General features: G+C 40.5%; 1 protein-coding gene and 1 pseudogene across 2 annotated transcripts; one reads left to right on the plus strand and one right to left on the minus strand.

Moving 5' to 3' along the window:
- The first annotated feature begins 13,162 nt into the window (after positions 1-13,162).
- On the plus strand, positions 13,163-53,097 carry TIMD4 (T cell immunoglobulin and mucin domain containing 4). 2 transcript variants are annotated; one of them, XM_038534928.1, is made up of 9 exons: positions 13,163-13,288; positions 19,699-20,037; positions 22,359-22,610; positions 23,635-23,718; positions 25,054-25,137; positions 41,409-41,455; positions 42,716-42,809; positions 44,031-44,070; positions 45,187-53,097. In XM_038534928.1, exons 1-9 carry the CDS (start codon positions 13,231-13,233, stop codon positions 45,269-45,271), a joined length of 1,083 nt encoding a protein of 360 aa, XP_038390856.1. In that variant the 5' UTR covers positions 13,163-13,230; the 3' UTR covers positions 45,272-53,097. The 2 variants fall into 2 exon arrangements, with proteins under 2 accessions (XP_038390856.1, XP_038390857.1); XM_038534929.1 differs by lacking the exon at positions 19,699-20,037 and having other exon boundaries at positions 13,207-13,288.
- On the minus strand, positions 33,089-33,171 carry LOC119871735 (annotated as a pseudogene).
- Positions 53,098-72,089: the final 18,992 nt, after the last annotated feature.

Below are 72,089 nucleotides of genomic sequence, written 5' to 3' on the forward strand. Positions count from 1 at the left end.
CCAATTCTTTTTTGATAAATCAGGTCATTTAAGCCAATTCCAAAAAAATCCAACAGGATCTTTCTTCTTTTTAGTTTTATTGAGATATAACTGACATACAAGATTGTATTCATTTTCAGTTTACAACTAACTTGGTATGTGTATATATTGCAAAATGATTACCGCAATAAGTTTTGTCAACATCTATCACCTCACATAGTTATATGTGATGATAACTTTTTCTCATCTCTTTTGATAACTTTTAAGATCTACTTTTTCAGCAATTTTCAAATATACGATAGTATTAATAGCTTCATGACTATGCTGTACATTACCTCCCAGAACTTATTTATCTTATAATTGGAAGTTTTTACCTTCTGACTGCCTTCATTGCACCCTCCCCATCCTCTTAATGGAATCTTTTTAAGCACTCAGCACTGATTCTAGAATTTTCATGCAAGTATGAAATAAAAAATAGCAAATAATAACAAATAAAAATAAAAACAAAGGTAGTGGGATTGTTCAGAACCACTCTTCAATATTAAAGCCTTTTACCAAGCATCATATAGAATAATGTGATAAGGGCCCAAGAACAGGAACACAGAGAAAAAGCCCAGTGCAACAAAATAAGTAACACAGAACACACACACATCCACATACATTTATCTACCTATCTAATATTCTGCATAGCAATGATAGAGATAGCATCACCAACCAATGAAAAAGGATGTATTTTTAGGAGAGAATAATGAGAAGATTAGCTTATTATATAGAAAAAATAAAGTTAGATTTCCACCTCATACCATATATAATGGTGAGATCAATTACAAGACCAAACTATAAGATTAGTGGAAAAGCTATAGGCAAATATTACAGTAACCTTGGAGTGGAAAAAAAACCCTCTTAAATATACTCCCCCCAGTAGAAGTCATAAGGATAAAGCTTGATATATTTTAATAAAGGGTTTCATTTTAGTGAAGTATTCAATGGACAAAGTTGGTAAAGGAATGATGGAGAAGAAAAAATTAATGTTTAGAGATCACACACACACACACACACACACACACACACATGAAAAGTGGGCAAAGATAAAAGAAGTCCATTCACTAAAGGAGAAACATAAACAGTTAACCAGTATGTGAAGAGATGACTAAACTCTTGGTAGTAAAAGAAATCTAAAGAGAACAAAAGTAGCACATTACATTCACCAGCTTGGCAAAAATTGTAAAGAAGGATATCATTACTCGTCCCTCCCTGAAGTCAGCTGCTTCTGAGCAGGGCCCAGAGCCACTAAGACATTTATCTGGATTTGCAAATTTTGGTTCCTTAGCCCAAGTTATGAGAGGTTCAGAATTTGTTTCTGTTGTGGATGAGAAAAGATCTCCCTTTATTGGTGGCACCTTTTCCTTCAGATATCCATTTTATTTCTTCTAGTTAGTCCATCAATAAACAACTCCATCATGTGGATCTATGACCTGCTTTTAAAAAATAGGAAGGATATTGTTAGCAAGGATGTGGGGAAACAAAACTCTCATGCATAACTGGCAGGAGTAAAACTGGTCATTTGTTTTGGAGAGAGATTTGGCAGTGCTTATAAAAATTAAGTGTGTGCCTAGCCTATGGTTTAACAATCCTTTTTCTAGATATCTACCCCTAAAGAATTCTTTCTCAGGTCCATGTAAGGATATGTAAGAGATTGTTCACTGAAAAAAAATTTTTTTGTTAGTGGAGAGTTGAAGGCAAACTAGGTATTCATCATTAAGAGAATAGAGGATATGCCTACAATGGTATATTAAGCAATTAGAAGCTTTAAGATTAATGTACATATTGTAACACAGATCTTAAGAACATAGGATTAAGTAAAAAAAAAGGCAGAATGAGATCTATGGCAAAATGTTTTGTAAATTAAAAAATAACACACGAAGTAACAATACGCATCTTTCGAGGATACTTACATATGCAGTGACATTGATTCAATACATTAGAGAAAAGTTGGGATAGGTATGCAGATATCAGAAAAAATAGGAGGTGTAACAGACTATGATGATGTTGTGCCCTAAAATGTATGGCTAACTCAACTCTGCATCTCTGAAGAAATACACATGTTCATTCACACAAAGAAAATTTATTCATTGGACAAATACTTATTGAGCACCTGCTGGAAGTGAAAGAAAACATACCACCCAGATCTCAGCATACAGAAAAAACCATTCTTGACATTTTGTACAATAGTGCTTTTTTCCCCTCCTCCTTTTTCTATTTCTGAATCTTTGACTAACAAAAATTAAGCTTTTCTGTGGAAACACATTTCTCCCTTTGAGCGATATCTTTCCCAATGCTACAAAACCTGATTTTTGCCCATCCTAAAAATAGCCCGTTCTCTTGACCATCATCATCTGTCTTTCTATTTCTGGTGTCAAGACATCTTCAAATAGATAACCAAACTTACCTTCACATTTACTGCTCAATGTAGAATGATTACTATTTTTTTTCCCACCCTTATCTTAGAGCTGTTTTCTCAAAGGTAACCAATGGTTTCTTAATTTTAATCAAGTGGTCTCTTTTCTGCTTAAATAAATAAGCATTTATTAGGTTACTTTGATGCATAATATGACATGAGGTGCCAGCACAAGAAGATTCTAGTGCAGTCCCTGTATTCTAGGAGATCTAATGCTCCAGTTAGAAAATACATATGGACATGGATAACCTTACTATGATGTTCTAATTTCAGAGATAAGGTATGCCTAACTTGCTACTGAAACTCAAGTGGGACCTTTGAATTCCGGAAGACTTTTTGTAGAAGATTCAGTCTGAGTGTTGAAAGATGATCCAGTTCAGTAAAATTAAAGAATCCTAGACAAGTGATTCTCAAACCTAGCTGCACATTTCAGCTTAAAAAATATTATGTCTAGGTTCCACTGAAATCCAATGAAATCACAATATTTGGCACAGAACCTGGGCATCTTTTTCAGAAGCTTCTCTTGTGGGGGCACCTGGGGCCCAGTCAGTTAAGCATCTGCCTTCAGCTCAGGTCATGATCCCAAGGTTGTGGGATTAAGCCCTGTGCAGGGCTCCCTGCTCAGTGGGGACTTTGCTTTCCTTCTCCCTTTGCCCCTCCCCCTCGCCCTGTTTATGCTTGCTCATTCACTCTCGATCTCGCACTCACACACACTCTCTCTCTCAAATAAATAAAATCTTAAAAGAAGTTTCTCTTGTGATTTTAAGGTGCAGCCAAATCTGAGAATCACAGATCTGAGAACCATAGATCTAGACTGATACAGGAACAAGAGCAAGACTACAGAGGGGTAAATGGTAGTAGTCATGCAGCTAGTAAGTGTCAGAGCCTCCAATTGTGGACTGTCTCATTGGAATGTTCTTAACCACTCCTTGTTGCTGTTTCCATAGCACCTAGGTAATGTTAGGATATGTTACATTATGCTGCAGTTAAACAAACAATTTAGTGGTTTAGAACAATAAAATTTTATTTTTGTTTTCGTGGGCTTTCATTGAATGTCATTGGGGGAGGAGTTCCTTCTTGATGTCATTCTTACTCAGGGACACAGGGTTGTGAAGCTTTCACTATTTAGAGCCAGTTGCTCTGTCAGGGGAAGGGAGAGTAATGAATTGTATACAAATTTATATAGACTTCCACCTACAGACCCATGACACTTCTGCCCACAGGCACTGGCCAAATCAAGTGCCCATATCTAACATCATGAGGGTGGGCATGCTATTCAACCATAGGCCTGGAAGATAACTGGGATATCTATAAAAATGACTATCACTAAGCTATATGATATCAAATTGAATTCAATTGCCAAAGGCGGCCAATTACATTTATCTGAGGCTCCACAGTATAATATGACCTGGAAATCGTGATTTCTTAATATTTGAGCCAACTAGGAAGGATATTCCCAAGGAAGTTGAATGATGCACTTTTTTATTTTTACATCTAATTCTTCCACTTTCAATTTCTTAATCCAAGTTTTGGCCTTACCAGAAAAACAAGAGTTGGGTTTCCAAGATTTCAGCACTTTCCATATTATTCAGATGGAAACTCTCTTTCATCTTTAGAGGGTAAGATCCTTGTAACAATGACTTCTTGAATCAGCCAGAATATGTATACACCCAGGCACTATTTCTCCTTTTCTATTTGTGAGGATGACTTCGGGCCAATTGACTCACTCCAGCTTCCTCCTATCTTTGTTTCCACAGCTTAGAAGTCAAAACAATATCTTCCTAATCCTTTATGATTTCAAAGGGCTTGCCCATAAATGGTCTCATTTAATCCCCAAATAAACTTTATGGTGAAGAGATTATGCAATCCTATTTTACAGATGAAGAAATTGAGATTCAGAGAGGTGAGACAAGGTCTCATGGAGATTTCTGAAATATTTGCCTCTTCTGATAGCTAATAGTCTTCTTTCTTATCAGCTTATCCCTTTAATGAGCCAAAATATTAATTAATTAATTAATTAATCAATTCACTCACTCAACAAGAAATAGTTATCTGTTGGAAGCCTGACATGGGGCCATCTGCAGAGTATGAGTACATATGGTCCCTTATCCTGGAAAAGTGCTCTGTTAAAGAAGATATTTGCTTGGAAGGGCTTCCCTTCCCAAATGAAAGTCAAGGATTAATGATGTGAAAGCCACCTAGGACTCTCCTTTCCCCTTATCAAAGATGAATTTGATGTTTGAAAGTACATCAGCCCTCCTATGACCATGTTGTAACAAACCAACATGGGCCTGAGTCCTTGATGATATTTTTAAATCCCTGGGTTACCTATATCCACCAGACTTCTTGTTATGAGAGGGGGAAAAAAACCCTTAAATGTTTAGGCTTCTGTGAATTGGATTTTCTGTTACCCACAGTTGAAAGGATTCCCAAGTGATTCAATCAATGAACTATTCTGGTGACCGACTCATACACAAATTATTTGTATTAGAGTTCTTAGCTCTTGCCTGCCTAGCCCAGCCACTTCTGAGGGACTGTACCTCATCCATAGCTCCCATTTCTGAAATGGCAAATGGAATGATTGAGTTCTGTATAGGATCTTTCTCCCCATGGACAAGGCTGATCCTAGGGTAGCCAGCTACAGATCTGCCAATGAACTACAGCCTTGGGCCTTCTGTGGAAAATGACAACTGGAGGGACTGGAGTTCTTTTTCAGAAATCTGGAATTTAAAATTGAGAGAATGAGTCAGTGAGCTCAGAGAGCTGAGTTGAGTGAGGGTCACAGAGAGGGTTTGGGGCTGGAATGTATGATATAGACCATATGCAAGTTGAAATCATGAGAAAGCTGGTCATGGGGAGAGGTTCAGAGAGAGGCAGAGATACTCAAGAGAAGCGCAGAGTAAGTGATACCTTGGAGATTCCTGATGGGGTACTGATTCCATAATGCCCTGTCATAAGTCATCTCTTTTTTGGGGCAATATGAGTGAACCTCTGTTCTTATCCCCAAATAAGCTCTAACATACTAGACAATAAGAACTATATTTTGAGTTAAATTTTAAATATCTTATAATCCCTCTTTCCTTATATGTGTAGTGCAAAAGATATATATGTGTGTGTGTGTGTTATATATATATGTACATATATATATTTATTTATTTACAATACATTGGGATTATATGTGAACAACACCTAGCACAGAGCTTAGCACATAGCCACAATTTTATGAATATTAATTCCTTTCTATTTCCTAACAACTAGGGCTATACAGAAGTAGAACGGACTACTTGAAAGGAAGTATACAAGTAGAAATGTGACCACATATATTAAGCTTTGGATTGATGGGTAAATTAGTGATCCTTTACTTGCTTTTTCCCAAGATTCCTTGGCTCTCCATGCCTCTGATTGAACCAGCTTCTCCAAGTAAACCAGTCTATTTTCTTTGTCTTGTCTCAATCACCACAAGAGAATGGGTTAAAAATGAATGGTTATACCTAAGACATATGCCCACCCTACTCTATGCCAGACTGGATCCATATAGGTTGAAAAAGTGTTGGTTCCACAGAGGAAGAGACGGAGAGCAGGCAGCAACAGGATATGTCCACTTCAATAGGTCATTTTGTCTTTTGTGTTTTTCTAACTCTCCCTGAACAATAACTAGTTGAATAATAACTAATATTTTTTAGGGGTTCACTATTTGCATGGCACTCTGCTAAATGCTTTCCATAGACCACCTCATTTAATGCTCACAGCAGTCCAAGATGTAGGTACCCTTCCATTTTACAGAAGGGTGATTAAGCACAGAGACATTGCATAATTTGCTTATAGTCACGCAGCTGGTATGTAGTCAAGATGGAACGCCAGTAGTGTGATTTCTCATCCCACAGGAAACCACAGAAAATAAAGAAGCTGATGCAGGGGTCATAGAGTTAGAAAAATCTTTCTGATTAGACATCCATGGTTGACTATAATAAGCAAGAGAGGCTACCTTTCTACCCCCAGTAAAAGAACTCAAAAAATAGCTCCCTTCTCAGGTTGAATTATTTCCTGATCTAAGAGAATACATAGTCATAACCTGCCAAAACTGGAGGAGATTTAGAGAGCTTACAACTAGTTAGTTCTAGACACATTTTGATGGAAATGCTCCCAATTGTGGAATTCTTTCTTTTATAGGTGTTACTCTCAAGCTCAGTAATCATCCACAAAAGATGGATTCCTCCTTGCCCTCAGATAGTTTTCTCTTTCATGTGGCCTATCAGGCCCTTCATGGTCTGCTTCTGGCCTATGTTCCAGTCTTCTCATTTGGCACTTCCATCTCTTCCCTCCTGATTTGAGGTCTGGCCATAGAGAAATCTACACACACACACACACACACACACATATATACACTAATCATAATTCTCAGATCACTATATCATATCAGTATTGGCCTATGCATAACCTTGTTTTATTCTGTTGCTTCATTTGTGCTTTTTTTTTTTTTGTGGTGAGAACATTTAGGTTCTACATTTACTCTTTAATTTTTTTTAAACAGGGAGAGCAGGAGTGGGAGGGGCAAGGGACAAGAGAGGGAGAGAATCTTAAGCAGGCTTCACGCCCAGTATGGAGCCCAATGTGTGACTCAATCTCACAACCCAGAGATCATGACTTGAGCTGAAATCAAGAGTCAGACACTCAACTGACTGAGGGACTCAGGTGCCCTAGTTCCACATCTACTTTTAAATACTGTAATAAAGACCTGTGGAGCTGAAATTCTTTGATTACTCTAAAATATGCTGTTGTTATTACCACGGAGCTTTTACATTCTCTTTACTCTGCCTGAAATTCTTTCCATGACACCACAATGCTCTCCAATGTCCTTGAGATCTATATTTAAAAAGTATCCTTGATTTTCTTCTTCCATCTTCAAGACTGGGCTAGGACTCTTCTCTCAACGCTCCCATACTGTTCTGTCCTTTCCCTATAACAATGTGCTATATTGTCTGTTAACTTGTTTATCTCCCACTAGGAGGTACTAGCCTGTGAGCTTATTGAGGAAAAGAATGGCTGGTCTAATATTCCCATCTTAGTGTTTAGCACAGTGCATGGCACATAGCATGAACTCAATATATAGTTCAAAGGTTATTGAACTTTTTCTGTTAAGACCAGATAGTAAATAATCTTTGGCTTTGTGGGCCATGCAGTGTCTGTTGGATTTATTCAACTCTGCCATTGTACTATGAAAGCAGCCATAGACAATATGGAAACATATGGGCATGGCTGTATTGCAATAAAACTTTATTTACAAAGATGAGTGATGGGCTGGACCTGGGCCATAGGCCATAGTTTGCTGACCCCTGCTATAACTGATGAAGAAATGATTGAATAAAAATGAATGAGTGGGACTGAATTTAATCTCACTCATCAGAAAGGAAGTTTCTTTCTTTTGTTTATCACAAAGAACTCTTTATTAGAAAACCTGGATTCTATTTCCTTCATATTACTTAATAGTCTTTTATCTTCTCTAGACTCCCACAGCCTTATCTTTAAATAATAAGCTAAATAATACCTCCTTTGCTTAAAATTTGAAAATGTCAGGACCTTAAGGGTAGGATCTATGCCTTGTTTGTCTTTATCCCCAGAGGTAGGCAGAATTCCTACATGCCTAAAGTTTAATAGGTTGATGAGTCACTTGCTGAATGATTGAAAGGTCAGGGTGAAACAGGTGTTAGGTGACCTAACTAGCAGATAACTGGACCAGATAATTGAGTAAACTGTTAAGATTGAAGAAAAAAAAAGAAACTTTAGAGATCCTGATGAACTATCACTACATAGAAGTTCTTTTAGGTTTAAGAACATGGGATCTTTTGATTCCAAATGACTGAAGACCTCACACAAATTGGCTGAAGCTCAAAAAGAAATTTATTGACACATTGATGTGTCTTGTTTCAGGGGTTCGAAATTCATAGAGGGCCTAGGGTTCTCTATTTCTCTACTTACTTTCTGCCTGATTGGTTTTCTCATCAGGCAGGCTTCACCCATTGGTGGCATACTGAATATATTTGGATTCAAGCTCATAGCCTCACAGCTGAAAAAGCAGTGGAAAATAGGGAGTGTTACTATCTCTCAAAAGTTCCAGGAAATGTGTTAAGGTTGTATATCCCTGGCTTTATTTGGATCAATTGTTCATCCTTGATCCAAACACCATGGCCATGAATGAAACCAATGCCATCTAAACTGCACTGACTGGGAATGAGGGAGGACTGGCTCTCTAGATGCACATGTGGAGGAAGGTGGCAAAAACATGAATTATCCAAAACTGCTATGGTCCTCTCTCAAGAATATGCTCTAATATGGTAACACAAATTGAGCATCCAATATTAGGATGTTTGTGAATTCCCTGAAGACTGTCCAGGGACCTTAACTTAGGAAGAGAAGATAATTAAGCTTAGTCTCAGTCTCTCTTTCCAGTGTATGACCTTTTCCAGATGCTAAATTATTATTAACATTTGCATTTCTAAGAAAAAAGAATATGTACATTAAGAAAATCTTTGTTTTAGAATAGCTTTAGATTTAAAGAAAAATGATGAAGATAGAACAGAGTTCCTATACACACCACACTCAGTTCCCCCTATTGTTAACGTCTTACATTGTGGTAATGGTATATCTATAACAATTAATAAATCAATACCAATACATTGTTATTAACCAAAGTCCAAAATTTCCTTAGTTTTCACCTACTGGCCCTTTTTTCCTTCCAGAAGCCTATCTAGGATACAGCATTACATTTGATTATTACATCTCCTTATGTTCCTCTGGGCTGTTAACATTTTTCAGGCTTTTCTTGTGTTTTATGACCTCGACAGTTTTGAGAAGTATTTGGCAAATATTTTGTAGGATGTGACTCAGTGTGGCTGTGTTTGATGTTTTTCTCATGATTAGAGTAGGATTATATTTCTTGGGAGGAAGACTTTACCCCAGAGGTAAAGCGCCATTTACACCACATCACATCACATCAAGGGTACAGACCATCGAGGTGACTTATTATCTCTGTTGATGCTGACCTTGATCACCTGCCTGAGGTCATGTTTGCCAGATCTCTCCTCTCTAAAGGCGAAATATCAGAAAGGGAGACAGAACGTAAAGACTGCTAACTCTGGGAAACGAACTAGGGGTGGAAGAAGGGGAGGAGGGCGGGGGGTGGGAGTGAATGAGTGACAGGCACTGGGGGTTATTCTGTATGTTACTAAATTGAACACCAATAAAAAATTAAAAAAAAAATAAAGGCAGTCTTTGTTCTCACTGTCTTTATTGGATGCTTTGGAAGAAAGTCAGTATGTCTAGTCCACACTTCTCCAAGGAGCCCTGGTTTCTTCTATTGGAGAGTGGTATTTAGAAACTAATATTGGGTGCTAGGTGTGCTCAGTATGTACATTTTTAATAGTAAAATTATTCTAAAAAGTTAATAACTAAAAAACCGGTTGATTTCTCTCATAGTCCTTCCCATAAAACGTAAAGCCTTCTAAATTGTTTCTTCTGTTTTTCCCCTCTTCCATATTACTAATAATGTGTTTATACTGGTATTGTTTGATTGATCACTCTGATCACCCCCTATTGATCTCCTATAAGGGTGAATTGGGTTTGGCTTTCTTGCACCTTCACTCCCCTTCTTCTCTGCCCATCTTCTCAATGTATTCATATCACAATTTTGTGTTTATTTATTTTTTTAAAGATTTTTATTTATTTATTCATGAGAGACACACAGAGAGAGAGAGGAAGAGACGTAGGCAGAGGGAGAAGCAGGCTCCATGCAGGGAGCCCGATGCGGGACCAGATCCCGGGACTCCAGGATCACGCCCTGGGCCGAAGGCAGGCGCTCAACCGCTGAGCCACCCAGGCACCCCCAACAACTTTGTGTTAAACTAGTAGCCAGACTTTACATTATCATGACCATATAACTATCTTTCACATTGAACAAATGTAGTATAATTACATATTTTTTCTTGTACAATATTTTAACTTTCCTGAGTGTAATAATTGTCTCATGTTTTCCTTTTCTTAATTTTCCAAGTGTTTATCAAAATTCATCCCGGGGTGTTTGGGTGGATCAGTCAGTTAAGTGGATGCCTTCAGCTCAGGTCATGATCCCAGGGTCCTGGGATTGAGCCCGTACCAGTTCTCTGCTCAGCGGGGAGTCTGCTTCTCTCTCTGCCCCTCCCCCCACTTTCTCTCTCTCTCTCTCTTTTTAAGATTATTTATTTATTTATTCATGAGAGACACAGAGAAAGAGAGAGAAGGAAAGAGAGAGAGAGAGAGAGAGAGAGAGAGAGGCAGAGACACAGGCAGAGGGAGAAGCAGGCTCCATGCATGGAGCCTGATGTGGGACTCGATCCTGAGTCTCCAGGATCAGGCCCTGGGCTGAAGGTGGTGCTAAACCGCTGGGCCACCCAGGCTACCCACTCTCTCCTTCTTTCAAATAAATAAATAAATAAAATCTTTTAAAAAATCACCTCAAATGATTCAACCCCTTTCTGTTAAAGATCTGTTGAACCTATTTTCAAAATATCTAAATGCATGAGACAATCTACCAGTTACACTCATCACCACCACTCCAAACCTTATTCCTCTGCCCTTCTGTTCCAGCCTGTTCTGCTGGTTTTTGTAACTAGTCTGCAAGGATGCTTTCCCTTTACCTCCAATGAACTTCCTAGAATTTACACCCTTGTATTGTTTCCTCTACTTGAATAACTTACTTTTTGACCAACAGAATGCAGTGGAAATGATACTGAATCACATGTAGGTTTAGGTCATAACCTTTGCAGAATCTTCCTGAGCCTGTTGAAATGCTCATTTTTGAAAAAGCCAGATATTATGTAAGAAATTCACTTACTTTCAGACTACCATACTGTAAGGAAGCTCAAGATGCCTTGTGGAAAGCCCATGTGGAAAGTCAGGGCTGCTTGTCCAGCTCTTAGGTCTTCTAGTCATCCTGTCAATTTGCTAAACATATGAGGGAAAAAGTCATCTTGGATGTTATCTTTTTCATATTGAAGACTTTCCATACATGTCTTGGATCCTTGGTTGTCTATTCACTTTTAAAGTGACACACTTAAAACTAATTAGGAGTGTTGCATGCATGACTGAGGCTGATGCACTGGTTACTTTATTGAAGGTGAATTGTTCATATTGTTGGGGGACACCTAAATATCAATGTTTGTGTTTTATTGGGGTCATTCAGTTTATCCAGAGATTAAATTCCCCAGTTTCCAAGGAAGGGGATTCCATAGTTCAATGGGAAGGTTTTCTCTAAGTCTCTCTATTTTCATTCCTTCCTTTTGCTTTTCTAGCTTCTCTGAATCCAGAGCCTCATCCAATATTTGTATTTTCACCAAAACTTTTACTCTGTACAATGTTGAATGTCTGAGACTCATTTGACTGGTTACAATCAAATGAGAACTATTTTTTAAATCTAGAGCGTTTGTACATTCTTAAATTTCCTCTATGGGGCTGGGTGGCACTTGGCCGGTCACGGGTATGGGTAGTCTCATGGCTGTATTACCCTAAGGATCACAGGTCAAAAGAGGGTGTAGTGATTAGGGGCATGGGTTTTGGGATCAGAGAAACTTGGGCTTGAGTCTTTTTTTTTTTTCACACCTTCTTAACTTTCAATGTAATTTATGTAGCTCCCTCAGTTTTCTAATGTGTTAAATGGGAAAAATATTATCTATTTCTTAGGGTTGTGAGAATTAAATAATACATCTGTATCATGTAGCAGAGTGTGTGGTATATAGCTAAGCATTCAGTAACCAATGATGATGATCTAAGTCTATTTAATTAATCAATCAATTAATTAATTTTTAAGTAGGCTCCATGTTCAGCATGGAGTCCAACATGAGGCTTGAACTTAAAACCCTGAGATTAAGACCTGAGCTGAGATCAAGAATTGGATGCCCAATTGACTGAGCCACTCGGGTGCCCCTAAGTCTATTTTAGAAAACACACCTAGTTGATTTGATTCATCCTCTAACTGGTTCTTGGATAGATTATTGAATCTATAGAGTCCAGCCTTGTAACCTGGTTCATGAATTATCTTTTATGCTCTTCCCCATCAGGTGGCCTCACTTAAAAAGTGGTAGAATTGGTTCCTGATCATGGGTTTCCTTGTTACCTGAGCCCATCCTGTCATGGCCACAGTATGCCTCTTCTATTGAGTTCTTCTTTCCTTGTCTAGTAAACTCTAATGATGATTTTGGCCTATGTGATGGTTGATTGCAGTTCTGCTTTTCTTTCTCCATTATCAGGGTAAAGGGAACAAAGGTCTGAGTGATGGAGAACCAAGTGAATCAGGTAAAGGTTGCAGAGCCCAATTGTAGTCTAGCTTTCCTTTGGCCCAATGAGGAGCCTATGTTTGAATAGCTGCCAATGAGGAGAGTTAATTGCATTTTACTATAAGCTGCACAGTAGCCAGGAGGACTGTAGCTCATGCACAGCTCACACATGCTCACATACAGAAGCACATGCATGGATGCTAACACGTAGGTGGGAAACCCCTCAATACACATGGACAAAAGAATATAGGTGCAACCTGACTATCCATGCACACATTTACACATATGCTAGTGGCTAGGAGAAAAGTGCTCAGCACATTTTATCATACATCCCAGATTGAGGGAGACCATTCAGGAGGGGGGAAAAGGAAGATTATGAGGCAAAAAGAGAAATGAAACTAAATGATCCTGCCCCGTCAGCATTCACTGGAGTATAAGAAATGGACTTGGGACAGACAGACAGACTCCTGGGCCCTGCCAACAGTCAAAATGTCCAAAGGGCCTCTTATTCTCTGGCTGCTGATTGAGCTCGGGCGGCTTTTTCTGAGTAAGTGTTCTGAATCCTTCCATGCAGGAGTCTCTGGAGAGCTTGGCATCCCCTGATGGGTTTCCATGGCTGATTGGGCCTTGGTAGAGCAGTTGCCTGCTTCCCTCATGCTTCCCTCCAGGCTTCCTTCTTTGGAGGGTCTCTCCCCTTCCCTGTTACACAGGGTTTTATCCTGACACCAGTTTTGGAGTTTTAGGATGGGATAATCTGTGTTCAAATCAGAAATGACCATTTAAGAAGAAACACAAAATAAGGGGTCAGATGAGATGGGGAAAAGAAATTTCCTCTGCAGATGTTATTAGCACAGTCAGAGCCGGGGGAATTTGTTCTGTAGGAGCTCTTTATGATAATTCTTATTTTTCTCTTTATTTTCAGGAGTTGTAGTTTGTTTTCCTGTTTGTTTTACTTTGTTGGGGACGAGGCTTCAAGGTGATGTTTCTTTTCTGCACATTTTTTTTTTCCAGTTTTGAATGATGCAGAGGTCTGCACCCATTTTGGGCCACCTTAGACTTCTATGTCCTGGCAGCATAGGGCAAAATGCTCTGCAATGAGCTGCGGTTGTGTCTCAGTCACTAATCGTTAATGCTGGGAACATATGGAAATTGCTCTGGCTCTTCTGTGTATGAAATGAGGGACTCAGATAAGACAAGTTTGAACAATCCATGACCCTAGAACTAAACAGTATCTAATGTCCCTAGCACTTTTTTTTTTAGCACTTTTAAAAGTTCATAGTTATTTGCACGTGATCTTTCAAATGTGCTGCGTGAGAAAACACCAACATTCCAAGGAAAACAAATGTGTTCTTTCTACCCTTCAAACCTTTGCCATACTGTTATTTTCTGCCTTTCTTTCCTCTGTAACTGTATGCATTCTCAGGTTTCCACCCAAGTAAGGCTTTTCCTGAGCACCCAGAGCCTCTGGAAGGTTTAGAGTTTAGGTGTTTCTGCTCTGAGTTCCTATCTCCCATGGAGTCACCCATCAGAGATCTTGTCGCCCTGTAGTAACAAACTTGTCACCCTGTAGTAACTGATCATTTAACTGCCTCTCTCTCCCCAGATACTCTGTAGGAGTTAACAGAATGAAGGCAGCCCCTGTCACTTTCTTTATTAGTGTCTTCACTGGTCTTTATCTTGTCCCGAGTAAGTTGAGGTGTGGAGGTTTTATTTTTATTTTTATTTTTTTTTAATTTATTTTTTATTGGTGTACAATTTACTAACATACAGAATAACCCCCAGTGCCCGTCACCCATTCACTCCCACCCCCCACCCTTCCTCCCCTTCTACCACCCCTAGTTCGTTTCCCAGAGTTAGCAGTCTTTACGTTCTGTCTCCCTTTCTGATATTTCCCACACATTTCTTCTCCCTCCCCTTATATTCCCTTTCACTATTATTTATATTCCCCAAATGAATGAGAACATATAATGTTTGTCCTTCTCCGACTGGCTTACTTCACTCAGCATAATACCCTCCAGTTCCATCCACGTTGAAGCAAATGGTGGATATTTGTCATTCCTAATAGCTGAGTAATATCCCATTGTATACATAAACCACATCTTCTTTATCCATTCATCTTTCGTTGGACACCGAGGCTCCTTCCACAGTTTGGCTATCGTGGCCATTGCTGCTATAAACATTGGGGTGCAGGTGTCCTGGCGTTTCATTGCATTTGTCTCTTTGGGGTAAATCCCCAACAGTGCAATTGCTGGGTCGTAGGGCAGGTATATTTTTAACTGTTTGAGGAACCTCCACACAGTTTTCCAGAGTGGCTGCACCAGTTCACATTCCCACCAACAGTGCAAGAGGGTTCCCTTTTCTCCACATCCTCTCCAACATTTGTTGTTTCCTGCCTTGTTAATTTTCCCCATTCTCACTGGTGTGAGGTGGTATCTCATTGTGGTTTTGATTTGTATTTCCCTGATGGCAAGTGATGCAGAGCATTTTCTCATGTGCATGTTGGCCATGTCTATGTCTTCCTCTGTGAGATTTCTGTTCATGTCTTTTGCCCATTTCATGATTGGATTGTTTGTTTCTTTGGTGTTGAGTTTAATAAGTTCTTTATAGATCTTGGAAACTAGCCCTTTATCTGATATGTCATTTGCAAATATCTTCTCCCATTCTGTAGGTTGTCTTTGAGTTTTGTTGACTGTATCCTTTGCTGTGCAAAAGCTTCTTATCTTGATGAAGTCCCAATAGTTCATTTTTGCTTTTGTTTCTTTTGCCTTCGTGGATGTATCTTGCAAGAAGTTACTATGGCCGAGTTCAAAAAGGGTGTTGCCTGTGTTCTCCTCTAGGATTTTGATGGAATCTTGTCTCACATTTAGATCTTTCATCCATTTTGAGTTTATCTTTGTGTATGGTGAAAGAGAGTGGTCTAGTTTCATTCTTTTGGATGTGGATGTCCAATTTTCCCAGCGCCATTTATTGAAGAGACTGTCTTTCTTCCAATGGATAGTCTTTCCTCCTTTATCGAATATTAGTTGACCATAAAGTTCAGGGTCCACTTTTGGATTCTCTATTCTGTTCCATTGATCTATGTGTCTGTTTTTGTGCCAGTACCACACTGTCTTGATGACCACAGCTTTGTAGTACAACCTGAAATCTGGCATTGTGATGCCCTCAGATATGGTTTTCTTTTTTAAAATTCCCCTGGCTATTCGGGGTCTTTTCTGATTGAGGTGTGGAGGTTTTATTATGCTACAGTTTGTTGGAGACTGTGTCCACGTTCCCTGCTACTTGTCAGACACTGATTGTGTGGGCTTCTCCAATCCTGCCTGAAGGAAGCAGCACCTTCAGAGAGAATGGTGTGTTGTTCATTTTTCATTTGTGCCTTTGCTAAAATGACCAATGTAGAAGAGACTGCTCAGAATCACCAAGGAGCAATCAGGGCTGGATGTGCTCTTAAAAGATGTAGAAGGAGGGGCGTCTGGGTAGCTCAGTTGATATAAATGTCTGCCTTCACCTCAGGTCGTGATCCCAGAGTCCTGGGATCAAGCCCGATGTCAGGGTCTCTGCTCAGTGGGAATCTGCTTCTCCCTCTTCCTTTGCCACTCTTCCCCTTGCTTGTGCTCTCTCTCTCTCTCTCTCTCAAATAAATAATAAATAAAAATCTTTTTTAAAAAAAGATGTGGAATGAAACACTTTATAAATAGTGAAACTGAGACCCAGGTTGGTAAAGGGTCTTTCTAGAGGTCACCAGCTGGAGAAGGAAAACAGCTGACACCAGAATCTTGGTTGTACCTACCATCCTGGGCAATTTCTTTTTTTTAATTTAAGATTTTATTTATTTATTCATGAGAGACACACAGAGAGAGGCAGAGACACAGGCAGAGGGAGAAGCAGTTTCCTGCCCAATGTGGGATTTTATCCCAGAACCCCAGGATCATGCCCTGAGCCAAAGGCAGATGCTTAACCACTGAGTCACCCTGATGCCCCTCCTGGGTAATTTCCAAAGATGGGCGTTGATTTGATGCCACTGATCCCTCTGCTCCAAAATGCTTTTGTAATGGCAAGCAACAGCTTCTTGTCCTATTTCTAAATTCTGAAATGCCTGGTTACTTGTACTAATACTTTATTAATTTCATGTGGCATTTGATACTTCATTGCATGTGAACCTCCAAACTATTTCTGAAGCAAGTATTATATATCTCCTTTGTCTTTCGATGATAATGAGGTCAGGATTATTGTGGCTTTCCTCCAAGAACACAAAAGCAGTATCTGGCAGAATGAGGTTTACAATGTAAGCTCAATGAGTGTTTTTCTGCCACACCAAATTGCCCACTTCCTTTTTTTAATATTAATTTTTAATCAGATCAGTAATATAGAAATACCCTTAATGAAAAATATAATAGCCATTATAAAGCTAAAATTCCTTTGACTACTACCTCCAGCCCCACTTCCTTTCCTCTGACCACAGAGGTGACTGGTACAATGAGTTGAGTGTATATCCCACCAGACACTCTTCTTTTCTTTATTTTTTAAAGATTTTATTTATTTTATTCATGACACACATACACACACACACACACACACACACACACACACAGGTAGAGGGAGAAGCAGGCTCCATGCAGGGAGCCCTATGTAGGACTCGATCCCAGGTCTCCAGGATCACACCCCGGCTGAAGGTGGGGCTAAACCGATGAACCACTGGGGCTGCCCTCTTCTTTTCTTTAAATTCAATTTGCCACATATAGTATAACACCCAGTGCTCATCACATCATGTGTCACCAGACACTTTTCTATGCATTTACCTTCATATGTCTGTGCCCACAAAAAAATGCAAATTGTTTTATTTATGTAATCAGATGTTTTTTATATTTTATGTGTTGTTTTGAATTTGCCCTTTTCATGCATTAAAAAGGTTTGGAGTTTTCATGTCAACCGATATAGATCTCTTTACTTCCACTAACCTTGGAATGATTACAGGGAATGAATGATTCATTCACAATTCCTTGGAATGCGTATGCCAGTTTTGCCATTCCCCATGCATACGTTGTTCATTTCCTCCACATATATGTGAAAGCTGTAGCAAACATTTGCAAACAGGTTTCCTTGTGCAGGCGTGTTTTTCCAGGGTGGATAACAAAACACAAAATCGTTAAGGCTTACCTCGGATACGTGCATGTTCAGTATTAACGGAACTGCCAGGCTGCCCCACAGTGTGGCTATACCAATTAACCTACCAATTCATTCCAGTATACTCTAGTAGCCTATGTCATTTCCTAGATCCCTGTCTGGCCAACCTTGATATTATTGGCATTCTAAATTTTTGCTAGTCTTAGAGGGGAAATTTCCTGGCTGCACACATTTTCTCATCTATGCCTATTCTGTCTGCTGTCAATTTTTCTAACTGGTCTTTTCTTACTGAGTAGTAGGATGCCTCCTTCCGTACAGTTATACTGGAAAAATAAACTGTCCAATTTCTAGCAGAAACAATTCCTGAATGTATTTGCTATTAATTTTCCAAATATTCATTGGAACAAGCTCATATTATGGGAGTTGTTAGTGTTGGGAGCATATGTTCTGTGTTGCTAATATAGCTGAAGGTGATGACAATGAATTTCTCATTTATTTTTTTCCTTGTTTCATGGTGAGCAAAAGGCACTTCCAGAGCATTTATGACCATTGAAACATTTCTACTTTAATGAAGTGAAGAAACTGTGGTTTCAGGGAATTCTCCAGGCTGGTCTGAGTTTGGTGACTCTTAGGGTTTGTGCTCATCTTCTTCTAGAGAGGGATATATGAGCATCCCTGACACCTGGGTCAGGGGAAGAACCTGGTACTGCTCGCCATGTCTTATACAACTTAGCCAAATGGATCCACAAAATTAGTGAATGGAGAGTCTCACAGGAAGATTCCTCGGGGAAAACAATAAGCAGGACCTAGGTGCTTCAGAGGGAGCAGGATGGAGTCCTGATGAGCTTCAGCCTGCCTTCCATAGCATTTTTGGGGGGTGAGGGGATTAGAACAATTGCTGATGCTCAGGTAAACCAGTGGACTTAATATTTGCCACAGCGAAAATGTTTCACAGATTCTCAGACATGGAAGCCACGTTAGAAGAGCTTGTCTAGTGGCCCTCAAGCACTGGGCGAGTAGCAAGCTACATCAGAATGACTTGGAGAATTTGGTTATTTATATTTATTTCCATAGGTGTTGGCCTCAGATATTCTGATTCAGGATTGGGCAATAAAATTTGCATTTTTTAGCAAGCTCCCTGGGTCATGCTGGGTCATGCTGATAAGCAGCCAAAGCTGGGAAAGATAACTACTTCATTTTAGAAATAGTGATACCTTTCATCTCACACAGCTAATTTGGTAAGACTAAGCTTCCAGCATTTCTGTATGTCACAGCTGCCATTCTATCTAATTCCTGTGGTCCCTTCCAGTTTTAACATTAAAAAGTTTTCATGCTTCACCTAACTTTATATTCTTTAACAACAAATAAATAGTCCAGAGCAATTAATTTCTGTATCCAGTACCGAAAGAAGAGATGGACAGCAGAATGTAGTTCAACAGCTTATCTTACTGCCACAGCATTCTCCAGGTAGAGGAGGAGGGAGTCCCATTTGTTCAGTAGCACATACTCACCGCTTATTGAGATACAGTGGGTAGAATGCTGGTTTTGGATCTGCTCATATGAGTTAGTGGAATTGGATGAGCTTTTTCATTGTAGAATTTTTTGGTTTATTGAATAGTACTCAAGATCAAAATTTTTAAATCAGGAAAAAGATCTTGTTGTAGAGAGAGTTCAGAGACTCAGCAGCAGCTAAGGGCACATCGGAATTTAGGCTAAAAAATATATACACTACGACTCTTTTCATCTTTCTGGAAGCATCTATCTATACAAACAGCATGTAGCATATTTGAAGGATTTTAGTACCACACAACCTACTTTTCTCATCTTTCCTCACAGCTCCAGCTGCATCAGAGACTGTGAGAGCATTTTTGGGTCAGTCAGTGATTTTGCCCTGTACCTACTCATCCTGGTCTCAAAATAGCAACAGCATGTGCTGGGGCAAGGGTGAGTGTCCCAAATCCAAATGCAATGATGAGCTTCTCCACACCAATGGGAGGAAGGTGCTGTCCAGGAAGTCATCAAAATATGAACTTCGGGGCAGTATCCGGAGAGGTGATGTGTCCTTGACCATCTTCAACACCAATGAAGGTGACAGCGGTGTGTACTGTTGTCGCGTAGAGGTGCCTGGCTGGTTCAACGATGTGAAGAAGAACATTCACCTGCAGCTGAGTAGAGGTGTGTGCACAAAGTGGGTTGTGTTTGTGGGAGGACAGATCCAACAGTTAACGAGGAATGGATTCAGTGGGTGGTGCGGCTGTAGGTGCTTACATGTGAGTGGGCAGATTAAATCTAAGACACGTCACTATGGCTGGAGCAGCCAAGTATGGAGCAAATGCCTATGGCAGCTAAGAAGACCACAGAAATTAATGAGTGGAGAGTCCAGGGGAAGACAGTCAGTGAATTGCAGGGTCAATATGCAGAGGGCATCTGCTTCTTGTCTAGGAGATTGTCACTTCACAGAAATCTGTGTACATGTTCTCAGATCTCCCGGTTTTTATGTGCACAGCATAAAAATATGCATGTTGGCAAAGGTTAAAAAATAACTACCATGTAAACTAAATAAAATGGGTCCATGGGTCAACTTCAGCCCATCAGCCAATAATTTGTGACTTCCAGCAGTGGGAAAAGGGCGTGAGATTTGGAGACAGTCACAACAGTTTTCAGGTGGCCCTTCCTTCTGTTCCTATTATTTGCTTTTGATGAATTTGGAATATGTTGGAACTCTTAAAGATTGGAGCTGCATGGAAGGCAGTCTATGGTTGAATTGTGCTAACGGTAATCACCTTTCCTGCTTGCCTGCAATGGAGCCTCTCAGGGTAAGCTCTGTGTTCAACCTGCATCAAAGATAGAAGGTTCTTGTGCTCTGTTCCTAACTGGGTAGGCATCTTGGAAGGCAGAGTCATACCGTTATAGCCATATACTTAACAAGATTCTCAGGTGACTCCAATGCACTCTAAATTTTGTGAACAACTTATACGGTTGCTTCTCATTAGACGACTTTCATACACATTAGTATATTTTTTTCTAAAGGCGACTTTGTGATACAGAAGTTATTTTTCTGATTTATGAAGTTTTTTTGAAGTTAAATGATGCTAATCCAAGCCTTCTCTTTTCCAGCCTGGTATAACCAGCTATTATTTTATAAAATACTTGTCGAACTCAATATCTATGGGTCATTTCTAAGGTGACTGGAATCTGTTAGAGTTAATTGAAATCTTGCATATTCAAGAGAGGGAAGCATATATAGAATAACTATGGCTGATGAACCGAAATTCAAATGTTAGGGGTGAGTGGTGTTGGCATAAACTTTTCTTTAATATCTGAAAGAGATTACATTCTTACCCCATGCTGCATATTTTGGGCTCACTTTTTTTAGATTTTAATTTTATTTTATTGTGGAAAGAACATCTAAGATAAGTTCTACTAACTTAACCATTTTTCAAGTGTACATTATTGTTAACTGCAAGTACGATGCTGTACAGCAGAACTCTGGTGTTTCTTCATCTTGCTTGACTGAAATTTTATGTTTGGGTTTTTAAAAAAGATTTATTTATTTATTCATGAGACACACACACACACACACACACACAGACATAGGCAGAGGGAGAAGCAGGCTCCCTGCAGGGAGCCTGATGTGGGACTTGATCCCAGATCCCACCACAATCATGCCCTGAGCTGAAGGCAGACACTCAACCGCTGAGCCACCCAGGCATCCCTTGGATTCACTTTTGATGCAATTGTTCATTTGCTCATTGATGCAATGTTTTTGGAACACCTACTATGTACCCAACCCCGTGGTTGGTATTAGATTTGTTGCAGAAAACAAAATAAACCCCAGATTTCCCCTCATGGAGCTTACAAATCCAGTGGGAGAAGCAGGTGTTAAACCACAATCATTAGATAAAATCTGCAGTTATGTAATTCAGCAAATGCTGTGAAGGTAAAGTATGAGAGCACAAAACCCAGAAACCTAATTATGATGGCAGAAAATGGGTGACCTCCCATAGCAGTGTCCTTTTAGCTGTAACAAGAGGGTTCAGTAGGAGCCAGCCTAATGAAGGGAGAGGCTAGGAAGCCATCAGCACAAAGTCCCTCCTGTGTGAGGTCATTGTTCAGAGAGATGAAGAAGGGAGAGTGGGCTGGGGAAAAGCAAGAAGAGTAGAGCAGAGACCTGAGATTGGAAAGAAAGAGCCAGATCACGTGGAGTTTTATGGGCCGCGTTTGGGTTGGGTCCGTTATCTGAAGAGCACAGAGGACCCAGTAAAAAGTTCTAAGCAAGGGATTAACATAATTATTTGTCATTTAAAAAGATTATTTCAACCAATGTGTGAAGAACTGATTAGAAAGTCAAAAGTGGAGGCAAGAAACCCAACTTTCATGGGCATATGGACCAGGGACCAGTGGACCAGATAAGGGCAGCAGGAATGGAGAGAAGTGGACAGATCCCACATGTATTTGTATGGTTTCCCTTTTCTTCCATCTTCTATTGGTTACAGCCCCGACAACCACACACTCAACAACACATCTCCCAAAAGCCACCTCTGCTGTGAGGACAGCCACAACTGCGCTTCCAACAATGGCTATGAATATACCTGAGCTCACAACCAGAACACCACTCCAGACAAGAACCACCACTGCTCTCACAACAGTGGCAACTACATGCCCTCCAACGAGAACCTTACTTCCTGAAGCAACCACAGTTCTTCCAACAGCTGAGTTTTCCACAGAAGGGCCTATCCTCACTGCAGGTACATGGTACATTTGGCCATTGTCTCCCTTCTGCCAGTAAGCTGTATCTTGGGTCCCTTAAAACAGGGTTCTTTTTACTGAATGGGGCAGTTCAGAGACTTGCTCTTGGGTCTGTGTGTGTATATGTGTGTGTATATTGGTTTGCTAGGGCTATCATAACAAACCACAGACTACAGGACTTAATTTATTTTATTTTCTCAGATTTATTTTCTCATAGTACTGGAGACTAGAAGTCTGAGATAACAGAGTCAGTAGGGTTGATTTCTTCTGGGGCCTCTTTCCTTGGCTTCAGATGGCAGCCTTCTCCCTGTGTTTTCACATGGTCTTCCCTCTGTCAGACTCCAGTTTCATTCTTCCAGGGGTTAAGTCTCCACCTGGGTGTTAGAGAATGGTTGAAGAAAGGCCTCCACATGCCTTAAAATAAACCTTGATGATTAACTAGTTCTACCTTTGTTTCTTCCTTCCATTTTTCTTCCATCCCTCCCTTCCATTTTGATCCTTTTCCCCCTTCTCCCTCCCCTCAGTCCTTTTGGATCCTGCATCTTGGACCCTCATTGATTTACTAGGTCCATTACTTATAGGGCTTATCAAAGTTCCCACCATGTTTCAACCTCTAATTCTGATGTAAGAATATTGGAAAACCATTAAGAGATAGCATGAAGGTTTCTTAGGTATCTCAGCTGCCTCAGCAAGGCCTGGATAATTTAAAAAGCTTTATAATATTGAACTGGCTAATTCTGTTATACTGTGAGTAGTCCCCTAAAGTCCATGAATCATAAACCAGTCAATTTTTGTACATATTTTTTATTCTTTCGGACTTTACAATAATCAAGTTGAAATATAACATTTGTAGTTTTCTCCCCTTGATCCTAAAAATTACTTGCAGTCCTTGAAGGAAACCTGAAATGTATTAAAAAAAAAACACACAAAAACAGCTATAAAAATAGCCCTGAATCCCACCACTCAGCACAAACACTTTTTTTTGTTGTTGTTCTGTTTAATTGAACTTTTTTTCTCTTCCAGCGTCAGAAACTTTCTTTCTCTCTAGTGACTCTGAGAGAAGCACTGAGGTACCTTCTGGAAACATTGCCTTATTTACATCCCAAGGTAGGTGAACACTTGCTTGCTTTTTCTTTTCCTTATTTTTTGCACCGAGGAGAGTCAAATGTTGAATCAGATGATTAGAGATGATTTTTGGGTCCTGAATGCCATGAACCCCACCAAAGGCAAATTAGACAGCATTTGTGGTTCATTCATTCTTGTGGCTTTGAGAGAGAAGGGGGGGGGCGAGAGAGAGAGAGAGAGAGAGAGAGAGAGAGAGATTGGGACAGATCTTGATTTGTTTCAGTAATTCTTCTTGGTAGCATATCTCTGAGGTATTTGCCATTCCATTCTAGGTAAGGTAGCACTTAGCTTTCTCATCCTAATTCCAAGCACCATGATCTTTGTAGATCTCCTTGAGGGATGTCCTCACTTGACTCACTGGCTTTCTGTAGTAGAGGAGGAATTCTTTCATTCCTGACCTTTCATCCATCCATCAAGGTTCTTTATGTATTTACTAGGGCCCAAGGGCAGAGAACACCTTAAAAGTAAGGTATGATTCACATCTCTGGGGGTATAGAACTTCCCAACCTTGGCTCCCTATTCTACCACTTTTTGCCAGGAGTCTCTGGCCTTGATTTATTCCCAGGTTAGTTGGAGAGTTATGTAACTTTATGCATATAATGGCCATAGGCAAGTGGCTGGCGCGTTAGTAAGTGCTCAAGTGGTAGGTATTACTTAATGGGGCTTATAACCAAGTAGAAGAAAGCAGGCATCTATAGAGTAAATAAATAAATCCAATCTTGTGTTAGTACAATATAAAGAGGTAGTATGGTAGGTAGGGTGGTTCTTGTGTGTGCTCTGGCATCAGACTACCTGGGTACTACTTCTGCTTCCCATCTGCTAGGTGACTCTGGGAAAGTTGTTTTATCTCTCTGGGCCTTGGCTTCCTCATTGGTAAAATGAGAATAATAATAATACCTATCCTGTGTCTCTTATTGAGGATTAAATGAGAAGATGCATGGAGATCACTTAGAACAGTGTTGGCGTGTACTAAATTCTTAGTAAACATTAGCTCTTCTTCTTCTTCTTATTTTTTTTTTTAAGATTTTACTTATTTATTCATGAGAGACACACACACACACAGAGGCAGAGATACAGGCAGAGGGAGAAGCAAGCTCTGCACAGGGAGCCTGCCTGACATGGGACTCAATCCTGTGTCTCCAGGATCACACCCTGGGCTGAAGGTGGCGCTAAACCACTGAGCCACCCAAGCTGCCCTCTTTTTTTTTTTTTTTTTTAATAACAGAAGTTACTTTAGGGGACAGTGAGGCACTGAAAATAAAAAAGACAGGTGTTTACCTAAGTTTGTTTTCTCTTTTCCTTTTTTATTTTTTCCAGAATCTGAAGATTGGGTTCTCCAGTCAACATCCCAGGTGTCCAAGTGGGAAATGAGTGACTCAGTGACTTTTCCTCAAACAGGAGGTAAGGGGCTGTGCTCCTGAGAGTGGTTTTGTCTGGGGCCATGGGAACAATCTGATCTGTCATTTGCCTGCTTGTCTTGGGATTCGGCTATTTTGGTTCCATTGTGGTTACACCCTACATCATCCCACAAGCTAGGATGAAAGTGAAACCTGCTAACAGCATCCATCCTGGCTTCTTCCCTCCTCTGCCTCATTTCTGAAACTTCTTGTTGGGATTCCCCCTCTTTCTTGGCTGCTTCTATCCTGAAGCTAGAAATGCCAGAAAATCATCCATTTATTTAAAAAAAATATTAGTAAGCAATTTATGGTAGGTTGCACAAATATTGCACTAATGTACTTTTGTTAGAGATGCATAAAAACAATAGATAAAAATTCTCGTTGACTGCCTGTCTTGAATCCTAGCCCTTCCTCTGAGATAATCACTGCTATTAGTTGAAGATGAACATTCTTCAGACCTGTTTCTATTTGCTTATGTGAATGTATAGATAGATATAGGAAAATCCGCTTTTGTTTTGTGTGTGGATTAAAAAAAAATCTGACATCGTGTATGCAGCCTTCTGCATCTTGTTTTAGTCACCTAATGTTATATATTGAGCCATTTTCTTCTCCAGGCCAGGTAGATCTGCATCATTGTGTTAAATTGCTGTACAGTATTTTATACCATGGATACTTGTAGTATCTATCACCCACTAAGGGACATTGAGGTCGTTCTAATATTTCATGACCATAAATAGTTTGCAGGGGACATCCTTGTATGTGGGTGCCTTCTAAGTGTCTATGCTGGTGTTTCCCTCACTAGAGGATTGACCAAGAAGGAAAAATGGTAGGCTGAAAGTGATGTGCACTTAAATATAATAGCCATTACAAAATTGCCTTCTGGAAGGGCTTTGCCAATTTATTTTCCCATCCACAGAGTGTCTGCTTTCCTACATCCTCCCTACCTTTGATAGGACCATCTACTTAAATTTTTTCAATTTCCTGAGGGAAAAAAGTCATCTTATGCTTTTGTTGTTCTGATTAACAAAGAGTTTGAGTGTCTTTTTATATGTGCATTAGCCAGAAAGTGACAGTTCTTCAATTCTGTGAGGGAGGCAATGTAATATCACTCACCAAAGGCTCAGAAGACACAATTGGAGGGGACAGGCAAGAGTGAGTGGAAGGGGGATACGTTTTGAAGGAAGGCTATAAATCAAGATGAAATGCAAGTGTGATCTAAAGTTGAAAAGCTTTGACATGCACTATCTCATCCAGCAGGAAGACAGAAAATCTGAACTAGTAGTTGTTAACTGAAGGGAAGCTAGATGCCCAAGATCCAAACCTATTTCTGTGGCATGGGGTGGGGGTGGGAGGCTATTTTCTGGCTGAAGAGAAGGTAGCAACTAGAAAAATGATGGCAGGTGGGCAAAGAGTTTTCAAAATGTTATCATTCATTCCATTTAAATCTTGGACTATTTTACATTAAATTGCAAGGGAACAAGAGGTCATCTTGAGGTTTTACCCTCTTCTGTAATGTCCCTGGAAATTTCATTTCCCTCTTCCTTGATAAATCACTCTCTGGAGGAGAGGGAATACTTGTAGCAACTAAAGGCTGCACTGCTGAAGAGGACCTTGTTATAAGAAGGTCTCTCTCTGTGTAACCTTTACTTATTACGGAAGAAACCAGGATTTATTGAACATGTATTATGTGCTGGTGCAGAGCCAAGCTGTTCTCATGTTGCTACTTCGTTCAATTCCTCTTTGGCAGATGTTCATATTCCTATTTTGTGCAACTTTCCTGAGGCCATGCTGCTATCAGGTGCCAGAAGCAGGAAGTCTAGCCCTGAGTCCATGCTCTTAGATATTATTTTAATTTGCTTTGCCTTCCATTCTGAAATAAAAGTTTATGTTTATTTCATTTACTGTTCTCACATCCCATTGGTTTTAGAAATGAAACCTTTGTAATAATAATTGTACTTCCCATCTGCCGAGGACTTAATTATGTGTCAGGTGCTGTATTAACAGTGTTTAATGTGCATTTTCTGATTTAAGTCTCACAGTGACCTTCTGATCAGGTCAGATATTAATCCCCATTTTTCAGACAAAGAAATGGAGGGTCAGAGAGTTTAGTAGAGATGCTGACACCTATTGAAGTCTCTCTTTGTTTTTTAACACTGTGCATGTTGAGGGCATTACTTCATTTGACTTTTCACAAAATCCTAGGAGATAGATACCATTATTGCCTCCATTTCAGAGTCTGTGAAGGTTGTCTAACTTATCTAGTAACTGGTGGCCTGGGTTTAATTGTATCTGTTCAACTGTGATGCCACTCTGACACTGTGCTGTGCTGTTTCCCTCCCCACCACATCCCGTCCACCCAGTCTCCTCTCTGGGGCCACTTATAGAGTAAGTCAGAATTAGTCCTACTTCTCTATTCCTGTGAAAATGGTTTCAACTCATTTCAGAGGGCCCATATGCCTCTGTGGGATTTCCCCCCTACCCCGGGTAAATATCCCCAATTCCTTCTTCATTTCTTCATGTAATTTTGCATGGCAAGCCTTCCATTGATGAGAGCTGGTTTAAATCCTTCAAGAAGATCTGATCAAAAATTGTTATTCCCTAAAATTAGAGTGACAACTCTTTACCCTCACTCTGTGGCTCCCTAGACTGCAATTCAGAGATGTGGAGGGACTTGCCCAAGATCACATAGCTGAGCAGAGGGAAAGTTGGGACTAAAACCTAGACCCTAGAGATTTTAAACTCTTTCCTGGGTGGAGTTGTCTGTGGATGGGCTGGAGGGTGGTATGAATCCCCTGAAATTACATATATAATTGTGTATATATATGTGCACCCACATCTTTTGGAGGGAAAAGTCCAGAAGATTTCTTGAGATTCTCTAAGCATTCTGCAAAACTCTAAATGGTTTAGAACCATAATTCAAACACAAACAAACAACAACAATAAAAACTCTCATAGGTTTCTACCCCCAGCTAACAAGAATCTGTCCAAGGAATACAAACTCTGATCCCTCAAAGTGATTAGATACTCAAATCATTCCATCGAGCCCAAGGATTAATTTCATTTCTTGCTTGGCAGCAGGAATGTGTGAAATGGCCCCAAACTCTCTCCTGGGGAGGGACCCTGCAGCCCTAATCACAGGGTTTGGGATTAAGTCTTCCATTGATTATACCTCTGGTCCTTCTACAGCTTCCATAACATCTCAGATCTTTTCTTTCCAGTCTTTTCTCCTTATCGTCTCCCAAGTAGCATTGAGGGAGGGTTGAAAGAGCTCTACTGTGGGGTCTGAAGGCTCAGGCTTATATTTAAGTTCTGCCATTTTGCGTGTGTGTGTGTGTGTGTGTGTGCGCGCTGTTTTGGGGGTTTTTGCTTTTTGTTTTTTTTTCCAGAACCTCGGGTGAGTTACTTGTTTTATTCTTTTCTAAATCTCAGTCTCCTCAAAATGTACAGTGAAGATAATAGTAGTATTTATTTCATAGGACTATTCAGTGAGGAAGTACATGAGACAGATGTCTAGGCCCTAAATAGGGGCTAGTAAATGATAGTCATCATGCTAGATTCTTACTTGCTCTCATCTTTACACCTCTGCTGCTATTCCTACTCACACACTTTCATCTGTAGGCCTGCTCCAGCAGGGTGACAAGGGGCTACGTCCACCAGCTCCCAGTTGACTTGCTGTTCCTTATAAGTATACAGACACTTTTTGGTTTTAGAATTTTTATTAACTGCTAATCACATCAGGGAAACAGCCAATGAGTGACAAAATTGCAAACTTGGGGAAGTTACAAAAGCTTTTAAAATCTCACAGTAGTAATTCTCTACTTGCTATCGGAGTAAATCTGAGATTCTGAAAGTTCTTCACTAAATTCATTTTAGATAGCTCTACAGATTTCTCAATTACTGGTTTTATTCCTACTTCTGTACACCTTTATCTCCTGCCTCTTAATTGTTTTGTCCCCCTCACAGTGTTCAGTCTAGGGAGGCTCCACTCTATAATATAGGCTTGGAAATCAAGTCATAGTAGAAAAAGAGCTGTGGTTGAGTGTGTCACAGGAGAGCTTCCAGATTCATGTTATTTCTTTTATAAGACAACTCCAAGTATGTATCTTCTGCTTCAGTGTTCTCTCCACTTTTAAGGCATCTGCTGCAGACATCATTTGAAGAAGTCCTACCCAGGCTGGCAAATCCTTACCTCCACTCTAAGGCTGCCTAGAAATGGAGCTCAGAGATGTGGAGTAACTTTCTCAAGAAGGAAAGCTGAGACTAACACGCAGGTTTCAAGGGGTTTAAACTTGTGTTTATGAACTCGTAGGGAGGGGTGTTCTCTGAAGAAAACTGGGAAACCAAGAAGATGGGAAACTGAGACCCAGAACAGGATTGTGAGTTGAGAGCCCTTGCAGTGACTTGGGAAGCAAACTGAGACCAGAGGCCAGGTCTCCTGATCCCATGTAGAGTTGGCCTTTGTTCTAGGACTGGCAGCCACTGTCTCTCAACATAGCTTCCCTGAGGGAAGATTTCATATTTGCTCCTAAAGTATTAGGATTCACTTTTTCTCAGTTCCCAGATGGATCATTATACTCATCACCAGCATAAAGTCAAAGCTGTAGAACAATTGCAAATTATGCACGAGGACTTTGCCGTCAATCCAGTAATATTAGCAAGAAATGTACATGCTTTGATAATAATATTTCCCTTTTCTTAAGATTTTTACAGTAACTTTTTCTTGGTCCCAGAGTAGGATGGTAAAAGAAAGCGGGGAGGGAACACTTATAGAAAGATCTGCTCCATTACTGTATCTTTCTGTTTTACAAAGTCATCCCAAGCTTCATGGTCCAGAGCAAATTGACCTATCCATGGAGTCAAAGGAACAAAATGGTTGGAGATGGGATTTTCTGCTTTTATCTTGGCATTTGATTTGGATACATGGAAATAGGTAACATGATTTTTGGTAAGAGCCTTTCAAATCTGTCATTCATTAAGCTTGGCTGATTGAGTTGCCTCTCTATACATGGCACAGGAATGAATAAGTTGTGACCTCCACTCTAAAAGGGGTCACAGTTTAGTGGGATGGACAGGCTGTGCATAGCAAACAATCATCCGGTGGGTTTTGTTTTGGGATAAGAGTAGGGATAGATATCCTCCTTGGATGAGAACATTTAATTGTGTAGGAAAGGGTGAATAGGCAGATAGAATGGCATGAAAAAAGAGAGAGGGACTTGACAAGAGCATGAAATCTTTGGAGACTGTCTAATAGTCTAGTTTAAGCTAATGGAGACAGGAGGCAGAGAATGGTCTAGGTTCTTAGAGGACCTGATTGATGGGCTGAAGAATTTAGATTTTATTCCAGGGTCATAGGGAACAATTCATGTTTTCTGGGTAGGGAATGACATTTCCAATTCAGTTTTAAGAGACCTGCTCTGGTAAGAGTGTGGAAGATGTATGAGAGAGAGCAAGCCTGGGGGCAGAGAGGCTACCTAGGAGGCTCTCACAATAATTCAGGCTGAGGATGAGTGTCTAGACTAGAATGATGGCAGCAGTAACTACAGAGAGGGGACAGAATCAGAGCCACTTTGGAGTTAAGATCTAGAGGACTTGGTAACCGGAGTAAGAATGAAGGATGACAAATTCTATGTATTTTGGGAAATTAGATCATTGTGACAGGTTAACTAGTTGGGAATCCCAAGAGGAAGAATGAAATCTGGAAGAGCTGGAGTTCAAAGGGCCCCTGAGGAATGTCCAATAGGCAGTTGGAAATGTGAGGCTGGTTTAATTTATGGATGCCTGGATGGGAATGGGTGTTTTTGACGATTGGTACCTACCTCTGATCAAATAATAATTCCTGTGATTCACATTATAATTGCTGAACAGGGAATTGCTACTAAAAGAATACTTTAATACAGATTATCTCATAAGGGAGAGTTCAGGACTGTAGATACAATTGGGGGAATCACTGATAATCCACGCTCATCGAGGAGTCTGCCCCTCACTCTCTCCCTCTGCCCCTCTTCTCCCACTCCCCTCTCAAAAAAATAAATAAATCTTAAAAAAGAAAGAACATAAGAAATTTGCCAGAGTTTGAACTGAGTCTCTTGGCTCTTGAAACTGAGCTCTTAAGCACTTTATTATATTGTTTCATCAGCACAGAGGTAATTGAAACTCCTGTGGAATCACCTAAAGATATCATGTGGGACGAAGAGGGAAATGAAGAGGTGTGAGCCCATAAAGGAGCAACTACACTGGGAGAGGAGGCAGAGGGGGAGACAATAAAAGTAGGAAAGAATCCAGGAGTTTAGGAGTACAGAGAGGGCTGGGCTAACAAAAGTTATGGAGGGTGTAGTTAGGTGTTAGGAAATTCAGAACGCTGGTCAAGTAGGATGGGGCCCTTAGGTGTCTGTGAACTGTGACAGGAAGACTGGTGAACCGTGTTAGCTCTGTGGGTGGATGCACTGAAGACCAAGATGAGCAATTGTTAAAAAATGAATGGTAGGTTTCTTTTAAGAAGCTTGAGAATGAGTATTTAGAGAAGGAGATAGTGAATGGAGCAAGGTTGGTCCTGGTGTAGAAGAAGGGAACCCGTCAAAAATCAGGGAGATAGGGTTTGGTCTAGAAATGGAGGTAAGAGCAAAGGGAATAAAGATAGAATAAATGAAGGTGTGAAACAATCAATCTGATCTCATGTTGACATCCCAGGGAGACAGGAGAACACTGAGGAACGAAGACCTTGAACTTCAAGGTCATCCAGTCTATGTATAGCAAGACCTGGCCATGGGCTGGAAACACAGGGTGCTTAGTAAAAATACAGATTGCTCGAATCTACCCAAGACTTGTAGAATTAGAGTCTCTGGAAGTGCGTCCAAGAAATTGTTGCTTAACAAACTTCCTCAGGAGATGCGTTTGAAGCCAGCCCATCCCTGACTCCAAGAAGGCATTTAGGATTTGCTGGTGTAGCGCATGCTCCTTGTTCTACATAGAAGGAGACTGAGGCACAGAGCCTTAAAAAAAGTTCAGAGAGAAGTGGGAACGAGGCCCCAGGTAAGACCCTCTCCTGGCTCTCAAATCAGAGCTCTTTCCTCCACACTGCACTATGCTATTAAAAACAAAATTGAGCCGTGTCAGAACTTGACTTTTCTGGGTCCTCAATTGATCAAGGACATAAAGCAGTTGTAGGGGGAATTATCATTTTCAGTACAAGTTCAGCAGAAGGAACAGAAGAAGGCAGGGGAATGAAGCAAAGCTCATTTACACTCACAAATGCCGTTGTTAGGAGGAAAGAAATTGGATGCAGTTGATTTCAAAGTCAACATTTTTCGTGAGGCCTTAGCCCATTTGTTTTCTCTCTCACGGCCACGCTGTTCACAGGCTCGAATCAGTTGGTAGGCCGGCGGTCTGAGGATAAAGGCCAAGGACAGAAAATGGATTCTCATGATTCTTCTCACAATAGCACTCTATACCAACCGTACAAATGATATTTTTTCATTAATAAAGTCGGGGATTGAATCTGTGTAATTCTAACATCTAACAGCTCACCTTCAGAAAGGTCAACCAAATAAGAACAAAGAGGGCTGCCAAGCTTTAAGAGAGATCCGACCGTGGTAAAGCAAACAGTGAGAAAGAAGTAAGGTGCCAGCCACTGAAATGGAACGTGGAGCCAGTCCTAAGATGTATCCTCGTTAACGGATAAGCAAGCGAGCTGGGTGACCGCGCTGCAGACCAAAATGTTCCTCCGACACTGAGCTAGGCACTGGAGAGATCTCTGGTCTCACAGAGGGTAGGATAAATGGCACACCTCAGCAAGTTCTGTGAGAAGATGAGCATCCTTTCTCCCACCTTGAACAAGTCATTGACTAAAGGTAGCTCAACCCTTTGGAAAGAGCCTCCCTGCACTTGTAGTCTGTTGAACCCTGGGATCCTTAGCAGCACAGCAGGGGCAGGGGGCAGACATGGAACATGGAATCAGATGTCATTGGGAAAAGTTTTCAGTCAACAATAATTATGCCTCAGATAAACCTCACTGGTTCTAATACTGCCACTGAGCAAAGCTTTACTGTTTACTAGAGATCATTACTAGCTATGCAGTCTTGGGCAAGATATGGGATCTCTGAGTTTCATTTTCCTCCTTTTTCAATAATTCTGCCCAAGTTTACTTTATTTACCCCAGTAGGTTTATTTTGAAGTTCAAAGGTGATAATGAATGTGGAAGTGTTTTATGCACTTTCAGCTGCTTACATTGTGCTCATCATCATCATCATCATTAATCATAGTTAAGAGTCTCCTTTCTAGAAATCGCACCCATCAGAGCAGCCAAAGGTTAGGGTTCCATTCCAAATGGATCTCTTCGTATTGTGCCATGAAATAGCGAGATCATTCACTCTCCACCACTGATTTTCCCATAGCAAGTGTATGTGAGCCCTTGCCACATTTTGCAAAGGCTGTAGAGCTCAGAGGAGAAGAGCTTGGGCTCTGCAGGTAGGTAATCCTGGCTCTGAGATTTGCTCTCTCCTCTCCTAGCTATGTGACTCGAGCAAGGCATCTGACCATCTCTAGACCACAGGATTCTCACTGTGCAATGAGAACAATAACAGAATCTACTGCAGAGCATTTTCTGAGATCAAACATGAAAGTATTTGGCATTGTGCCTGGCATGTAGTACAGCTAAGTGCTTGGTATATATAAGTAATAATATATTTATTATTATTGTTCTTGTTGTCTTTGATATTTCTGAGGTTTCTTGGTAAAATGAGGACTTTGCCACCTCTCTGAATCAAGATATATTGATCAGCTGGGTGTAGGAAGAGCAGTGCCAGACATTGCCCTTCAGAGAAGAGTCCAGGTGGGGAAGGATTCGGGATGGGCTCTTATTTCTCCCTCATTGAGACCCTCAGATATTGATTGGCACATGAGAGCAGCAGCTTGAGGTGATAACCCTGGGCTCTCAAAATGATGATGACATTTTTGTTGGTGGGGCATCCTTGGAGGCAGTGAAAGCTTGGGGCAAAGTTTGGAATTCAGTGAGTCTTAAATAATGGTGTTCTGTAGTCCCTGGTTTCCTTCTGTTATCTCATCTGCATGGAATGTAAAGTCATTTTATCATTCCTTCTGCTTTAGGAATGGAACCACAGTGGGTGCCAACACAATTTGTTTTCTGTTCCCTTCCAAGGTAAAAAAAAAAAAAAATGGTCCTCACCCAATTTTGCCCCTGGTGCTAAGGAACACCTGACTCACGTATGTAATGGTTGATGTATTTAAGTATATAGTACTCTTTTTGATCATTGCACATATTACAAACATTCAGTGGTCTCCAAAATTTAAAGGAAGTCTGTGAACTCAATTAACGTGCATTTCTATTTTCAAAAGTCTTTTTGAAATTCCAGATCTGCATGAGTGCTTCCTGGCAAGTTCAGATAAACATGGGTTCTAGTTATTTTGCTTGTTACTTATTGCTGTGAAATCTTGAGTAAGTGAAACTGTCTCTAGATTTTTAGTTTTTCTCTTGATGAAAAAAGGGGGGGGTCAAAGAGGATAATTTCGAATTCTTTTCAGGTCTAAAATACTCGGATTTTGGGATCTATCCTCTTTCCTTTGGATTTTTTAAGACCATACCACCAGTAGTCCAGAAGGGGGCAGCATAAGCCAGATGCTGCCATGAAAGAACCGCTGTCACTTAAAAATTCTATGTGTTAAGATTGTATCATTGAGTTGACTTATATCAGAACTAAATTTGTTTTAAAAGTAGAGACAGATGAATCCTTGTGTCTCTGAATTTAATGATGAGTCAAGATATGTAGTATCAGTTTTAAAATATACCAACTGAGAAGATAAAGTGCTTTTATTTCTAGTTGATTTCTGGCATGAAGCCCACTGGCTAGAGAGTTTATATTTTCAAATAGGATTTTAATATATTCTTTTTCTTTTCTCTCAGAGTGGTTATAGTCAGGATTTTTTGAGTCATTCAGAGTTGGGTTCAAATTTCCTTTTATTATCTTTGTTATCCTGGGTGAGTGATTTAAACATTTTGAACTTCAGTTCAGTCTGTAGAATGGATTGTATAAACATTAAATCAGATCATTTATTTGAAGTGCTTATCACTGTGCCAAATAATTTTGAAGTATATTTATGCCCAGTGGGATGGGAACAGGGGTGATATTCAAAATGGATTTTAAAATATTTTCTTACCTAAAAATTCAGTGCCATTCCAGATCGGCACATAGCATATAGTTTTATTTCAGGGAGTAGGTTTGAGTCCTACTACCTTAGGCATAGCCACCTTGAAGGGGATGTCTCATCATCCTAGGATCTGAAGTTCTAAAGGTTTTAAGATTAAAATTATGCTCTGATAACTACACCAGAAGTCAGTAAACTTTTCTTGTAAAGGGCCAGATGTACCTATTTTAGGCCTTACCAGCCATGTTATTGGTCTCAACTACTCAGCTTGGCTCTTGTAGTGCAAACGCAGCCAGAGGTAACACATGAACAAATGGGTACCACCAGGTTCCAATAAAAGTTTATTGATGGATATGGAGATATGAATTGCCCATAGTTTACATGTGTTATGAGTTATTCTTTTTTTTTTTTTTTTGGTTTTTCTTCAACCATTAAAAAACATAAAAATTATTATTAGCTCTTAGGATGTACAAAAACAGGCAGCAGAGTGGATTTGACCCTGAGGCTGTAGTTTGCCAACCTTTAATCTATATCATTCAGATATAGGACACATTCTTTAGAAAGAGCAGATGTGAGTCTATTTCAACAGGGCTCTTCCAGCATAGGCACTGAATATTGCTTCCTGCTCTACTAGATTGTAAGTCCTTTAGAGGTAAAGGTAGTGTTATTATGTTATCATTTTAATATTTAAACTTTATTCTTTATGTTATAAAATAAATATGTCTTATAAAGGAAAATAGTTAAACAATATAAAGTGAAATTTCCTTGCATTCCAAATATTGTCTCTAACCCTCCACCCCAAATGATCAAGAGGAAGAAATAATTACTGCAACAGTTTGGTCTATATCCTTTCAGATCTTTTTCTTTTTCTTTTTAAAAAATATTTATTTATTTTTAGAGGAAGAGTGAGCGAGCGAGTGAGCAAGCAAGCAAGCAGGGGAGGGGCAGAAAAAGAGGGAGAGAGAGAATCCCAAGCATTCTCCATGCACAGTGTGGAGCCCAACGTGGTGCTCGACACCAGGACCCTGAGAGCTTAACCTGACCTGAAATCAAGAGTCCAATGCTTAACCGACAGAGCCACTCAAGCACCCCAGATCATTTTCTTTTTTTAATGATACAGTAACATCTATCATTATTTTTTTTACGAACATTTAAAAAATTTTACAATCTTTTTAAACCTGCCTTAACATTTATTCAACAATTTTTTTCAACAAATCTTTATTGCAAAGCCAGTGTGTAACATGCATGCATACATTAGATTGAACCATATGAAATGCTGACACTTAAACCACTTTTTAAAAAATTTTTATTTTGAGGCAATTTTAGATTCAACACAAACGTGCAAAAATAGTGTAGAGAAATGTATATATTCCTCCAGCTTCCCTCAAACATTTCACATGATTATAGCACATGGTCAAAGTAGGAAATTGACATTGGCATAATACAATTAACAAGTCTACAAACTCTACTTGATTTTACTGGTTTTTGTATGCACTCATTATTTAAAAACAAGCAAACAAAAAAGCCCATTTCTGATCTACAAAGAAGTGTATATATGTCCTGAACTTCGCTGTATGCCAGTACTCATATCTAGGGGTGTGTCTTTCACTAATAGCATCACTCAGCTCTTCTTTAGCTATGACTTCATGGGTTTCTAATAGTGATCTTCAAAGTTTCACCTAGAAGGTCACTGTGGCATTGCTTCAGAGAAATTATATACTCTCTGAGAGTTTGCTCCTGACTCAGGCGTCTTGTGGAGTTTCTAGTGATTAATATGTCATATATATTTTACAATTAAAATTTTCTCATTTGAGAAAATTTAGAAAGTATACAAAGTACTAATAAAATTTTAATTGCCTATAGTATTTCCACTCAAAGTCAGATGTATTTAGTCTTGCAGTATTTTTTAGTTTTCTTTGTGGAGCAAGAGGTATTCCTCCACAAAGGTTTGCGTGCTCTTAAGTATTTACATACTCATTTTCCTATACTTTGCATCCTTTTTTAAAAAAATTATTGTGAAATGATCATTTTCTCGGGTCATTCAAAGTCTTTGTAAATAGGCATCGAGAAATATAAAGGTTAAAAAGGCATTGCTGCAGTTTCAGCATTTTCAGATGAATAAACTGGCTCAGAGAGAGGAAATGTCATGCCCAAGGTCACGCATCCAGGAAATGTGGAATAGATTGTTACTCGATGACAGTGAAGTATGGAGGAGGCCTAGATGCACTGTTGCAGCACTCCAAGGTCTGGGGTTAAGTTTTGCAGGAATTCCATTTCACCAGAGTACTCAAGAACTCAAGAGCCTAAAATTAAGCCAGCAAACCAATTCACTAATTTACAGTGATAACTCTGCCAAGAGGGTCCATATTTAGGTTTTTTAAAAATTTTGTATTTATTTATGATAGTCACACAGAGAGAGAGGGAGAGAGAGGCAGAGACACAGGCAGAGGGAGAAGCAGGCTCCATGCACCGGGAGCCCGATGTGGGATTTGATCCCGGGTCTCCAGGATCGTGCCCTGGGCCAAAAGCAGGCGCTAAACCGCTGTGCCACCCAGGGATCCCCATATTTAGGTATTTTTTTAATGTAAATATATTCTCACTCTGTAGGCAAATCTAGTGTTAATCAGAAGTATTGGTGAGTCCATAGACCTGGGAAAAGTGTAATTAAGTTGAAGATTCTTTTATTACTATTACATGTTAATTAATTTCTCTGAGATAAGTAACATATATATATATGGTGAAGGTACAAAGTGTACAAAAAAATTTTTAAATGAAAGGCAAATCTTCCTTTCATCCCTTGCTCATCACCAGGGCTGCTGTTCTTATGGAAGATCTTAATGACCACTGTGTCTCTGTATTAATTTTCCAGGGATGCTGTAAAAGTTTACCAGAAATGTAGTGGTATGAAACAACAAATTTATTATCTTATAGTTTTGGAAGTCAAAAGTCCTAAAATTGCAGTGTCACCTGGCCATACTCTCTCTAAAGTCTCTAAGAGAAGATCTTTCCTTGCCTCTTCCAGCTTCTGATACCCCCAGGATTCCCTGGCTTGAGGCCACCTCCCTTCAATCTCTGCCCATCTTTACAAGTCTTCATGTATGTCTCTCCGTGTCTTCTTCAATCTTTATAAGGACATCTGCCATTGGATATAGGGCCTATCTTAAATCTAGGATGATTTCATCTTAATATCCTTAAATTAATTACATCTGCAAAGATGCCCTATTTCTAAAAGGTGACAGTCTGAGGTTCTGAGTGAACATACCCTTGAAGAGGACACATTCAACCAATCACAGTTCCCCACTCACAGAATTGCTTTTCTTACAAGTTTGGGGCAGGGGGGGCATCTCCTTTCCCTCCTTTCCCTGAATGTGCTTGTTTTAGAGTTCAGGGTCTTGAGAGTATAAGGGCCAAGATAGCACAGAAGACACAGAAATAAGTAGTCTTCACTTGTCTACCTCCTCCCCTAGCTGTTAGAATTGCTATGTTTCACAAGGAAAAAAAAATCACCATACACCTGTGTTTCTTGTCCCTATTCAGTGTTTAACAGTGTCTAACACTGTGGCTTCAAGGTGCTTCCCATTGGGGCTTTTGGCATTTTCAGAAGAAAGAAGAAAGAAGAAGAAGAAAAGGAGAAGAAAAAAGAAGAAGAAGAAGAAGAAGAAGAAGAAGAAGAAGAAGAAGAAGAAGAAGAAGAAGAAGAAGAAAGAAGAAGAAGAAGAAGAAAGAAGAAGGAGAGAAGGAAGAAGAAAATGAGGAGGAGCAAGAGAAGGAGGAGGAAGAAGAGGAAGAGGAAAAGGAGGATGGAAAGGAGGAAAAGATGGAGGAAAAAGAAGAGCAGAAGGAAGAGGAAGAGACAGAGGGAAAGGAGGAGGAGGAGGAGGAAAAAGAGGAAGAGAAGGAAGAGGAGGAGGAGGAAAAGCAGGAGGAGGAGGAAGCATAGAAGGAGGAGGAGGAGGAGGAGGAGGAGGAGGAAGAGGAAGTAGTGCTTAGTATCACTCAGCAGTGTTTATGTTTGCAAAATGTCTCTCCCATTAGACAATTCCAGTTTAAAATACAGATTAGCTCTGACAAAACTGACCTAGGCTGACTTTGCTCTTTGATGGTTTCAATTTCGGTTTTATCTATCACAAATGATTGTAATACTATAGGATTTTGACAGATCAAGGGTAGGAGTTTTGAATTCTTACCTGCAATTTCCAGCTCTAGGGAATAACAGCAGAGAGAAAAACAACAGTAACTGCGTTGTAGGATATGAAAACATACTGAATTTTCCCCTCAGAGTCTTATGCTCGCAGGCATTCAACAAGTCACTTTCCCTGTTGAACAAATAAGCTCTCTTGTACCAAATTATGAGCCTCCGAAAACCTATGGCATTTTTTTCTTATGCCTCAAGTGCAAGGAAGCTTGGGAGAAACATTGATCAATTTCAGTAATTATTTGCCTTGATTTTTATTATACTCAGGCCTTGTCTATGCTTGGCTTTACGTTCTGTGTCTATCAGCAGGTTTTACTGCATATATGATTTTATGTCCTTTCCAGGTGTTTTCTCCTGCCCTGGGCTCCATGACACTGTTCTCACTTTCTGCTCTCCGCTGTTCGTTTCTTCTGCTTCCTTCTCCTTTGCCTTCTCTGCCCACCTTTTAAGTGCTGGGGTTTTTTAGGATTCCTGTTCTTCTCTTTCTGGACATGTGGCCCTTGTATTTCTTATACTCTCAGAGGATCTTAAGTGCTTCATGGAGACTGATGGCTCCCACATCAGTATCTGCCACTCCAACTTTTCTCTAAGTTTGGTTTAGACTTGAATCCATCAGTTGCTCATGAGGCGAGTGGGTTTTCGTGTCTCTCTTGGGCGCCTTACCCAAGGACTACAAATTTGAGCTTGGCACATTTCTCCCCCAGACCGATCCTTCTCCTCTGCTTCTGCTGTGCCCAGCCTTGGCCAACGGTTGGGCCGTGGCCCAGAGTCTCAAGAAGGAATCTACAAGTCATCTAAGATTTGTTTCTTTTTCACTACCACATTCAATGTCCATATCCTCTTGATTTCCCTGCTAAGTATTTCTGGAATCTGCCTCTCCCTTCATTTCTGTTAGCTCTGATTTTCAGACCTGGGATCAAATGATAATTGATCATCTCATCTTGGCTCTTTCTTTATCCTTTTCACAGGACTATAGCATATTTAAAATGTTTGTGGTTTCCCACTGTGGACAGAATTAAATGGAGACTTATCAGCATGAAACAAAGGCCTTCCCTGATTGGTTCCTACTCATCTCTATGGTCATCCCCTGCCACTCCCCACCCCTCATTTTCTGCCTTCATGGCTGCCTGTCATTCCACATGGAACCACTACCCTTGGCCGTTGAGGCCAAAATGACCTTCTGATCTTCCTTTAATGTCCTGTGAATTTCAGGACGGTGGGGTCATGCTGTATTCATCTTAATATTCTTGTGCTTAGGACAGTGCTTAGCCCAGTATGTCTCTCATGTTGAATTCAACTATCAATTATAAATAAATGAGTCCATGTCTCAGCTTAAACTCCATATTCTTAGGGACACTCACCCTTGATCCTCCAGAACAGGTCAGCCATCCTCATGATATGTCTCTGTATCTTGTGCTATTTATTCCGAGAGTGCTGAAGAATTATAACATTATTTTTTCAATTATTCACCTTATTTGTTTAAATTTGCCTTCCTGCACTAAGTTGTAAATTTTGTCAACAAGGTAGATGGTACAGTTAGCAGAGTACCTGGCCTATAATAAATGCTCATTTTGTTAACTGATAGACTGACATGTTTTCTTGCTGGATAAAAATCTTGAATGCATTGCTGGCACCTCCAGAAAATTTAGATCAAATTGCCTGCTGGCCTAATGCCCCATTCTACCCATCTAGAAAATGGAGATGTTCCTGTGGGATAATGTTGGATAGCAGATGAGCTTCAGATAAAACCATCTCAAAACAAATGTGTTGTAAATAAATTATACAAATAAGGAAAGATGAGATTAAAAGATTAAACACATCAACTAAAAATTTCAGATGAGCTTTGAAATGCCTATTTCAGGATGTGGTATTTTATTCTCCCACAGAAAATGTAAACATTTCTTCCCCTTTTTCCTTCCCAGCGATGGAGACGGAAATGCCTGTGCAAAACAAGGTTGAATCAGAACAGGTAAAATGTTGGTGAAGTATTTGAAGCGTGAGTTAGATTTTAAAAATCCACAATAGAGGTTTGCAGAAATGAACTGGGGAGGCAGATATATCTGAGCGGCAACTGTGGGGAAATAACTAAGCAATTTGTAGACTCGTGCTTTGTGCTCTTGGCAGAAATAATGTTTATATCGTTACCTCTATATGTGCAGATGCTTTGCAAAACAAAAAGAAAAAAAAGTACAAAAGCGTGGAAAAATCATTATGTGTGCCTTCTGCATGTCCCAGGATTAGTGACGTCCTGCAGGATCAACACTTGGCACCGGCACCCTTCTTATTTGTGGAGTGTACCCTTCATTAACTTTTATTATCACAAAAGTGATTCAAGTTGCTTTAAGTAAAAACTGCAGGCAACATCGACACCTATAAGGGAAAAGCGAAGGTCCCCCATCCCTTCTTTCTTTCTTCTCTTCTCCCTCCTCAGAGGCAGGTGTGCCTCCTTGTTGCTGTGTTGGAGACAGGGCCAGGAAGGTGAGGAAGTGGAGCCTGGCCTGGGCAGCAGTGGCGGCATAGTCCCCACCAGAACTAGGTGCTGCCTGCAGAGCAGCACTCCTTCAATGATTTGGCATCAGGACCCCTTGATACTCACAAAAATCAAAACAGAAATTAAAAACAATGTTTATTAATTCATTTAAAAGCAAGAATAACAAGCAAACCCATTCCATGTTGACATAAATAACATTTAATGAAATACACCTGTATTTTCCTGGATGAAAAATATTAGTGAGAAAAATGGCATGAGTGGCATTGCTTTATAATGTCTGGCTACCTGGGAGACAGAAAGACATCAGCACATCATTTGTCATACAACCTCGGGGAAACCCCACTGTCCATCTCATGAGAGAATGATGGTGAAACTGGCAAATAATGTCTTGTGAAAATAATTTTGATCTCATGGGTCCCCTGGCTACACTTCGAGAACCAGTGCTACAGAACATTTGAAACTGAGTTCCATTTTCAGGCCCTGAAACCCACAGCCCAAATGCCTGATATCGAAGACAGGAAAATGTGGGGGTCTGGGTAAATGTTTCAAGTTTTCAGAGATTTTTTAAAAATTCTGATTTGTAAGGCTGCTTTGCCTTGATCTTGAGCCAGATTGGGCAAAATGGGGTGAGAAGGAGGGAAGCTGCTGGCGAGTGGAAGGTACGATTAAGACGGGAAAGTTGTGTGGGGGTGATGTTCAGAAACGACTGGCCCAATTGCTTTCCCTGTGTCGCATCAGGTAAAAATGGTCATCAACTCTGACCTGCTAATGATCATCGCTCCCTCCCTGGGATTTGTGCTGTTGGCGTTGCTTGTGGCATTTTTCCTTCGAGGTAAGCAGGGCGGCCAGGTGGGATGGTGGCCTTCAGAGCTGTGGAGGCTCCAGCAGGATCTGGGAATGGACTGATTCTGCTTCCTGCCCCTGTCTCCATCCCCCAGAGTCCCATTTCCATCCTTCATCTATCATCTTCCTGATGAAGTTTATATTTTGGAAAAGAAAAACAAAAACACCATCATTTACTGGACACTTTATCTGTGACAGTCCTGCTGCTCTATTCTTGTGTGTCTAACTCATTTCATCCTCATTACTGCCTTAAGTGAAAAGTGCTATTATTACCATTGTCTCGGAGTGGAGGAAACCCTGGCCCAGCCTCCTCCCCTGGCTAGGACTGCCCTAGGAAGAAAGCCGTGAATGATCTTGGGCTTCTTATCCCCTTAAAGCAAGCTTTCCTTACTGGGCCTCCCCAGATGGAACTCAGGGGAAAGTGAATCCCTTGAACTTCTGTGCAAAAGTTCTTGCATATTCATATCTGCATTTCTCTGGGGCAGGGTCCATAGTTATTATTAGATTCCCCAGCTGGTCTGTGACCTTGCACCTCCCCACCACCACCCCTCATCTTTAAAAAAATAATAATTTTAAAACACTGCAAAAAGGAGTCATGGAACAGAGTTTACAGTTGTCATGCAAAGTATAGGCATGTGACATCTGGTCCTACTGTAAAATGGGGGAAAATTGTTCTGTAGTTATTAACAGAAACTGTTTTGAGGTAGTAAATGAGGAAGTAAGACTGCAAACCATCCTGTTTGAGCAACAGTAGTGAAACTTGCACATTTCAATACCTGTCCCTAGTGAACCCTGATGAAGGAAATTTGGAATTTAGCAGGAGCCTACCATTAGCCTTCATACAAAGTCCTCATAAAGGCAGAAGGCGCTGGTCCTCATACAGTTTTGGAGTTTCTGAGTATGTCTCATAAGGAAGTGTTTTACAACTCAAGTGAGTGCTTCAGTTCTGGGTGGGCAAGTGACTTAAGAATGAAGCAGCTTAACACTATTGTCCACAACGTGGAAACAGCTGTGTAATGATGGGTACTGCCTTGGGGCCCAAAGAAGCAATCACTTGATCTGGGAAAAGGAAGCTTTCCCTGCCAAAACCAGTCCCTAAATTCTCACCTTTGGTCCAACTCTGCTTTTGGTAAGACAGCTTTAGGTTTTCCCCATGTTTCACATGTTCTAGCACAGCTACTCTGCTTATACCATGGCCTTGTCTTTTCAGGGAAAGTCATGAAATCCAGTTGGTTCCCGAAACACACACGGTAATTCATCTTGCATGACTGATTGTTGTAATGATTGTACAAGCTGTTACAAATGATTAGATACTACTCAGTAGTTTAATGATTTGTGCTCGTGTTCTGATTAAATGCAGGGTTGGAGAAGTGTGGCATTAGAGGTGAAAAAGACGTAGGATTTAGCTCACAGTAAGCTCTGTATTTGTTAACAATGTGTTGTTTGTCCAAAATATAAGTACAAAGGTAGGTTGCATTAATAGAAGCATGGCATGCAAAAGAAAGAAGGTGATATGTCTCTGTCGTTTTGCTCAGAATTCTTTGTTCAACTTTGGGCAATTCATTTTAAAAGGACATTGCTGGGCAGCCTGGGTGACTCAGCAGTTTAGCGTGGCCTTCAGCCCCAAGGTGTGATCCTGAGGACCCGGGATCGAGTCCCATGTCAGGCTCCCTGTATGGAGCCTGCTTCTCCCTCTGCCTGTGTCTCTGCCTCTCTCTCTCTCTCTCTCTGTGTGTCTCATGAATAAACAAATAAAACCTTAAAATAAAAGGACATTGTTAAAAAGAAGTTCACAGAGAAGAGAGTTGGCAGTATGGGGAATAAAAAAGATGTAGAATATCATTCCTGGGATTTGGTTTCTCTGCCCAATATTAGACCATCGGAGCAGGGGTTTTTTCTTTTGTTTTGTTTCAAATAGTTTGAAGAGTCTCTGCAAAGAGATTTTGGTTATCTGTCCTGTTCTATAGCTTTTTGGGAAAGAAATGAAAAGATTTGGTAAACTGTGAGGAATACTGTGCCTTCACTTAATTGTATCGATACCAAAATATCTATTAACAAATAAACATTAACAAGTAGGGAAACTGAGACTCAGCAAGGTAACTTTCCAAGGTCATAAACACGTTTCAATCTTGATTTTGTAATTTGTTAATATAGAAACATTTAGTTCCCTTATTAGGCTAGATTGGCAAAAGCCCTTTATCTTCTGCAGCGTCAGTTTTCTATCTGTGAATGGAAAGGCTTGGACCCGATGGAGTCTGAGCCCTTTTCACTCTAATAGCCGCTGTTAGTTGCCTTGTGATTTAGTCATATCTGGTTCTTTCTGGTCCTGGTGCTTCCCATTCTCAGACTCTATTTTCTTGTTACAGGCTGGACAATGTTGAAGGATATAAAAACAACTTCGATGACATGCAGCATGGAAGAGAAGACGAAGATGGTCTTTTCACACTCTAATGTGCCACTTTTTCTCAGGATTGAGGATGGGGGCATGATGCGGGAATTGTCAAAATAAGTCTTAGAATGTATTGGTTTTTTTTTTTTTTAAAGCCCCATCTATTATTCCATTGGTGTCATTGATCCAGTCTTGTTTTAATTTCACAAGTGAAAGGTACTTTAGAGACCCTTAGCACCTTTGCTGCCAGGCGCTTTAATCTCCTGGGTAGCATCCTGGTCAGTGATCTTCCAGAATGTGCTTGAATAATCTTGGTGATGGTGAACTCACCAGCACATCTAAAGGAGATCATTCAATCTCAGGGCAGTTCTGAGACTTCGAAATATTTAAAATGAAGTCTGTCTCCATATAGCATCTGCTTATACATCCTAGTTGAATTCATTGTGTTTACACAGAACATGTGTAATCTCTCTTCTCTCTGGCAGCGCTCCAGATACTGCAAGGAGAGCCTTGTCTGTCCAAATTGCCTTGCTTCTGAGATGCGTATTCTGGTCCCTTTTCTACCTAGTTGCCTTTGCCTCGTATGTATTTGTGTCTCTCTGTTTATGCCCAACTTTCAGAGGTTAGTGCCCCACTCCAGGTAAGGTAGGAGCAGCCCTGGGTCTGAACCTCATCAATAATGCAGGAAGCGATATAGAGAAGTATCCTGATTTTGGCTCACATTTCCTTTTTTGAGAAAAGAATCTCCCTTAACTAGGGCTCTGTGGGGGCAGGTGTATTGGCACAGAATCAGGAGTTTCCTGCGGCAGGAGGCAAAGGTCCAGGTGGAGGTGGTTGTCAGAGATTGCATTTAAGGAGGCATTTGCCTGGACTCCCATCGCAGCTTCTAAGCTGCACACCTTGTCTGCAGTCCTTCCCTTCTCCGATCTGTTCTCCATGCTGTGGCAGAGATCCTTTTCTAAATGCAGATCAGAAGGTCCTGTCTACCCATGGTGTTGGTGTTGAAGAAGCGCTTAGGCTCTGCCTGAGGCCGGGTGGCTGCCACAGATGAGTGAGGCATGGGGAAGTGCAGGGGCTATTCAAAGTGGAATGTTTGTGTCCACTTGAAGGCCTTAACATTCCAGCTTCGTTAGAATAATGCCCTGGGCAAGCAACACAGGACCATGGGCTGGAACAAGGTAATCGGTCTAAGACTCCAAAGTCCAGGAGGTATGATATGGGTTTTACCAAATGATGAGTTAATAAATATATAATTCTTAGGATGAGACTCCCTGGTCAGAGAAGATTGTTGGTCTAGTTATTCCTCTCTTTCCCTCTCTGTGCAATCAGGATGAATTGGTAGCCACCTACAAATAACTTCCTAATATCTAGGGCCCAGGAAAGGGGATCACTTTCCTTAGAGAGCTTAAAAATCTAAATGAGACAAAACATGCATGGGAAATGCAACAGAATAGAATCAGTGTTGACTTTCCATTTGCACAAGCAAGGACTTTGATGGAGATGTGGTTCTTACAGCTGATGTTTACATGGTGGTTCCACAATCAAACTTTGAGGATTTAGAACAACCTAATTCTTCAACCTTGACCCTGACCTTTCTAGGCTCAATCAGAGCTAATATCCAATCCTGAAAAAGCATTTGATATGGTCTAGGTACTCTACTAAATGTTTCAAACAAGTATATTACTGTTGCTTTTGGAGTTGAGCAAACAGAAACAGAGGCCAAGGAACATGCCCAAGGTCACATGGACCAACCCCCTGTGACAGAGCAGGGCCTTGAACCAGGCTGGAAGGACTCCACACACTTAACCACTACCCTATACCTCAGAGCAAGGGCCTTAATTTAACATTTCATACATACAGAACTGCAGTATTGGCCTGCATTGGTCCCAGATGGATTTTAGTTTGTTCAAATCCTGGGCTACCTGAGTGCTTTGATGGTTCTCCAATCCCAACCCCTTTATAGCTCAATCTTCCCTTGTCCCCATATTATTTACCCAGAATCTTATTTGCATTTGCAGAGGAAGCTGCAAGTGGAGAACCTGGCAGGAACCTTAATGAAGCCAGGTGGGACACATTTAAATGGGAATGTGTTGAACTAACTCATGAAGAGCTGGAGCCAGCTGTCAGCAGGCTTAATGAAAGGTTAACAGGAAGCCGGCAATGGGTGGCTGGGGAGACTCTTTGTCTCTCTAAAGAAAACAAAAAGTTGAGAAGTGAGCTCCCTGGGTGAAGGCAAGATCAGAAGGAGGAAGCCACTTATAACCAAAAGGCTGGGTCTCAAAATAGAATCATTTGGGTTTGTAAACATGGTATAGTCATTACAAAAAAAAAAAAAAAAAAGAGAGAGACACTGAGTTCTCAGCTCTCTGAACAACAAAAGACAGTGAAGAGAATGTGTGTTGAAGTAAGATGAATGCTGATGTTGTTATCAGGGTCTTGGGCGTGCTGGAGATAGCTCATGAAATGGAAGATGGGTTTACTCTCCATCTGAGCTGGGAGAGTGCTGTTCTTTGATTGTATACTTTATCCGCGCTGCATATGGAGTGGGGGTGTGGAGGGTGTGTGCAGGAAGGATCCTGATACAACAAGCAGTTCAACTCCCGTGTTTTATCTGATGAAACTGAGGCCCAGACAGGGGGACTGAGTGATCCCAGGCTACACAGTAAACCAGTGCCAGAGCACAGGCCTAAACCATGTCTCCTGGACTTCTCTGTGGCCATGTCATAAACCTGTTCCTGGATTTTTCTAGGTCCACCTGGATCTGCTTGATTATTTACCATTTGGAGGTCACATTAAGTTCCTGATGTGAGCAACTCAGTATTTCTTTCCCTTGAACCATCTTACCCTGCACACCCTTGACCTTGTGCTGGATGGCTGTTCCCACAAAGAGGAATGAGAATGTAGAAGTGCAAAGCTAGGTTGTTCTGTTGCTTTTTGAAGAACACCACCATTACTAGGGTGACCAATTCATTCTGTTTTGAAACTCAAAGTCTCGCATTGCTGGGACCTCCTTCAGGATGACTATAATGACTATAACATATTTGCAAGTCCAGGCAAACTGGGATGATTGGTCCACCTAAGTCCATAACTAAACTAGAGATGGAAACAACTTCCTTCTGAGTTCTTGACTCTCTTGATCATTTTTTTCATTGCAAGTACCCAAGTGGAATTTAATTTGTTTAGATCAGTCTTTTTTTTTTTTTTAAAGATTTTATTCATTCATTCATGATAGTCACACAGAGAGAGACAGAGAGGCAGAGACACAGGCAGAGGGAGAAGCAGGCTCCATGCAGGGAGCCCGACGTGGGATTCAATCCCGGGTCTCCAGGATCGCGCCCCGGGCCAAAGGCAGGCACCAAACCGCTGTGCCACCCAGGGATCCCTAGATCCAGTCTTAAAATAGACCACTAGATTTAGGTTCTAGACCTTTGTTAACCAAAATGTAGGGCTCAGACCATGCGTGGTCATCACCTGGGAGCTTGTTAGCAGTGCAGAATGTCGGTCCCCATCCTAGAGCACGGGATCAGAACCTGCATTTTAACAAGGGTTTCCATGTTATCCATATGCACGTTAAAGATTGAGAAGTACTGGCCTAAAGTATTGATTTGCAACGTTGGCTGCATGTGGAAATCATATGGGGATTTCAATAATAAAAAATACTGATGTTTGACTTCCCTCTGAGATCCTGACTTTAATGGGCATGGGGAAGACCTGGCTTTCAGAAGTTTTTAGGCCACCTTGGATAACGCTAATGTGCAGCAATGACTGTAAGCCACTATTCTAAAGGGAGGGCAGCTCTGTGCCAGAAGGAAATGTTGCTAATTAATCAGGACAACTTTTGGCCTAAGTTATGAGTTTATGTGGGTCTAGTACCCCCACATGATTTTGCTCCAAGAAATGATCAATAAAATTGTTCAAGAAGATCTGAGGAGACACGATAATGACCTAAATGTCCCAATTACTATGGATGAGGCCCATTAAAGTAATTAAAAATCAAGATATAATATTTGGTCTGTGGAAAGTGATAATGAGAAAACAGAAAAGACAAATGGAGAAGGAATGTCTGGGGGTCAAGGTGGTGCTATTAATCTTTCAGAGACATCAGAGGGATAATGAGATGATGCTAAGATTATAAGAGAAACATGGGAGATTGGTTAAGTGGAAACCTTTGTTGCAGAATAAAGAATTTAGTAAAAAGGCAACTATTTGCCCTCTTGTCCCTAAAAATAATGGGAGACCCTCCTCAGGGCAAAGTCATACATTGTCTTAATAAGACTGTATTCAGCTGCAAGTAAGAGAATACTAAAAAGCAGTGACTTAAAGACTTTTAATTATTTCACATAACTAGAAATTTGGATGTAGGCTGTTTGAGAGTTGGTTCAGCAGCTTCACTGAAATGAGATATTAGAGTCTCTGAGTTCTTTTGGCTTGTTCCCTCATGGTTGCAAGATGGCTGCCATGGCTCTAATGTGCCTTCGCACAAAAGGATCTCAAGCAGGAAGGAAGGATGTGGAAGGGAATGAGACTTTGCCCTAATATGATCCTTATCCTTGATCAAAAAGGGAAATCTGCCATAGAGGTTACCAGGAGAACCTCCCATATATTTCATTGTCCATATACTTCACTTGATCACATGCCCATCCTTTGGCAAAGGGGAATGAAATATCCAGGACTAATTTACACCAATCATTACTCAGCCCCCAGGATGTACACATGGCCATTTAACCAAAACTTACAGTCAATCAGCACGGGAGAAACTGGGAATGGGTGTTGGGTCAACAACTTTGATTCCTGACACACTCACTCATCCATTGAAAGTGTCTTGGGTGTCTCCTATGTGCCAAAGGGCTCTGTTGGGTGCTGGGGTATAGTAATGAACTGAACAGACCTACTCCCTCTTCCCAGACAGCTTATAATCTACAGAGCCACTTTCATCTGTATTATGCATTTCATGATTCCAAATATTTGGATCGTCTTTAATGTACCTGAGAGGCAAAAAGAATCAAGGGATTTCAAAAAGATAAAAGTTTAGAAATTCTGTATACATACCTTCTTGAAGCTGGGGAACTGAATCTTTCATGCAGGTGTCAGGAGTCAATAGAGGAATGAGGCAGAAACTTTCAGCCCTAGTAGGTGACAGCAAATTACAACAAAAATTCTTAGCTACAGTGAAACTTTGTAAGTATGGCAGAGAGTAGACAGCTTGGGGTAAAACTCCAATGGTAGAATAAAGGAAATAACCTCTTCTGTATTTCTATGCTATTTCCTACTTTTCTAAGAATTTCCAAACCCATAGTACTCTGGGTCAGAGAAAGAGCATATCTTCTTTTGATAGGGGAGAAGAATGGAAGCACAGAGAGGTAAAGTCACCTCCTGTGTTCCCACCATAGTGAGCGAGACAGGACTAGAATCAAATGTTCTGATTCCTCCTCAATCCAATGGATAAATATTTTTATAAGGTGCCTACTAGGTGCACCTAGCTTTGTGCTTGAACCTAATAGCAGCACTAGAAGTCATCACTAATATTACTTCTGTATGTCAGGCACTATCCTAAGCACTTTGCATGCATTATTTTATATGATTGTAACAATCTCTCTCTGAGGGGGTTGCCAGTTTTATCCCTGTTTGACAGGTGAGGAAATGGAAGTTCAGCTTCATAAAGAAGGTAGTCTGCAGTTGAGCTGGTATTCAAACTCTGGAGCAGCTTCAGAGCCCATGTCCTCAACCCCTGCACTCTGGCCCTTCCAGGCATACAAAGTGCCTTAGTGATCTCTTCATGACTGTGACTCCCATGTAAAGTGGACAGGATTGCACTGGGGAGTTTTAGGTCTCTAAGTCTGTCTGATTGGACCAACCTGGAAATGGATAGGGGAGGGTGAAGGGCACAAAGCCAGAGGGTCTCACATTCTGGAAGAGACAGTTTAGCTTTACCTTCAAATGGGACTATCTATTCAGGCTCAGAGATTGAATAATCAGAATTTGGCACTTAACATATTCTATGACTTTGGCTCCCTCTCCCTTTAAGAATATACCCTGAGAAAGGAGACAACAAAGGGCCTGGGTCCTACTCTCCTGCAGAGCCCCTGGTCCTATCTTCCTCTTCCCTGCCTCGCCCTCATGCTGCCTCTTATCTCTTCTCTCTACCCTGTTTATCTCCGTTCCCTCCTCAGCTTCTTCCTTCCCTTCTGGTCCCTCAGCGATGCGTCTTATCTTCCTTCAGCAGCTCCATCAACAAAGTCCTATCAGTTTTTCTCCTGCTTCAGGATGCCTCAGCATCATTTTAATCTGTTCCTCTGAGCTTTGCTTTTCAATCTCTTCCCAAACTTAATCTCAGACCCTTCTTCACTTAGATGAAGAAAAGGCTGGAGCAAGATTACATTACCTGACAATACCTTCTGGCTCAGGGATCAAGATGATTAGAAAAGACAGCAGAGTCTTATTTCACCACTATGCCCTGGGTATGCTACGGTGAGACAAGTTTTTTAATTAACCTAAGACTCCCCATCAATTAATGCTATGACCTCCGCCACCAGCCCCCTGCTCCCCTGCCTTTAGAAAACAAAACAAAACAAAAACTGTTGAAAAATGTTGCAGCATGCTGGTGTATGGAAAGAACACAGGTCTCAGAGTCAAACTGGCCTAGAACCTGAAGTTGCTCTTAGTTAGCTGGGTGGCCCAGGACAAGTTGCTTGGCTTCTCTTAGTCTCAGCTTTATCGTTTGTAAATATGGAATAGTACTGGGACCCTCATAAGTAAGCACTAAATGGAGTAATACCAGTAAAGCATCAAATAGAGCAATACCAGTTGGCACAGGGTTTGGCACAGGATCGGTGCTCTACAACTAGTAGGCACTGTCCTTAGTTTACGCCGCAGCCCTAGTGCCTTGGCACAGGGTAGGTGCTCTACAACTAGTAGGCATTGTCCTTAGTTTACGCCGCAGCCCTAGTGCCTTGGCACAGGGTAGGTGCTCTACAACTAGTAGGCACTGTCCTTAGTTCACTCTGCAGCCCCAGTTTTAAGTCTCTGTTAATTGGAAGTTGCTGGCAGGACTTGCAAAGTCCCTCACTGAGGATACATACAGTGTGCTTGCAGAACTGGAATGTTGAGCCTGTGGGATTTTGGTCTATCTCAGGAGCTGCACATATGTCCCCTGATCTGGAGGTCTCATACATTAGCCTAAGAATCATCTGAGGGCATGTTAAGATGCAAACACCTGGGTCCACCCCCTAGAGATACTGATTCAGTGAGTTGGAATTGGGCCCTACCACCTGAATTTTTTATGATCTCAGTGGAGTTCTGAAAGCAGAGATCTATGGAGCCTCTGAGAGTATGTCTCAGAGTCTCACATTCAAACAGTACTCATGGTAGCTAGCCTGATTCCTAACTGCTCTGCCCTGCCACAATTTCCTGGATTCTGACCCTGATTTTCCTTCGTGTGTCTTTGGACCCTGTGCTCAGCTCTGGTTTTGCTCTTTCTTCATTCACCATGATCAACCCCAGAACATTCTTACCCTCTGCCTCTATCCTCAGCTTCCCCTACCTGCCCAAGGGTTGCTTTGGCTTAATCTTGTCTATAGGTCATCTTTCAATTTCTTGATAATGCCCTTTGCACCAAGGTTTTTAATTTTAATCAAGTCCATTTTGTATAATTTTCTTTAGTTGCTTGTTATCTTAGTGTGACATCTAAGAGTCTATTTCTAAATCCAAAGTCATGAAAATATAGTTCTGTTTTCTTCTAAGCGTGTCTTGGTTTGATCTTATATTTTGGTCATTGGTTCACTTTGATTTGTATATAGAGTAAGGGAGGGAGTCCAACTTTATTTTTTTGAACGTGGATCCAGTTGTGCCAGCATCATCTATTAAAGGGATGCAACTTTTCTACATTGAATGGACTTGGAACTCAAATTTAATTTTATGTGTTTGAGAATACTAAGCATGCTTGTCTGATGATTCCACTCTTTGGGGTACGTTGGGCTCTGTTTCTGCTGTCCTTTGTCTCCTCATATTCTTATCATGGCATCTTATTTTTCTGTGTGCCTGGCCATCTTGATTGTATAAAGATTATTGCATTTGAAAATTGTGTGTAGGAATAATTTGAGTTCCAGGATACTGTGATCTTCTCCAGAAAGAACTTGCATTTGCTTCTGTCAGGCACTTTTGTGTGTCATCAGTCTTGGTCCACCATAACTCAGATTTACTGCTTAAAGTTCCATGGATTACTTAGATGACTTGAAGCCAGGTTGTAAGTTCATAAGAGACCAGAGTGACTGCTGGTTCATCCTTATCCTGAGGGAATAGCCCTTTTTGACCTAGCTAATACTGAGTATGGTTTATCAAAGTCCTTAACTTTGAGGAGTTCTGCACCTTGACATTTTTCATCTAACCACAGGCAGCCAAAACTACAAGTCAATTTTGCAGATATTTCTTCCAGATTAGAAAGCACTTCCAAAACAAAGGCAGCTTTGAGTTCTAGACTTTACATTCTGATTTAGCATATACATTGGTTTTAGGCCTAGTGATTTTTCATTATATTGTTAGCTCTTCGATATTTTAAAGGACATTGAAAAGTATTTTGTTCAGGCTTTTGTATCTTTGATGGTTACTCTAAATTACCTAGTGAACATCCTCAGAACTCATTGTTCTTAAAAATGTGTATTTCCCCAATAGCCTTGCCAATGCTAATCATTATCAAATTTATTAATAAAATCATTTTCTTTGAAACAAGAATGAACAGAACAAAACCATATTTAGTTCCACAATAAGATTCTAGTGTCTACTTAATAGTATGCATTGATTTATTTCCAATCCCAGAAGTCTACTTCCTGGTATGTTGGTACATGTAGCCTGGAGGAGAATAGACCAAGGGAGATTTGATGTCTGTTTACAAACAGTTGAAGAACTGCCACTGGAAAGAGGAAGTAGTCTTGTTCTATGTAACCACAAGGCAAAAATATTCCAGAAGGCAAATTTAGAACTGAGAATTTTAAATTCCAAAATTCAATTTCTATCTAGCCAAAGGAATGCTTTACCAGAATAACTTCGAATACTATGTTGAGTAGGCTTTTAGTTATTTAGCATTCGTTTGTTCTTCTTTTCCATCTGGACTGATTTCTTTGAAACTTCTCTTCTGCCCTTTCATTATTTGTAGTTCCCTTGCACCTGACTTATCCTCTATCCAACCACAACACGTAAGCTGAACCTGGGGAATCAGAGCACTGTATAACCCTACCCTACTCTCTGCACTAATGAGTGGGTCAGGGATGGACACAAGACCCAAGCTAGGCCAATTAGAGCCCCAAAGACCCAATTCTAAGCCTTTTGTTTCAGTTACACAGGATGTTGATCTTTTCCCACTGACTGTGAAGGAAAGAATGGGAGGCTGCCACTGTCACTGTGCCATCACAATGGGAGACTGTTTAAGAGGAAGTGGAAGTCAGATAGGGGAATAAGAAACAAACCCTGATGACATTGGTTGAGCCTAGGTCATGCCAAGACCGAAAGTACAATTTTAGGCTGTTCATGCTATAGGATAAGAGGAAATAAATCGCCATTTTGCTTAAGCTAGTCTGAGTTCGGTTTTCTGCTATTTTAAATGTAAGGAGTTTTAACTAAAATGGCTGGTAAACTCCCCATTCACAGTAGTATTCACATAGAAGGGGATGACCAGCGTTCAGAGTAGTTATGGGGGGGACACCCAGACTATGTGAAAGGTTGACTTTGAGGACTTCAACTCTAAATTCTCAGCTTCTCCATAACTCTCCTTTACTTGGCTTTTGTTCTGCCTGGCAGACCTGGGAGCTTCAAAGAGGCTCCAAGAACACTGGGTTGGCCATCCTTCTGGGCCAAGCAGTACAGAAGTTAATACTTGTCCAGGCCTGGGATGCATATATAATGGAGAAATCCATAATGTTTAATCCCAGAATGAATGATTTAGACTTGGATTATTCACTTTGCACTAAATTAAGTTGTCTTATTTAGCCAAAACAAGGCTTCTTGACAGGATTTTCGTCATCGCCTTGGCTGAGTAATGAGTTTCTTTGGCAGGATGAATTATTGATTAGACCTTTGTATCATCCGCCTGGCAGATGAAGGAAAACTTTAATTTTAAAGATGTTCGTATTCAGATGTATATGCAGAAAAGAAGCTTTGAATACTGTACTTTAACACTCTGTCACTTAATCTTCCTATGATTATTTATGGAACAGGATCCAAGTTATATGGCAGTTTTGTGTTATTTTTAGGCCCAAATAAGTAATATTCTCCATCTGTGGATGTAAATGTTTTCTCTCCTTTTGTTGTTATAATTCTGTATGTTTAGATCCAGATGTTTAATTTATTTTAAGAAACGGGGAAATTTCTTTTCAAGTCAACTGAAATACCAAGTACTTAATAATGATGACTTACATTTTTATGATGTGTTTAATTTTGTCAAATGTTTTCATGTCAACTTCCTCAATGTATAATAGTTAATTAGCACTTAGAATGTATTATCCCCATCTTATAGATAAAGAAACTGAAATGTTGGCAGGGTAACAGACTCACACAGAACCAGGGTTTAAACCCAGATGTTCTGGCTCTAGAGCTCAAGGTTTTAAACCATAGCCTAAGCAATATATCCACTGCTTATTGAAAATTTAATATGACCAGGTGCATGGGATGCCACCTCTCTTAAGCACCATACTGGCAAAGGTCTCTACTACCTTGAGGATTACCTCCACCCCTTTTTCACTCTTGGAGCATCTCTTCTTTTTTTCTTTTGCTTCAACCATTCTGCTTCAAGGGTTATCCCATCTCTCTGCTCTTCCTGCCACCCCACAAGTCTGTCAAGGAGTATAAGATCCTGGAAAACAAGAGTCAAGAATATTCTGAGAGCAACTTCTGCTCTTAATTTTGCAAAGCAAACCTCCCCAAAAGTATGGGAACACAAAGGTCCTGTGACCGGGTCAAAGTAAGGAGAACAGAACATAAACTGTACCTCAATAAATCACCCTGCACCATCATGCCTTCCTTTCACTTCCTTTCTGAAAAAGAGAGCCAGCAAAACAGCCACAGAACAGAGAAGTTCTGCTCTCTTCCATGTCCAGAATACAGAATTCAAGTCCAGGTGCTGCTCCTTAAAGACCACATGAACCTACCGAAGAGATTTGGAATAATGTCTTAGGAGGAGTTGGGATGTTTAATTAGAGAACAGTATCTGGAAGGCTGTCCCGAGGAAGAGGAGCTGAATGGGCTTATGAGGAACAAATGCTCCAACAGTCAGAGTGACCAGAAGTCAGATCTACAACTCAGAACCTTCATTGCATTCTTTCTATTCCTTCCACCCCTTGGCACAGGGTGAAGTAGGGATGCCATGCTTCTCTGCAGGAGTATCTTTCCAAAGCATCAGTGCCATGCCAAAATTTGAGAAAATAATACATTTTGAATATTTTGCAAGTCTAGGCTGAAAAGGGAGGGCTTCCCCCTACCCCCCCCCATCCCCCCGCCCCCCCCACCTCTGGCTGCTTTGTATTCAATGCAGCAAGTATTTCTCATGACTGCTACTTAACTTTAGTGCAACTCAAATTGTATATGAATAACCTGGGGATCTTGTTAAAATGCAGATTCTGAAGGTATGGGGTAGGGCCCATGATTCTGCATTTTTGACAAGCTCTCAGGGGCTGCTATGGCTTTTACTTGGCTTACTGGTGTAGTAAGTAATCAGAGCCCCGACTCAGCCTTCAGCCACTCCTAGGACTGGCTGTACTACCTTCTATCTCTCAATGACTTGCAACTGGTGGACTCACCTGAGGGCCTCACAGATTCTGCTGCCCCTGCCCACCTTCCGTGAACTCAATATAAGGGATAATGAGGCAGGGCAGGCATTTCCAGACTGATTCTCTTTCCGTGTAGGGAAAGCTGCTGAGGTCAGAGTTTGGCGACACATCCTATTTTGGTGGAAATTCGAAACAGGCTCTTCCGAAGGTAATTCAATAGCAGGCACCATTGCAATTGGTTCCTATTGCATTTAATTCTAAAATCTCCCAGACACTGTGGCTTCATGTTTGTTGAGTGGAATTAGAGTAAATTCTCAGAGGCTCTGGGCCTTTTTTACTGTTCTCCAAAATCAAATTGAGTACATCAGACCTTCACACTATTAATACTTGCCTTTCCTCTCTTTGCCCCCTTCCACCCTCCCAAGAAAACCTATTTGGAGCTTACAGAAGTTCATTCTGAGAATTTCATTACCATTGTGCCATTCGTAATTCATTATTTAACCTCCGTGAATGGCAGGAAGTGCGATTTTGAATAGTCCCGCTGGAATAAAATCACAGGGTTAATAATCTCTGCTCTTTGTGAGTAATTGGAAAAATGGTATCCTGGTAACAAGACATTAACAGAAAACTTGTTTTTACCAATTTCCATAGGATAGAAGTCAAGTAGTGACTAGAATCTTTCATTTCCTTGTAAGTTTTGTTTTCCTCCAACTCACCCACTACTGGGACAAACTTATGGGACATACCTACTGGGTATGTCCCAAACCTACTGGGACAAACCTCAGACTATGTTCTGAGATTGACTGCTTGTAACTAAAAAAGAGTGTTCTCCCAGAGTTATTTGATACAAGTACACAGAGCCCCTTTCCTGGCTCACATGGTGGTAAAGCACATTATTTGCTTTTTTCTTCATTTAACTGAGAATGGGGGGGGGGGATTGTTCCATATTTGCATAAGCAGGTAAGCTTTGTTGGAATTTCAAGTGTCGAATGGTGCTTGACTGCATGGAGGATCCATAATTTATTAACCAATCACAATGTTGCTGGGCACTTAGGATGGTTTCATTATTTTTAACTTGAAGTTTTACTAAGTAGAGAATAGGACAAAGGGAAGAAAGCTCATGGTTGCCTAAACCAGATGAGTGAGTGAAATGAAATAGGCCTGAGGGTTGTAGTCTGAGTCTTTTAGAAATCTTGACTGAGAGGAAGACCTTTCTTCCAGCTTGGGAGCTGTGAAGATGGGGGAGAAGATAGGGGAGGGGCTATTATCAAGGCAGAGGAATGACCGACCAGGAGATGGGCTGAAGGGAAGCAGCAGAATACAACCTTCTCAGGGTCAGGGCAAGCTGACCCTTGGGCCCAGCTGCAGCATTTATGAGCTAACAGTACCCTCACCCGGGAAAGAGGTGCTAGGTTATTGGATTAACCTAGCCACCAGCCAGACACTGCCACTGAGGAACCCAAGTACATGGGGCAAGAGTTTTCCAAGTGAGGGAGACCTACATGAAGCCATTTCTAGGCTTGGCTGACTGAGTAGGGCTGCTCCTAAGATCTGTTTGGGATTTTTGGTTCTTGCAACGGGTGGCATATGTTTAATTGTATTGATGAATTTTCTGTTTCAATACTTCATATATAGTTAAAGGGACCTGGTGCCTGGCAGGAGCTCAGTGAATCTTGGCTGGGTCTGATTCTCTGGTTCTTTATTTCCAATAACTTGTTACTCATTTTCACTGTCACACCCCGTTGTTCAAAGAGTTCTGGTCCAAATGCCATTCATGGAAGACTGTGTTCCAAACCAAGACTCTTGTCTTGCTTCTCCTTCTAGGGCTTTCTGGGATCCATCCTCTCACCTGCCTGCTGCTTTTCTGGTTCAGGCCCCGACTTCCTGCTATCTGCACTATCCCAGTAGCCTCCAAACTGTGTTCTCTGTCTATTATGTTTTTCCTCTGTCAATTCATCAAAGACCAGCTCTTCCAGAGAGCTTTCTAAATCCCAACCCCAATCAAGACCTTCCCTTTCTTCAAAGTCTTTGGCTTACCTTGCCCAGTAGATGGTCCATTCTGCCCCTCACCCTCCTTTCCCAGTATAGCTCCTACCATTTCCTGTGAGTGCCCTGTGTTCTGCCAAAATGGTAGGAATAGAGGCTAGAATCCAAATGCTCATCACTGCCTTTCTAGTTGATGTCACTGCTTTTTATCCTATAAGACAATTTCAAGCTCCACATCTTTAATAAACCAGAATGCATGGGGATTGGCATTTTCTGGGTTGAATTGCATTTCCTACATCATTAAAAATTTCCTTTTTCCTTGACTCATTTTCAAATCACAGATAACTCCCCTGGATTTTGTTGTTAAAACTATTTCCAAATGTTTATTTCTACTCTTAGTAGCTGCTAAGATGATGAAGAGAAAGATTTATTAGGGTAACATTCTGAACCTCACTGATGAGTGAAAAATTAGTGGAATTTTTTCTAGGTTGGAAAAAAATTTGAAGCAACTAGGCTCAAAGTGACCTGACCACCTTGACAGTTTCTTTTAGATCAGTTACTTGGGATAGTATTTCCCTCCCCCAGTTTGCTTCCCTCTCTGAATAAAGAAGAGCCACTTTTAAGACTTGGAGCATAGGAACCATAGGAAACCCTGAATTTATGTAGCCATCACCCCCTTCTGTGGAAGAGACAGAGTTAGGATTTTTGAGCTAATATTTGAAAACAAAAAGAAAAGGCACACTTACATTCATGCCTCTTTTGAACATTAAAGGTCATTTGATGCAAACAAACAAAAAAAAAAACCCAAAAAGAACAAAAAAAGAGAAGGTGCTCACATACATGCAATCCACTGCAGAGATGCCTTTCTATGGAAGCTTTTTAAAATTGTTGCACTTCTGTTTTTTTTTTTTTTTTTTTTTTTTTTTTTGTCAAGACAAACCAGAGCTAAACAGTAGTGAAAGTAATAAAAACAGATTTACTCAGGAACTACGGCAATAGGGGACCACAGACCTCAGTACAGAACTGTCAATTCCAAATAGAACACAAACCAGTGGGGATTCAGAGCAAAGGAGCAGGGATGGGGGGGGAGGGGCCGTGGTGTGGTCAGTGGATGGGACATTAACTATTAGGAAATTCCTGGCTAAGTCAATGTCACAGAAGTCTTGCTGAAGGTGGGCCAGAGTGACCAGGTATCACCTGGGGATAAGGAGGAATGAGGAATTTGATCAGATGATCAGCTCCCCTACAAGGTAAGGGATTCTTGAACTTGAAAACAAGGCCCAAGGATGAGGCCTAATGAAAAAGGGCTTTAAGAAGTCTGACATTTGGTTAGGGAGAGAATCTTTGTTAGGTCTTGCCTTTTTCATCTGCAACATTTCGGATGACCACTCTTCCAAAACATCTTCTACTCTGCCCTTGAGATTTATTGAACAATCATTCCACTTGTGTGTGTATATATGTATGCATGTGTTGTATATTTATATTTATATAGAAAAATTTGGTCCTCAGGCACAAGGTATGCTTTGCCTGGGCATCTCTACTCACAAACATTTGTCTCCTGGGAATACAAAAAGGGTTTTCTATTGCTTGAGGAATTTTGACTATCTAGGGTCAGAGGACTTTTTCTTTATTGGCCAAAAATATTGGCACCAAAATGATAGAGTTGATTCATTTTACTTGGAAATCTTGACAAAATGTGGACAGAGTTTTCAAAAATAACATCTTCTTTACCATCTGTAGTTTGTGACAAGGCAACACCCTTCTCTCTGAATATTTTCAGATTGGGACCTCTTGAGATAAAGATGGGGTCCTGGGAGGAGAAGAATGAAAGAGTGGCAAGGAGCAATGTGCAATGTTATGTTTAAGCAGACCAAATCTATGCCAGTAGAGTATTTACCAATACCGTGTCCTTAGAGCTCCTCATCCCCGGAGGACAAATAATTGAGTTGAAGATCAGTCTTAGTGGTTGTTGTCTGATTCTGTTATTTTGATTTGCTTCCAAGTTATTTACCCCCGCCCCCCATCACAAAGTTTTACTTTGCAATTTTACTCCTGCTTCATAGGTAAGAGTTGAAGGTAAGTTGGGAGAATGTGTGTGTGTGTGTGTGTGTGTGGGGGGGGGGATAGTTAGGCATTTCTGTACTGCATAACTTTACCAACTATAATGTCAGATTTATAATTCCATTGTTTCTAGGCATTTCATTTTGGGTTTCACATTTTCCTATTGGGGTAACTAATATTCATATACAAAGTAATTTAAAATAGTTATGGCTAGCTGTAAGGCATGCCAGATAATTGCATTTTTAGGGTCTTTCCCCCCGCCTCACAAATGTGGGGTTACTTTCTTGCTCAAAGTATTTCTGTATGCCTTTTCTTTGTTTGCAACAAATATTTGTTGAAGAATGGATTTGGCTAAATACTTTGGATAACTCTCAGTTTTACAAAGGGAGGGGAGATTAAGAGGGCATCCTTGTGCTTAGCCACCAGCATTTTTATAGGACTCGGCTAGTTTCTCTGGTTTCCCTGGAAGATAATTGTCAAAAATAAAAAAGGGACTTCTGGAACTTGTATTTCAAAATTGACCCTCTTTTGGTGGTGGCAGTGGCGGGATGGGAGGAGCAAAATTTTAGTTTTAAATAGCCTATGTGATATGCAGGAACATTTGGACAGTAAAACCATAATTGTAGAGAAATTAAATGGTAATTGACTCCTAATGAGTTTCTAATAACACTGCTAAGAACGAAAAAGAAAACTCTCTGCCACTACTACATTTTTTTTTTTGAGGTTTGCGTGCACATACACACACATTTATTTTTCATTTCCCCTCAGTGGTTATTAGCTATAAATTGGCATTCCTATGACATTATATTTACTGCTTTAAATGCTTTTGGGTAAAAAGTATACAAACTTGGGACCTTAGCATTGTTCTTGAGTTAAACTTTGGAGTCAATCTATTTTTTGTTTTCAAATTTCTTCTGTAGAAAAAAAAGGACTCTGGATTGTAAGAGAGATGCTATTAAAATGCAACTCCAGACCTGTTGGTCTACCGAACTCTGAAGAAGTGACCGGGCATCGCTCGATCATTGATCATATGAGCTTGTCTGAAGCACATCTTGGAGGAGGCAAATGCATTAAAAGAGGCTCATGAATTGCTCTGAAAATACCATGAGAACATAGAGTCCTGAGGCGCTGTCCTTTTTCACCTTCCTATAATATTGATGGATCTGGCGTGCATGAGCATGAGTGAGGAGGCATCTAAGACCAATGATATCAAGCAGGGTTTTCCATCCTTGTTGGCAGCAACTGTATTGTAACAAGACAGTGCAGTGAAAACACCAGTTACTGTAAAAATGTAACATCTTTCTTACCTGTTTAACTCCTCTGGCACTTAGTAAGAGGGTGGGATTTGGGGATGTATAATGGACAGAGGAAGAGCAGATTTCACCCTAATACCTGATTACTGCTAGAAACTTAGACTCATCTCCCTCTATTTATTCTAGACCATTTATGGAATCACTCAGTAGGAGCAACTCAGGAGAAGACCTTAGCATTGACCAAATGGTGCTCCAAATGTCAGAAATACTAGAATTTCATGGACAAAGTAGCTTCTTCAGTTCCTGAATCTTTTGATCACTGCCTTCTGGGTGAATGCCCAAGAGTTCCTCTCTCTGCTCCTTGGGGGCCAGCCAATGAGCAATAATTAGAAGGCTGCTTTTGGATTCTGATAGGCTATTTCTTGTCTACTAACAAATGCAAGTATGATGAGCTACATATGGTAATGAAGACCCTCATGAATATGATAAAACTTGCTGAACTATAGTATAGAATGTATCAATTGCAATCAAAGTATAATTGGAAGGTAATGATTGGTGTTGGTATTAATATTAATAGCTTGATTGTAAGTTTTATAATAGCATCAGCTATAAATTGAAACCCACAGCTATCTGAGATGGGTTTAGATAGTATAAAGATCATTGGGACTGGATATCAAAATATGTGACTTCAGATTCTTCTTTCAGTCCTATCTCACATGTATGATCTTGGAAAATCCTGTCACATCTTTGGTCCCCAGTTGATTTGTTTGTAAAATAAGAGCTTGATAGGAGGTAGCACCTGACCCCTTCAGGTTATTAGGAATGAATAAGTCTTTTCAGACTGTGTGTCACGATGATAGGGGACTGTACTACTGGCATTTAGCTGGGAGAGTAAAAGTCTTGCCACGCAGGAGACCTTGAAGCACAAAGAAAAATTCCATTTAAAATGTTAATGGTGCCCTAGTTCAGAAACGCTGTGATGATCTTGACCTATATTACAGGTAGGCTAGTCCATGACTAACAGAGCTCATGAGAAATGTGGTTAAGGACAAAAATAAGAAACCATTGCCAGAGATCATCTTGATCTTTTTTTTTTTTTTTGATAAGGTACCCCTAAAAAAAATAAGGTGCCCCTATAGGAAAAAACAAGAAAACAACATTTTCAGCCAGCATTTGAATTCATCATAGGTCATGCTGGCCTCTAAAATATTTGTAAATCTTTTCATACTTTTTGATACATTTTTCAAGAAGCTATTAAGGTATTTCATGAGACACATAATGTAACTACAGTAAAAAACAAAGTGTTCCCATTTCCTTTAGCCTGTCCCTGCCTGGTGTGTGGAGGCTGCCCAATCTGGGTGGAACAAGAAGTCCAATGTAAATAGCAGACTCCTGCTTCTACATGTGGCTCGGAGATTAAATTTTGAAGAACAAAATCAAATAATGCTCCGTGAAAAGTCACCTTTGTCCCAAAGTGATGGGATAGAAATGCACATTTTCCTGGAGGAATCAGACAGACTTGAACTCAAGAGTCAGCCTGGAGATGGTTGTTCAGGAAGGCCATTTTCTTTATTTTATAGGTGGAAAAATTTGAGGATATCAAGAACTTACCTAAGATCCCATAGCAAGTTCATAGCCAAGCCAGCGCCAGAGGTAATGAAAGGTAGAGTATCCTGGTTTTGTATTAGAACTTCCCTAGATTTACTCTTAGCAAAGTCTAATTGTAGGTGAAGCCTTCACAGCCAGGATCAAAGTGTAAAAGGCCTATGTGCCCACCAACCAGCCAGCTTTTAGTGTACTAGCAATTTGCATTTCTCTGGTACCAGGAGGAGGGTTCTAGAATGGCCAAATGGCCCTGACTTGATCATCTTTTGGCAGAGTTGATGAAGGCAGAAATAGCCTTCGGTATTTCTGTCATTTATGCAGAAACTCAATCAACTTAAACAGTAAGTATTTATTGGCTTGTGTCATTAGTAAGGATGAGAGGTGCTGTGAGATGCAGGGCTCAGGGGAAATCATCAGACTCCCATCTGCTTCTCTCACCATTACCTCTCCCCTTATTGAAGGTGGGCAAAGTGTGTGTTACCCGAATGTGCACTTTGGCAGGGGTGTTGGCAATCCTAGGCTTAGAGACTCTCAGTACCATCACTGAAAAGAAAAGAGATGATAATTTTCACTAATTCTGGCAGATGCCCCTGGAGGAAAGGTTCTGTTAGGGTCATGTTCTATCCCTGAACCAACTGCTGTCCCCTTGAAACTAGAGTTTTCTCAATGGAGGAGAGGCTTGAGTGGTACCTCAGAGGTTAGGGGACCACGTGTGGATATTTCGTGTTTTCAAAACCATGGGGAAGATGTTTTGGTCATCTAAAACCATCAGTATATACAGCATAATCAGGGGCTAAGTATATAACATAGGAGATACTTATGGCTGCAGTTTGAAAATATGGAGTATGGTTTAAGTCAGGGAAAGCTTTATGGACAGTCTAGGACTTGAACCAAACTTGGAGCTTCAGAAAGGAATGGTGTCGGCTTATGGAAGGGTAAGTGAGGGGATGGATCTGATGAGATGAACAGTTCTCAAAGAAGACATCTGGTCTTGCACAGTATTTGTTTCCAGGGTCCTGTCTTTCCCCTCAGCACACAGGAGATGTTCAATAATTCTTGCTGGAAAAAGCTGATTGGCCATTATCATATAGTTTTGGGGCTAGTGCCACAAATTTCAAACTCAGGGGAAAACATATCTTTCCTGTAAAGGGCCAGATAGTCAATATTTTGGGGTTTGTGGGCCATAGAGCCTCTGTCTCAGCCCTTGAACTCTGCTGTTGTAGTGCAAGAGCAGCCATAGACTACACAGAAACAAATGAGAGTGTAGCGTTGCAATAAAACTTTATGTACAAAAAAGGCAGTGCCATCCACCATATTTGGCTGCAATTAGATTATTCCCATTCTCCTTCATTTTCCTGCCTCCACTCTTACCAATCTCCAAGTCAATAATTTCACATTAGTAGCCAGAGAGATCTTTTTCAAGGTATATTCAGAACATGCTAGTCCTTTGTGACTAAGATGTGTAGTGGCTGCTGTTTTGGAAAAAAGGCCAGATCCTTCCCTCGTATCCAGAACAATGCGTCTGACTATTTCTTGAACCACATCTCTGTTCCTCACCCTCCCAAAGGATGCACGCCAGCCACTGTGGTCTTCTGGCCCTGGGACTTAAACAACAAATCCTGCTTCAGGGCATATATATATCTGGTGACCTCACTATGGATTGTTCTCTTGTTCTTTTTCCTTTGATTCATAGCTAAATAGAACTTCCTCATAGAGGTCATCTGTAATCACCTTGTCTAAGATGGGCAAAGCCCCCCACCCCCATCATTGTCTAACTCAACACTATATACTTACTTGTCATAACAAGTTATACACTTCTCACAGTCTATAACTATTCACTCATTTGTTTACTCCTTGACTGGCCTTCCCCTAGACTAGAAGCTCAGAGTTCGGGACCGCATCTATTCTGTTCAACCTTATGTCCCCAATGCCAAGAAAAGTCCTAAGTATACAGTAGAGCTCTATAAATGTCTTTGGATGATTTAATTGTCAGCCTCCTGATTGTTCAGAGTTTTGTTCCTTACCTTAATCTCACTCGACTTCAGATTCAAATTATGAGCTGTTTATATCCCCAAAGCCAGGCTGTCCAGAGCTTCTAATTCTCATGCCAGCTGGTCTCCTCTCTCAGCAATTTGAGTTTATTTTCAAAAGTCTGATATATTTCAAATGCACAGAAAAAGAGCCATGTGCCTACCACACAGATGCTAATAATTTCCATGTTTATTTCAGATTCTTCCTGTATTATCAACATTTTAAGTTAATTTAAACATTTTTAAACACTTTTAAATTAAATACAACATTTTTAAAAAACAACTTTTTTTTCTCAGACTTTGTTTCCTGGAGTGGGGATTGTTTCTGAGAAAATCCAGGGTGAGCAAGGACCCCATCTTTTTAGCACATTTCCTGGGCCAATGTGTACTCTCTTCTATCTTAGCATAATAATTTATTACTTTCTGCCCACTTCCCCAAAAAGAATATAAAGCCAGGTCATAACCAGGCATAGTTACCTCATTTTTGATAGTTTTGGATTTTATTGTCAGGGGAAAGCTGCTTGCCAAAATTCTAAGTTAAGGAAATAGATTGAAATCAAACATAAAATTTAACTGAGTCTTCTTATAGGCAAGGGAGAAAAAAAACCGGGCTGTCTTTCAATGGTCTCATGACAACACCACAACTCTTCAGAAGACAAACTGTTACCTTCCTTAGTGTAAAAGACAACATCAATTTGTCTCCCATGTTTACCCAGCGTTCTCTTTATCCTCTGCACCCCCAGCCCTCTGTCTCCCCATTTCTCTCCTTCTTCTCTTCTTGAGCCTGACCTCCGTGGTGACTGTCTGGGGCAAGCCCTCAGATCAGCTTCTGCTCCTTCATCAGCTCTGGGTGAGAGAAAGCAAAAAAGCCTGATGTTGCAGGAGGGTTACTATAAGGTGCTCGAGGTTACTGCAAGAGGTACTTTTCAGACATTAAATCCTTAAAACTTACAAAGCCTGCCTAATCCACGAGAGGTCAATACTTAATATTCTCCTCATTGTAACAGATGGCAGAGTAAACTGCAGTGCAGCAGTGACTCCCACTTCTTCAGAGTTGCCATCAGAGATTTTGATAAACCTCAGGCTGTCAGTCTTGAGGTGGCTGCCCGTGAATAAACCCTCTTTTGCATGGGGGGGAGAAAACCCTACCAACCCTGGAAGTCTTACAGAGGACCTGTAGCGATGAGCTCTGTTCGAATCCCACCACTGCCAGTTACTTGCTGTGTGACTCTGGGCAAATTACTTAACCTCTCTGGGCTTTAGTTTCCTCTCCTACATAATAGGAACATTAAGAGCATCCGCATTGGAGTTGCTATAAGAACTAAGCAGATGGAAATGCTCAGCACATTGCCTGATGTATATAATAGTCCTTGGTAAATAGAAGCTGTAACTTGACACCCATAGAAGAGAAGCTGCAGGGCTAGGAGCCTTGCCTGCTATTACTCCCCACTTGTATCCCTGAGATATTGTCACAGAATGCCTAGGACTTTGCAGAGCACATTGTGAACACATTGGACTGGCTAGTTTTCCCCTGGAGTTTTTCGATTTCTTGGTCTGCTGCAGACTAACAGGCTTGTCCTTCTACAGTAAAATTTAAGATGAAATTAATGAAGCAGCTGCCCCACGGTTCTCAGGAGTTACTAGCTGTTGCTCCAGAACAAAGCCAAGCCTCCCTAGTGGCCCTTGAGTACAGCCCTTCCTGGGTGAATGGGGAGGGACTGGCCCACAACTCTACCTTGTCTTCTGTTCAGGTCCTAGAGAGACAGCTCTTGTCTTCTAGAGCACTGCCTTGGAGTCTCCAGGGTTTGCTAGATGGTAGGGGCCCTGAGCTGGTTCGACCTGGGTTATAGATGAGGTCCCAGCAGAGAGCCTCCTTTCCTGGGAGGTGATAAGGAGGTGATAAGAGTTCTTTTTGCAAACTCATCATTGTTAGGACATCAGATTGCCCAGATCTTCTCACAGGTGTCCTTGGAGGCTATTTAAAAAACTCATCCACCACCTCACCCCCTTTGTTTCTCCTCACTCTTCATGCAGGTCCATACTCCTTGCCGCATATCCCCTGGCATGTTGACAGCACCATCTAACTTCTTGCTTCTCTCTCCTGGTTTGCTGTCTGTTTTTGACAATGTGGCTTCAATCACAGGCAGCCTCAGAGGGGCCTATCCATCACACTTGTACCACTGGCCTGGTGATTCGTGGCAGCACAGGGCTATTCAGTTTCTACCTTACCTGCCAGGTTGACCTTTTTATCAAAGTTTTTCCCCTGCCACCCTGCTGCTCTGCCCTTCATCATCTGATGCCCTGTCCCCTTGGTTTGTTGACATTCCTCATGCATGCACCCTTTAAGGAAGCTAAGGTATCCCAAGGTTTATGAAAGTCGATTTTCATGAGCAGGCACAATGAGGATGCCAAACTGTAGGTTAATAGTCCTAATAACTATACAAATATAGAGCTCTGCTTCCAGTTCCTAGCATAGCGCTCCCTAAACTCCTGTAAGTGGGGGCACTAGGAGAATCTTATGTACTAATATTTAGTTTCTGACCCCAGTTCCTATAGTCTTGCTGAAACCCTTACAATTTCCGAAATGAGAAGAGCACTAGAGTATCATTTGTTCTAATGGTTGATCTTCGATCCTGGTTTCCAACCTAGGGCTCCTAATTCTTTGGAACTTCCTGGTTGGTAGTAGAGTCTTCTAATGAGGTGACTGTGTTCCCAAATGGGGCTGGGGTGGGGGGCGGTTTACCAGAAAGATCAAGCCATAATTAGAAGCTTGGAATTTTTCAGCCTTGCTCCCCACTCTTCAGAGAGAAGAGAGGGGTTTAGAATGGAGCTGATAATTTGATCATACCTCCATGTGAAAGCCTTAATAAAAAAAATCCCAACGGTTTTGGCTCAGGGAACTTCTAGTTTGATAAACACATTTATATGCTGGAGGGCAGCACACCCCACCCCACAGGGACTGGGACTCTTCTGGACCTTGCCCTAGGTAGTTCTTCATCTTGGTGCTCATCTTAACCTTTATCATATCCTTTACTATTTAATAAACTGGTAGATGTAGGTAAGTTTTTCCTGAGTTTTGTGATTTGTTCTAGCGAATAATGGAATCCACAGTGGGGGAGTAGTCATGGGAACCTCTGATTTGTATCCAAGTTAGACAAAAGTTGTGGGCAATCTTGAGCGTTTTACTTGGGATTGGCATCTGAAGTGGGAGGCAGCGTCTCTCAGGACTGAGCCCTTGACCTTGGAGTTTTGTGTTAACTCCAGTTGGTGTAAGAATTGAATCAAATTATTGGACACCCAGCTGGTGTCATAGAGAATTGCAGAATGTGTGAAATGCCCACCCATATGGTGTTAGAAGTATTGTGAATATGTAGTAGTGGGATAGTAAGGGAGACAAACAGGAGTGTTTGCCTTACATAGACTTTCTGTATTTCTGAAATTCTTTCAGCCTGATTTGACAGATGGAGTTATTTCTTCTGAATCTAACACATTATCTGATAGTAGAGAGTAGGTCTTAAGAATTCTGAAATTTATATCCCTTATTCTTATAGTTCATGGAGAAGAAAACCTTACTCTTGGGAGATACTTGACAACTCCTCTTGGTACATGAGTCTGTATCTCAACTTATAATATGTCCCCAGGCTGGGTTGAAGAATAAGGCCCTCATTCAAAGGTCAGTGTATAGTTTCAGATCTACTATTTACTCAACAGGTTACTCCATGCAAATCTTGGTCTTTTTCCTTCCCTAGGCCTCATTTCATCCTTGGAAAGAGAATTACTGAAACTAATAGAGAGTTGTGAGGATTGAATATGATGGTGTACTCAGCACAGTATCTGGTATTTAGTAGAAACTCAACAAACATTAGTTTTTCAACTGTATGCATTTAAAGAGAGGATTGAATATGATTGTTTTTAGGTAAGACATCTGAGTTTCATTTAGTGATGGATTAATTCAGCATTAGTTTTGGAGGTGAAAAAGTTTAAAGAATAACATCAAAAACTCTTTTCTCATCAAACAGAATGAACATAATTGTTTTGATGGTTGACATCTCAACATCCATTCTACCTGAAATTCTACCTGTCTTATTGTCTAAGACAATAATGCTGACCTCAAAACCGTTGCCAATATTTGATTCAGGAATGAGTATATCTGACTTGGGAATTGAGTGAGTGATGCAACTGGGACCATGAAGACACGAGAGTAAATGTTTTAGGGGATTTTTAGAAAGGTTTTCTAACAGGGGAAGAAAAAAAATAACATAGGAAGACATTACTGAATCTTGCCATGTTGCCTGGAGCTGTGACAGCCATCTGTGGCTATACGGGATACTAGCCCAAGGGGTAAAGCCACCACACTGAGGATAACAGAACAGAAAGACAGAACAAACCGGTTTTTTTTTTGTTTGTTTGTTTGTTTGTTTTATGATGCTGTCAAACCATAAAGTTAACCAACCCTAAAAGTAACTCTGCTTTTGGATTTCCTATTAAATCGCTTCAGCCATTTGAGTCACTGTTTCCCCCATTATTTGCAGCCCCAAACATCTATTTGTTACAGTAATTACTGACGTTTGCTCTATCTATCCCTGCACCAAACTATACATTTTGTTAATTAATATGGCTTAATTGTAAGTCCCAATACCTGGTAGGGCTAGTCCTTTTATTCTTTTGGTTATACTTGGTTCATTGCTCCTTCACATAAATTTAAGATTCAGCTTGTCCATTTATATGTGCACACACACACACACACACATTTTTAAAAATCAACAATAAAAACTAGACTATTAACAACCCTGTCTGGACAATTTGGAGGAGGACTGATATCTTTATAATATAACATGTTTATAGTATTTGTATAAATGAATATATGTATACATATCAAAATATATGTAATAGGTATACATGTATATATATAATATACATATAATGTGTATATTAAATGTAGATCTTTAATGTTCTATAGCTTACTTTTTTTTTTTTAATTCATAAATAAACAATACCTGTCCTGTGAATGTTTTTGGTTATTCTTACTCAGCAGTCTTTATACTATATAGAGTATATAGAGGATACATGCCTAGAAACATATAACCTACAAAGATTGAAGCATGAGGAAATAGAAAATCTTAGTAGACCAATAAATTAGTAAGGAGATTAAATGATAAATCAAGGGATGACTGGGTAGCTCAGTGGTTGAGCATCTGCCTTCAGCTCAGGTCATGATCCTGGGGTGCTGGGATTGAATCCCACATTGGGCTCCCTGTGGGGAGCCTGCTTCTCCCTCTGCCTGTCTCTGCCTCTCTCTCTGTGTCTCTCATGAATAAATAAATAAAATCTCATTTAAAAAAAATTTTTTTTAAATCAAAAACCTCTCAAAACAAAACAAAACAAACAAACAAACAAACAAACAAAAAAAACCCAGGGCCACATGGCTTCATGGGTGAATTCTACCAAATGTTTAAAGAAGAATTAATGCCTGTTCTTCCAAAACTCTTCCAAAAATTTGGAGAGCTCTCAAATTCATTTTAGGAGGCCAGCATTATCCTGATTCCAAAGCAATTTAAAACATTACAAAAAAAAGTAAAGTCCAATATCCCTGATGAATATAGATGCAAAAATTCTTAACAAAATACTAGGAAACAAAATTCAACAGCCCATTAAAAGAATTCTACACAGTGATCAAATGGTATTTATTCTGGGATGCAAGGATGGTTCAACATATGCAAATCAATAAATGCGATATATTAATAGAATGAAAGATAAAAATCCTATGACGGTTTCAATAGATGAAGAAAAAGCATTTAACTAAATTCAACATCCCTTCATGATAAAAACTCTTGACAAATTGGATATGGAAGGAATGTACCTCAACCTATTTCAGTCCACATATGAAAAACCCACAGGTAGCATCATATTCGATGGTGAAAGCTTGAAAGCATTTCACCTAACATCAGAAATAAGGCAAGGATGCCCCTCACTATTCCTGTTCAACATAATACTGGAAGTCCTAGCCAGAGCAAGTAGGCAAGAAAAAAATTCAAAAGACATCCAAATCAAAAAGGAAGAAGTAGCACTAGCTCTGTTTGCTGATAACATGATCTTGTAGATATAAAATTCCTAGAGACTTCACTGAAACCTGCTAGAACTAATAAGTGAATTCAGTAAAGTTCCAGGATACAAAATAAATATACAAAAATT

Source organism: Canis lupus, chromosome 4 (genome assembly GCF_011100685.1).
Source record: "Canis lupus familiaris isolate Mischka breed German Shepherd chromosome 4, alternate assembly UU_Cfam_GSD_1.0, whole genome shotgun sequence".
Lineage (NCBI taxonomy): Eukaryota > Metazoa > Chordata > Mammalia > Carnivora > Canidae > Canis > Canis lupus.

Excerpts from the sequence above, each read along its gene's own strand:
- TIMD4 (XM_038534928.1), top strand. The coding sequence starts at position 13,231 with ATGTCCAAAGGGCCTCTTATTCTCTGGCTGCTGATTGAGCTCGGGCGG. Across the intron at positions 42,810-44,030 it reads TGTGGCATTTTTCCTTCGAG|GGAAAGTCATGAAATCCAGT; the intron begins GTAAGCAGGGCG and ends TTGTCTTTTCAG. Across the intron at positions 44,071-45,186 it reads TGGTTCCCGAAACACACACG|GCTGGACAATGTTGAAGGAT; the intron begins GTAATTCATCTT and ends TTCTTGTTACAG.